The 72,089-nt window shown below is 35.1% G+C and overlaps 2 protein-coding genes across 2 annotated transcripts; one reads left to right on the plus strand and one right to left on the minus strand.

Moving 5' to 3' along the window:
* Window positions 1-34,808: 34,808 nt before the first annotated feature.
* LOC142615629 (translation initiation factor IF-2, chloroplastic) lies at window positions 34,809-45,639 on the minus strand. The gene is made up of 13 exons (XM_075788369.1): window positions 45,391-45,639; window positions 43,660-45,238; window positions 43,496-43,528; window positions 43,120-43,233; window positions 42,767-42,916; window positions 42,535-42,633; window positions 42,383-42,445; window positions 41,557-41,712; window positions 41,325-41,390; window positions 39,524-39,760; window positions 37,293-37,568; window positions 36,344-36,532; window positions 34,809-35,337 (listed from the first exon to the last, which is right to left on the minus strand). The coding sequence occupies exons 2-13, from the start codon at window positions 45,133-45,135 to the stop codon at window positions 35,176-35,178; spliced, it is 3,021 nt and encodes a 1,006-aa protein (XP_075644484.1). The 5' UTR covers window positions 45,136-45,238; window positions 45,391-45,639; the 3' UTR covers window positions 34,809-35,175.
* A 1,798-nt stretch (window positions 45,640-47,437) lies between these two features.
* On the plus strand, window positions 47,438-52,465 carry LOC142615188 (uncharacterized). The gene is made up of 6 exons (XM_075787888.1): window positions 47,438-47,795; window positions 49,962-50,114; window positions 50,589-50,682; window positions 50,849-50,931; window positions 51,557-51,710; window positions 52,005-52,465. Exons 1-6 carry the CDS (start codon window positions 47,625-47,627, stop codon window positions 52,238-52,240), a joined length of 891 nt encoding a protein of 296 aa, XP_075644003.1. The 5' UTR covers window positions 47,438-47,624; the 3' UTR covers window positions 52,241-52,465.
* The last annotated feature ends 19,624 nt before the right edge of the window (window positions 52,466-72,089 follow it).

Below are 72,089 nucleotides of genomic sequence, written 5' to 3' on the forward strand. Positions count from 1 at the left end.
CGAAAACCAGCTGTCACCATCTGTCATGACTCTTCGCATTCCAGTCATGTGCAAGGCACATGCATCACTTCGCGGGATGCTTAGTCGCGAGCTACCCATGAAAACTCTTTTATCTTCAAATGCTTGAGTCTTCAAACACACTCTCTCTCTATCACACAACATCTACAATTAAATCACACAATAAATACAGGGTATAAAAGATTGAATAAAATTACAATTAAATTTAGCACGGAATTAAAGTCAACAAAAAATAGTTGTAAATTACAACTTTACATATATATATATATATATATATATATATATCACCTTATTTTTAGGGTTGCAACCGAACACACAAATACGACTTTATTTTTCCACAAAAAAAAAAAATTATATTGAAACAAACAAAGAGTAAGTTTTTTTTTTTTTTTTTAAGAAACAAAGAGCAAGATTTAGTAAAATCAGTAAGAATATTAATATATATATATACACACACACACACACACATACTAGCCTCTAAGCACACGCTCGCATGTACTTAGAGGTTCTTTCTATTTTTTTGGAATAAGGTTAATATTTGTATTTATTATAATTTAGAAATATATTTTTTTTCAAACTAATAAAAATGATAAACTTTAGAGATAAGCAGTATCTGTAATTTCTTTTTTGAACGTAAATGGAAAAAAAATCCTAAATTTTAGAAATTCTCTTTTTGAATTTAAAATAAAATTTGTTATTTGAAATTTATGACCCTATTTCTAAATGAAGTTACCCTTCATTGATGAAGGTATTTTTGAACCACATAAAAGTCCAGTTAAAAAATGGGAATCTTTATATATATATGGGTTGGGTTCAAATTACACCTGGTGTAACTCTAAGCAATGTTACACAACCCAATAACTTGTTATAGAATTCATATTTAGAAAATCTCACCATTAAATTACATATTCTATATGTTTTCAACATTCATGCCAATTGGATGTTATTTACCATTTAATTCATAAACTCATCTTTTATGCATTATTTTAAACTACGAAAACTTGAATTTAATTAGTTAATTGATGACTTGGCTATTAATCTTTGATCACCTTGAAATTTTGCAAGCATGGAGAATATACGAAGATAGTGTTATCTAATAGTGGATTTATCAAAATTCGCATCCAATTAAAAAAAAATTGAATGGTATAACATTACTTAGAGTTACACTAGGTGTAACTTGAACTCAACTATATATATATAACACCTTATTTTTAGAGTTGCAACCAAACACACAAATACAATTTAATTAGATTTTCCATAAAAATATTTTATATCGAAACAAACAAAACATAAGATTTAGCAAAATCAATAAGAGTGTTAATATATATGCTCTAACTCCCAGCGGTATCCCCCGGAGACATTGCTAACTGTTTTACCACCTTAGGATCAATTCCTAAGCCTAATTATTCCTCTGTTTTAGCCTCTGCTTATGATCCCTATGCTCTAACTCCTATTCACCAACCTGTCCAAACTATTTACCCAAGACAAGCCAATGCCTCCCAGTATGTTAAGAAACATTATTCCCAAAATCTGTTTTTTGTTGAACCAAACAGAGCGGCAATCAAGAATGCACTCCACATTGCAAAAGGTTACTTCCCACCTTTATGCCACTGGATTCCTAAGTACGGTGGTAAGAAGTTAGAATTTTATTCTGACATTTTACGCCAAGAAGATGCCACTGTTATTAAAATCATTTTTGATTTAAATGATAAATCCAAAATTATTTACCACAGTGTTTACTTAAAAAATATTGCTACTGAAGCCAGTTGGGGACACTCCCCTGCCTCTACAAAAAGACTCCCCAAGCACTCTGTTCCATATTCATACCATGATTTCATTGACGCCTGGTTCAGATTCATGCTTCACCAGAATGAAACAATGACTCATTCATGGTTTATTAACTTTGATAAAGAATTTGACAACAATGCTGATTTGCCTCTTTGGTTCATCTGTTGGTGGAATCAGTTTGGTCCTGATATTGATATCTTCCCCAAACCTCTTATTGACTATTTTAATTTTTGGAAACAAAGCTTTAAGGTAAATGCTCATAATGCCAAATTTCCTGCCCTTCTCCACTTTGTTAAACGTTTCAGAATCCCCTGGATTCTAAAGTGGCAATATGAGAAAGAATGTGATATTCTTACTAGACATTGGTATATTAAATGGTGGGACAAGTTTAGTTATGTTTCACAAATAATGGACAATGTTTACCGGAGACCACCTCCCAAGCATCTAATCTATATATATATATATATATATTTACACACCTTTTTCTCTAGTTTGTTCAACACATATTCATATGACTTGTCCAAAAAAAACTGTATTTATATGTTGTACTTTTAGTTTTATTTCTTCTTCCGCCAATTGTTCAAACAAACATTTTTCTAAGCATGTTCTAGAGATGGATTCAAAAGTTAATTAATAATTTGAATTCAATGGTTTTGTTGAGTACCAAAAGCTCATCAGTCATCAGCAACCACCCACCTTCACGCGACTTAGGCATTAATTATTGAACTAAAATTGAAGGGTTCCTACTTCCCATCCCATGTTGATTATCATGAAGTGTTCCTTGTTTTTCTTCTTCTTCTTTTTCTTAGTTAGGTTAAGTTCCTTTCTAATTAAATACATTATTGTTTGTGCTTTATTTATGATATATAACTATGCATTACACGCATTATTATAGGCGACCCACATTTAATAGTACACGGCTCAACCATTTAAATCTATCACCCTTTCTTAGTCCCATCAATTGACTAATTGTTTGATATGACTAGTTTATATATCTCTCATTGATAAATTTCCTTACTACAATCAATTTGCTGTGTGTATTTCTGATATGTCCCAATGAATCTTATTGCATTAAATGTACGATTTTCCTATTTGGTAAAACTTCAATGCCATTGCCAGTTGGGTTATCAACAAAAACATTAGGTCATTATCACACTAGGTCATATCCCCATCCTTTGATCATGGAGGATAGCTACAATAAAAAGCATTAATAATAATAATAATTTTTAAATAACATTAATTACCAACAATTAATGTTAATTATTTATTTATTATTTTTACCAAAAACAAAAATACCCAGAACAAGAACTTTAATTATCACCTATTTTTTAAGTTAAATATTAATTTTTTTTTTTATTTCTTTTATAAAAAAAAAAACCCCAGAACAAGAACTATAATTATCACTTCTTTTTAAAGCTAAACTTTTTGTGTAATGACATTGGGAATAATAAAGAAAATAATAAAGTTGAAAAATTTATGGAGATGTTTGAGAAGTGTTTTAAAAGTTGAGACTAGTGATATATCTCTCTCCCCCGGTTGGTTCAACCTTTAGCTTAGGTTGTGCTTAATTAAAAATCAAATGCATTGCGTCAACAGGCGGCTAAGTAAGAAATTATTTGTTACTTTCTTTAAAATAAACATAAAAAAAAAAATTTAATTGGTTGTATTATCTTTCACTTCATCATAAACTGCCATACGTTAAGAAATTAGTTTAAACTTTGAACATGGACCCCTCACAAGGTCAGGCTTTTTTTTCTTTTCTTTTCTTTTTTTTTTATATAAATTTTCAAAACATTAATTTGAGTAGTACCCATTTCTAGAATATTTTGATTCAAGGATGGTATTTTTTTTTTGCTTAAAAGTCAGTGATTGAAAGGGGAAAAAAATAGTGGCAAAAAAAAAAAAAAAAAACCTAACACAACTTCAAAGAATAATAAATTAGTGATTAAAAGAATCAAAATTGTAGTTGCAATATTAATTAAGAGGGTTGGCTGTGGATTACATCGATCAAGCATCATGGGTCGATTAGTGCATACTCATGATGGTGGACCCAAAAAGCTTGTACTGTCATCAAATTTATTCGATAGTGACTGAGAGACATTTGTTAATTTTTTCTTCAAAGAGATTTTATTCCAATTTTAAAATTAAAAAAAAAAAAAGGGAAGGAGGGAATTGAATTTAATAAAAATGATATGGTATCTTTGGATATAATTGGGATTGTCAAAGGAGGAGGATTTAACATTTAAGTAGTAATTTTTTTTTGTCAAATGGAACAAATCATGAAGGTGTTTTAGGTGAGTGGTGCATTGCACATTGGAATCCCCAAACCAAACTTTTTCAAATGCCTTTACCCAAATCATCAACCAAGACACACATTTTATTAATGCCAAAGTAAAGGCAACCAACACAAGCACACCCCCATGTCTCCTTCCAAGGAAAGAGATGTGTGAATAAACTAACCTAACTTCATAGCTTTGGTCCCCTTACAATGGAATCACACATCTATTTCATGTGGGTCATACTCATATGTCATATCCTTACCGCCACCTTTAAACAAAATAAAAAAATATCCTTAGTAAATATGCGATATCATTATTATTTTTTTTTTTTAATAAAAGAAATTAAAATTTTAACCTTTGACTTCTGCTCTGCAATGATTGTTTTATATCAAGCATCTCAAGTCAAGCTATCAATTAAATCTTTTATGCAAGCATGATTCAATAATTCTCAAATCTCTTATTCGAGAATAAAAAAATTTACTAGTTAAACTAATTGAAACTTATGTATTACAAATTTATTTGAAAGATTATAAGAGCATGCCGAAATTCATCGTCACGTACACACTACGCACCTTGCCAACAAAATGCCGACGTTGAGGACAATGACACACGACCCAATGGCATATATTTTTTTTTCTTTCCTTGAGAACATAAAGGGAAACCCTAAGTATCTACGCCCATGCTTGTGGCTTTTTATTTTATCTTTTAGGTTTCAAGGATTGAGCTTGGTGTAAAGAGATGGAAAGGTGTGTCGCATAAGTTGTCCACTTTGGTGATATAAACCATATTCCATTTTTCAGTTGAGGTGGGGCTAGCAAGTAATGGACAGTACAAAGCATAGAATATGGATCCAATTAAGAGGAATGGGGGCCATGATGGGAACCCTAACTTTCTTCCCTTGCGAAAGGGGGCACTCATGTACTAGTCTATCATCTTAGAATTGATTTGCTTGCTTCCTTTTGTTTTCTCCTATACATATCGCTTTAATTAAGGACCCACATAGGCACCAATATCACAATTTTTTTTTTGGGAGGTAAGTAACCCATGTCACAAGTCACTTAAGACAAAATTGATAAGACCTAGGCCAGATCAAGTTAGAAATTAAGATGGTCCCAAAAGTAGCATATCTTAAGAATATGAATCATAAGTCAAAAGAAACAAACCATTATGAAGCTTACCGAATTGTATACAATCAAATTTTCTAGTCTTTTTTTTTTTTTTTAATTATAATGTAACAAATGGGTATTGGGGGTCGGTATAATACTAGGTTATGACTTATTCTCATAAAAAAATTTAATAAAAACAACTAGAAGATATTGCCTAAAAGAAAATTGTAAATCAAAAGGGACTTTATTGAATCCTTGTTGATAATAATTAAAAATATTTAATTTATTGCATATGTATATCTTTATTCAAAGGTGACTTGGCTGACTGTTAAGCCTAATTTGTATTTGAAGTGGTCCTTTAACTACACTTTCTCATGTACTATGCAAAGGGTGGTGATGGATTAAATATTTGTCTTTTAAAAAGGCATGGTGGGTCAAGAAAAGAATCCACAACCTCCCAAGAGAGAGAGAGAGAGCATAAAACCATATTCACCTAGAAATGATATCTTACACAATGGAAAATATTTTCCTTTATGTGAGAATTTCAATGACCCTGCCATGAGTCTACTTTACAAAGATGGATTTGGTGTGATGGGTGGTGGAGTGAGGCAAAAGATAGAGACATAATTTATTGCATTTTTGAATCTAGAAAACCCCACTATGTATGAAACAATGAAAAAGAGAAATTTAAAGAAAAGAAAGAGAGAGTAGAAAAGGAGGAGGGAGCAGTTGCAACTATTCTTTCTTTATTTCTCTCTCTCTTGGATTGACAGATTGGAGCGTGGAAGTGTAAACATCAGTTTCCCCCACTAACACAATATCCATGTGCTTAGACAATCAAGTCTTGCTCACCCCATTAATGTGCTCTTGGACATTGTGGCTTATTGCAAACCCAACCTTCCCTTCATCTTGGGTAAAATGACTCTGCCTTTTGCTCTCTCTCTCTCTCTCTCTCTCTCTCTCTCTCTCTCTCTCTTACTTAATAGTGGGAAAAACTTTGTCCAAGGAAAAGTGTTTCCAATAGTTCCTTCTTGTCTACATTAGGCACCATTGCAAAAGCCAACCACTAAAATCATTCATGTTGTTTTTAAGGTAAGTGGGCAAACATGACATCTTAACATTAGAATGGAATTTCTATGTGGATGGATAGAATATAATGGGATGGGATTGGACTGTGTATTGGCTTAAAATATTTTTTAGAAGTGACCCAAAATGAAATGATCTCTATGAAGAACCATAGAGAGATGGCTGTAATACAAAATCCTTTTCTTTTTTATTTATTTATTTAACTTTCCCACTTCCTTCTTTTGAAAAGTTTGCACATTCTAACAGTGAAATTGACATGAACTTGAGAGTTGAATGTGACATCTCACATTACACACAAGAATCAGCTATCACTTTGGACCAAATAAATGGAGGAAATATTTGGTATTATCACCAAGTGCAATATATTGTGTTGTCTACAATTCTTCGCGCAAATATGGGGATTTCTGGCCCACTTTGATAATAAACCACAAAATTTTGTCTATCAAATTCAAACCCCCCCAATTGGATGATTATGACCCCCATGAAACGGTCCAAATATAAATTTGTACCATTGGGATATATAATGCATATATGTTATTCAATTTTCAAGCCCACCAACTGACCGAAGTTAGTATTTAAAACTAAGCCTTCAGTGTCATGTTTATCACACTTAAAATATATATATAAACCTCGACTGATTATTAGGTTTTTTTGGTTCATAAAAATGCACTAGCATTGTGTCCAATCCGCAGGGTGTTTGATGTTTAGTCATTAGTGGAGGGATTGATGCAAATCAAAAGGTTACACATGTACTAATATTGATCATATAATTCGTCACAAGTTGGATGGTTCATATTGACTCTGGAAATGTGTGTTATGATCACTTTTTTAAACTTGGAATTTTGGTGCCTTATCCAGCATTAAATAACAACATATGCGAATATTAACCTCAACCTATCAACGTATTTAAGGATATTCACCTTTTCTTTTCTTTTCTTTTTTGAACTTTTATTTTAGATTCATTTAACTTCTAAGTGGGGAGGGTGGTTCTACAAACATTAAGAGATAGACGTTTGACCTTAAAGTTATTGGGCATTTTTTTTCTTAACAAGGCTTAATTATAATCCCGTATTTTAGACTCCTCAGTTAAATTCAACCATTATTTCATTAGCTATATAAACTACTTCACTAAATTTAATTAGTCTTGAGAAAGATAACACCATTTGTGTTGCATTGGTCAATGTAACTATGTATTTTAATTTAATTAGTTTATTTCATTTTTAGATTTTTTTTTCTTTTTATATCCTTCCGTTTGGGGTTTCTTCAGGGCTTGAGAGATGGAATATTACGGTCCCGTAAGTTTAATTTGCTGCTAGGGATTTCACATGAAAGGAAATGAGTAATTCTCAATGAAAATATTGTTCTCTTGACAAAATTCGAAAGTAGTGTTTTATTAGATGATTATTCCCATAACTCCACTCTTGACTCGAATATATCTAAAAAGGTTAGCTCTTCTTAATTTCTAGTAGATGTTGAACTTGTTGCCCTATTGACTAAGAAGGGGGCGAGCGCAACAACTACATGGATCCCTTTCTTTTCTTTTTTGTTGCCAACACTTTCTTAGGTCAAGTTGGACATGGATGTGCTATTTTGAAACGACTTTCTTGCAGCTCAAATCATTGCTTTATTCTATAATGAGAGGCCTTTTTTTTTTTTCAATAAGGCTCGCGCTAGGTGCCGCATTTTTATTAATAAACAACAACCTCGTTATTAATTGAGAGATGGAATATTACGGTCCTACAAGTTTAATTTGTTGCTAGGAAATTTACATGAAAGGAAATGAGTGATTCTCGATGAAAATATTGTTCTCTTAACAAAATTCGAAAGTGGTGTTCTATAAGATGATTTTTCCATAACTCCACTCTTGACTCGAATTATATATCCAAAAATGTTAGCTCTTCTCAATTTCTAGTAGATGTTAAACCTGTTGCCCTATTGACTAAGAAGGGGGCGAACGCAACAACTACACGGATCCTTTTCTTTTCTTTTTTGTTGCCAACACTTTCTTAGGTCAAGTTGGAAATGGATGTGCTATTGTGAAACGACTTTCATGCAGCTCAAATCATTGCTTTGTTCTATAATGAGAGGCCTTTTTTTTTTTTTTTCCCAATAAGGCTCGTGCTAGGTGCCACGTTTTTATTAATAAACAACAGTCTCGTTATTAATTGACTCCCTTCTTCAATTTAAGCACCCCTCCCTCCACCACCTTTTTTTCTTAAAAGCCTTCACTCCACTCATTTTTCCATTGTTAATTAGACATGGCTAAACTAGCGATGACTTAAATCAAAGGACTATTCATTAGCCCTACTAGTAAAGCATTGGAAAAGGAGGGATTGATTTCAACTATACTTTTAGTTGTAAATCTAACTTTTGAGTTATAGGGCTAAGCTTTGCTTATCAAACAAGTGCACCAAAATAAGGGATGGTGATTGTGCCTTAATGTATCAAAGGGGTTGTAGAAAGAGAAAATTGACCACTTATTTTATTTGACAATAGTCTAAATAGCCCTTATATCTTTATTTACAGGATAGAAGAGGTGATCCATTTTCAGTCTAAAAACAATAACACTCAACTTTGAACCTATCTTAGGAGAACAACACCAAAGGAGCAACTCAACATAAAGTTATTTAATACAAGGCACATGAAGTTTCTCCTTCTTGATTGAATATGTAGGATAGGTGGAAGGTGGTGACACATAATGGTTAATCATGAAAGACCACTCATTCGTCTAAGAACGCCTAACTGTCACACCTATAATTCCTCGAGGGAGAGAGGGGGGGGGGGGGGAAAGGACGCTGGACACTACAAGGTGGGTAGTTTATTTGGGGCAAATACCTCATAGAGATTAATTGAGGTGTGCAAAGGTAGGTTTAAGCTAATATTCAACTCATGAGGTAAAAGTGTTCTTAGGGGGAAATTAACCTAAGGTACAAAATTTAAGTGTACCTTTTTTTTTTTTTTCCCCCCTTTCTTTTTTTTCTTCTTTTTTTTTAACAGCAGTAGACAAAGGGAATTATATCCCATGAACAACGGGCAAAATGGGTAAATACCCTTAATTTTACAACTATGCAGCATAATACCCGTCTTTTTAAAGTATTTAGCAAAATACTCATGTTTTGAAACTCGGTTTTAATAATATTGAGTTGTGTAAGACTCGATATCTTCAAAATCGAGTTCTATGTATATTTTTAAGTAGAATTTGACATTAGCAATATTGAGTTCTATGCATATTGCTATGACATTAGCAATATGTATAGAACTCAATATTGCTAATTTCGAGTTCCATTTATAATTTAATTTTGTTAAAATCGAGTTTAAAAAACATAAGTATTTTGCTAAATATGATAAAGAGAAGAATATTTTGCTACACAATTTTAAAATTAAGAGTATTTACTATTTGCCCATTTTTCCTGTGAACAAACACATACTCTTTTTATTGTAAAGAGATAAACGAGCTAGCCGAGTTACAAAGTTCAACGGTTGTGTTTGATGTTGTTTTCAAGTTGGGTAATGGAATGCCCTTGTATAAATTTTCTTATTATGTCAATAATTTTTGCCAAACAATACAATAAAACCTACACTGTCATCATGGTATAAATCTTCCATTTTATACTATTAGAAAAAAATATCAAGACCCGTTTAATTAATCCATATTCCAAGTAACAACCCACGGCAGCCCTGGCCAGCATGATGAGTGGATAGAAATGGATTAATAACGACATTTCACTTACCACACATATATGATTATGATTATAATAGCTATCTATCTATATATCTAATTCTAAGGTACTGCCACATCAAAGTTCCAGCAAAAACAAACAGGCCGTAAGAAACAACAAGACAGGACAGGACTTAATGAATTGGACCTAGTACTGGGATCCACCAGAACTGTACTTATAATCAGGCCCTATAACTCAAGAAATGTCTTTATTCAATCAAATCTGACATTTGTAGTCCATAATGGAATTATAGATAGTGATTGCACAAGCTATACCTGTCAAACACCCCATGTCATCACATTATATTCATAGGCCTGCACCTTTAACATTACACATCTTTTTCTCATGAATTGAATTTAGACTTTTTTTAACAACACAGATACATCCTCTTCTTTCCTTATTTTTTATTTTTTTTGATGAAAACAAAGACTGAATCTATTTCACTAGCACAGTATGAAAACAACGGGGATTTTATTTATTTATTTATTTATTACATGATAAGACAAGAAAACGTGTACTTTCAAAGCAGTTAGTTGGCTTTGTATTTTTTGATAGAATGATTAGATTATTATAGATTCATCACCCTTTTGAATAAATTAATTAATAAATTATGGATATGGATATCTTTTTTCTTTTTTCTTTTGGTAAACGATATGGATATCTTTTAAACATTGTTTTAATTAATGTAGCTAGCCTGATGATCTAGATCTTCACTTATAAATAGCAAAAACTATCACGTAAATGAGTAAATATAAATAAACAAATCAAAGTAACCTCTTATAAAAGCAAAAGTCTCATTTAGCCTTACCTAGATATGAAGATTCATTATTGTATATGAATTGATACAAAGGTAACTATGTATTGACACTTCCCCATGTACAAAGTGCTCGAAAGTCTAGAGGGAAAAGAATTCAAGCTGCGGAGTTAGCAGCATGTTGTAATTATCTCTTAAAAAAATATATTAAAAAAATAAATTATATTTTTAACTAATTCTTATTTAGCCGATGCATAACATGAACTTTCTCCCAGATAAGTTTCTATATACCATTCCTACTTCATGTGACTCCATGTAAGTATTACGCGTTATGTGAAACTCTATTATTTAAGATTAATTTAATTTAATAATTTAATGTTAATAAAAACTTAGTCTTAAAATAAAATACACATAAAGTCATTCATGATACTAATGACCCCTTTAAAAAATTAAAAAACAAGACAAAGAATTAAAAAAATTCACTATTATGTGAGTTGATACAAAAAACTATGTCATAATAATAATAATAATAACACTACAAAATTATGCCATGTGGCTCATTATAAGCCTAATAAATTTATAAAGATAAATTTGTTCTATGTGAAATTATTTTACCAAAGTTTCATAAAATTTAATAGTTACTCTAATTAAAAATACCTTCAGAGTTTTAAGATTTTTTTAAATTATATTATTTTTTAAAATTATTTTGACCATCTACCATAATATTAATGTTCATAAAAACTTAATCTTATTATATATATATATATATATATATATATATATATATATATATATATATATATAAATTTAAGTCATTCAAGAGATATCGACCTATTTTACAAGAGCAAAAACAAGACTAACAATTAGGGGTGGCAAAATTTGACACGATCCGTGAACCCGACACGACACGACATGAAATTAGCAGGTTATGGGTTGAGGCTTAACGGGTTCGTGTCATATTCGGGTTGACACGGCTAACCCGTTTAATAAATGGGTTGGGTTAGTGTTGAACACATAGAACCCGTTTGACCCGTCTGACCCGTTTAATTAAATGATATTTTGCCAATATACCCTTCAAACTCTTGGTATATAAACTTATTAGTTGTTGTGATTTATTTTCTTTGACATATTGTGATTAATTATTTGTGATATTGTGATATGTTTTAATTTTGAATGATTCTTTGTGATGCAGTTACTCGTTAGTTCTGAATTTTATATTAAAAATATTTATTTGTTCGTTTTTTCATTAATTATTATTTTTCATTTTGATAAAAGCTGATAAACAGGTCGACACGATTGACCCGTTTAATAAATGGGTCGTGTTAGGGTTGAGGAATCTTGACCCGTTTAATAAACATGTCGGGTTAGTGTTGACCTATGTAGTTGAATACTCATGACTTGACACGACACGAACCCAACACGCGAACTCGAATTGCCACCCCTACTAACAATATTAAGATTTATTATTATGTGAATTGATTCAAAAATGTTTCAATTATGTAATAAAAACAACTTTTACATATTCTTAGAGGCTTTGGTTTGATTATGAATGTAAGAATTTGATTTTTTTTTTAATTAAAAAAATTGTAAGTAATTATATTTTTGCGGGAAATTTTTTGTAGAAATTACTGTAAATAAATATAAGGATGAAATACGAATGAAGCCTAGATAAAGTTAAAGAAAGAAAGAAAGAAAAATTGATTGAAGTTTAGGAATTCAAATTAAATTTTTTTTTACTATTTTAATCCTCATCATATACTTTTCTTGAATTTTGCTTTTGATTGTATGTTATAATCAATGAAGAGATACCAATAATAAAAAGCACCATTGAAATGCCACCACCAAAGAGACAACTTTTAAAACTTTAACAAAACGGTTACTAGCCGTAAGAACAATCAACCCTTACTTTGCTCGAGTGCATTACTTTTCGCTCAAACAAACTTTTAAGAAACACACATGGATGTTGAGTTAGGTTACAGAACATAATGTATGGACATTAGAATGGTAAAGTGCTACTATTTAGAATACAATTACAATTAGGTAAGGTGAAATTGCCCCAAACCACCAAAGGAGGGTTATCCATAGGGCTATAGTGAGCCGCGTATTAATATTTCAGTATTGTTTACTGTAATTTATTTTAAACATGAGTTGAGTTCAATCTCATCACAAAACTAAATTATATGTTTCAATTTCATTTTCATTTTCAAGGTCAAGTATATTCATGAGCTACTTGATTAATTTATTCTCTTTTCCCCTATATAATAAACAGTCTATGACTATATTTTTTAACCATTTACAAAACTATTCTAATAATTAATAACTAAATTATATTTGAAATTATATTGTGAGTTAATTAGATTGGATGATTTTTGTTTGTGAACTAATAAAAAATTTGATTCACCAATCTTGTATTATTAAAAATTGTATATGATTATACTACGTAATGACTATTTATATTATCAATAAATTAAAAATAATAATTTGATAAAATCTTATGAACTTATTGACAAACTCACACAATCCGATCTCAAGTTTGTATAAGTATTTATGCATATACATGAAAAAATATATATATATATATATATATATATATATATATATATATATATATATATAAAATTCTGTTTGAGTTTGGCTCATTTGCTAAATAAACTAACATGAACAATAATAACATTATATTTGAATGACTTTCGACAAACTCACCCCTAGAATATATCGCCCCTTTATACATTTCCTACCTTGAGATCAACGAATGATTAAAATTTTTATTTATTTTAAAATTAAACGTAGAACATGACTTGAACATGAAATTATGGAATGCAATAAACAAATAATATCGATTAACATGGAATTTAACACATGTTTGAGAATATTATACGAATTCCAATGTTGACATTTTCACAATATTAATTTAATAAAAAAATGATAAAGTTTAGTTACAAAATTGGTTGTAACTTAAGGTTACAACCTTACTCAATATCATTCACATTACTATATATTTTGAAAATCTAACAGTAGAATTACATGTTTTTTATGTTCTTAATACACACACCAAATTTTGTGTCAATTAGATATTATTTACTATATGATCTATAAGCTTACATTTTATCCATAATTTTAAATTACAAAAACTTGAAATTTAAACAATTTATTAATAACATAGTTATTGATCTTTAATTTTATAGAAATTTTGTAAGCATAGAGGATATAAGAAGAAAAAGTAATCCAACGGCGAATTTGTCAAAATTCACCTCCAATAAAAAGATATTAAATAAGGTTGTAACCTTAAGTTACAGCCAGTTTTGTAGTTAAACTTTGTCCATAAAAAAATTATTACTTTGATGTAATATATCTATAACTTAACCACAAATACACATATACACACACACACACACACGCTTCTGTGCATGCATAAATGCACAAAAGCCTGTATCAAGTATCAACCACAAACATCATCAACCCTCCCTATATATATACACTTGTTCTTTTTTTTCTTTTTTCTTTTTTCTTTTTTCTTTTTCTTTTTCATTTTCATTTTCATTTTCATTTTCATTTTCAAGATCTCTTTCTCTCTCATTTTCAAAGTCTATTTTCATATTTTGCTGCGAGGAGGTTGTAAATTCTTTGTTGACATGGAAATCGAAGATTAACCTACTTATTATGCCATCTTGTCATGTGGAAACTGACATGGGATGGGATTGGGGGGCCAATGTTTGACATTGTAACAAACAAAAAATAAAGAGGAAAAACAAACATGAATTAATAACATGTATGTAAAGCAAAAGAAAATGACTCCAAATTATACAGCAGATGTGTCGGTCACACCGACACAATAGAAAAACGTCGGAGCAAACAAGGTTGTTTTTGTTATAGATCCCATTTTTCATATCAACATTATTGGATGTGCTGTGAAAGATTTATGAAGATTGTAGGAATTATTTATTTATTATTTTTTTGAGTTGAAGCTGTAGAAGATAGTAGGATTATCAAATATATATATATATATATATATATATATATATATATATATATATATATATATATATATAGTATTAGGAATCATTTGCTTGGCAACTTAGCATACCCAAAAGAGTAGTACTATTACTATACATAAAGTTTTGAGATACTCAAAAAAGATTGATGGCATTGGTCAAAAATAGCTACAAGGAAAACAAAACCACCTACTATTTTTAAAATAATTATTATTATTATAAGGTGAGAGAGTAGGTTATTACTACCAATATGAAAAGAAAAGACAAGGGTATCTTTTTCTAGTTCAACATTAGGAATAGGATTGCAGTTAAAACGGAAAAGGAAGGGTCAAAATTTTGTAGTTTGCTATGATTAACCAAATTTAGCTTCTGATTTTGATCTACCGCATAATTAATTTAGATTAGGGGCCACAAAGATGCACGCCAGAAAGAGCAATTTAAAACCATCATCACACCTTATTTTGCATAAATCAGACCTTGAAAGTAACTATATAACTGACATCTATCCAACTGAGCCCTTTTTTTTTAATATAGGTAATCAAAGTTGATTACATAAAAATGAACATCATGTTCACGATGGCGAACACTTGTGCTTATAAGTTATAACAAATACAAGAAACTCAATAAGAACGGAAAGTAGAAAATCAGAAATGGAGATACATAGTGTAAAACCCCAAACAAACATCTATCCGACTGAGCCCTTTGTAATTGGCTTTTTCTGTTTCACTATTCTAAAATATTGATGAGCATAAATTTATGTCAATGTATTTTAAGAAGAGAAGAAAAATACAAATTTTGATGAACTAAATAGAAAAAAATACAGGTTTTGATATCAATTGATGCATTTAAAAGTACAGTGACCTCAAAATACCAAGTTCTGATGATTTATAAATTAAATTTCTTATATTTCCTTTTAGCAAAAACTGTTTTCTTTTTGGCAAGGACAGAAACATTTTCGAAGCTTTCTCCTGTTCTTGCTTAATAATTAAGTTCTATGAAAATTGAGAAGCTAAAATTGATTAAGTCAAATATATGATTTTCTTCTACAACATCATAATATCACCTCACACTAAGCAAACATGAGATTGAAGCCAAGTCATGCTGTCATATCAGAGCTTGAGATTGCCAGACAACAAAGATGAGTGAACAAACAGAGAAGGTAGACTGGAGCTATCTCAAAATATTACATAAATATCAACCTCTTTAGTGGATCTTTACAGCTAATAAGAGAATAAAACTTACAAAAGATACCAAAGCAATGACTATAGTGGAGCTTGATTAGCCGCAAAAGATGGGGGCCTTCACGTATATACTTGCTTTAAGTAAGATTTGTCGAGGAAAATTCTTAAGAGTCAGTACTCCTGAAAGAATCATAAACAATCATAAGAACATATATCAGTGAATATTACTTGTGAAATGAAAAAAAAAAAAAAAAATTCAAGGACCGTTCAAAAAGAATAATTAATCTTTGGTAGCTGAAAAGAGAGAGATAGGGACTTAAGTGGTTGTTCATAAAGAATTTTAATCTGCACTTTTACTAATTTACTCAGAACTTATATTGACCATTACTAGGGCTAAAAAATCATGTAATAGTGCAACTTGCCACTTAATTTACAAATAAGACACTAATATAACTTGTAACACTCATGAACCAACAAATCTAAGCAATTGTAAAAGTAAATCATAATCATCTAGATGTTTAAAAGAGGATGTAACAGTTTTTTATGTTAAGAGCCATACATTTTCTTTTTCTTTTTTATTCATTTTGTGACAATATTTGCAAGCCCTCTGTTTTCATAGTTTTTATCTTTTTCATCTTCTCAAGCAGTCCTGATAGGTAATAAAAAATTTGTTGAAAGAAAAAGCAAAATAAACAAAAGAGGACTCAATGAAGGAAATCCTAGATCATAATATTCTACAAATTGAGATTAAATCCGCTCTACAGATAATTATTGATTCTTAAATGTCCTCCTATTCCTCTCCCTCTAAACAACCAGGAACACCATTCCATAATCTATTTCTGAAAGTCTTGGAACTTCGGTGCCAACATTGGAGGACTCGTTTCAGTCTTAGGCATCATCCACTTCACTCCAAAAAGGAACATAAAATTCCATAATTCCATAGCCTCTAAACAATGAAGAAGCAAAGGATTCACAGTTTCTTCACTATTTTTATACATGATTCACCACTTTGCCAACACCATACCTCTTCTAGATTAGTAAGAATTTTCCCCCAAATTGAAAACAACTCACAAAAATTTTCCCTAATAGGAGCTTTTACCCTTCAAACAACCTTCCAAGGGATATCCAAGCAAACGACACCTCTCAGCATATTATAAAACGGTCAAACAAAAAAACACCCATTCTTACTCAACCTCCAAAGCATCTTATTCCCCAAACTCATTTGGGCCCAAGAGAAATACAGAGTTTCATAAAAAATAGATATGCAAATGCCTCCAGTTCCTAATCTTGGGCAGATCTAATGAAAGTAGATTTCCATAGAGTTCCCCCATTATGTACCTCAATGCAATTTGATAACATAGCAACTTTGTTAGCAGCTAGTTGAAACACCATGAGATATAAGAAGGCTCGCTTCATATCAAGCCAAGAAGTCATGCAATAACGTTATATGTCTACGATCACCCACACCAAAGCCCAGTAGCCCACAAATATATTGAATGAATCCCATCCAGCTCTAACTGTTTCCAAAGACCACAACCATAAGGGGGATGAACAGGCTGTGACCCTTTCTCCATATTTTACTCCCACCAATCTCCTCCATAGATGATCCCTTTCCTAAGTGAATCTCCATAACCACTTCACCCATAACACCTAATTAAAAGCGGACAACTTTCTGATACCCAATGCTCTTGTACATATAGGCATACTGGCAATTTTTCAGTCTACAAGAAGATACTTTTCACCCCTATCCTCCCCAAAGAAACTCACAATGTAATGTATCCAATCTATTAGCAACATTGATTGGCATAGTGAAAAGCGGCATGCAATAGATAAGCACATTGGACAGTGTGCTCTTAATGAGAGTCAGTTGGACCTCTTATGAAAGATATAATATTTTCCACCATGCCAATTATCTCTCCATTCTATCAATAATGTCAATCCACATAGACCCTGCCTTAAAGTGGGATCCTAAAGGAAGGCCCAAATAAGTCATAGGTAATGAACTGACCTTGCAACCAAAAGCCATTGCTAACCTTTTGACATTGGACATCGTCTCTACCTGCACTATCTTACTTAGATTCACGCTTAACCCTGTCACTGCCTCCAAAAATAACAATATTAACACTATCATTCTTATGTGTTCCATCTCCACTAAACAGAAGATAATTGTACCATCTGCAAAAGGAAGACGGGTGGCAATTACGGTATTTCCATTACTCCCCTCCACTGTAAACCTTGATAGACGACCTTCCCCAACAGCCCATCTCTATCTTTTTCTTTAGCACATCCATTACAAGAATGAACAAATTGTTGATAACAATTCTCCATGCCGTAAACCCCTAAAGCTTTCAAAGAATCATTCAGAGCCTGCCATGGATGAGAATTGAGAACCTGATCGAAGAAATGCAAATGGTGACCCACATCCTCAATTTCTCTCCCAATACATATCGCTCTAGCAAATATAGAAGACTATCCTAGTTGACATGATCGTAAACCTTTTCGATGTCCAACTGGCAGATAACCCCGGGTATCTTGCTATGAACTCTTCTATTCATACATTCATTTTCTATCTAAACGAAGTTTAGGACTTGCCTCTCCTCCACAAACGCATTTTGCGAAACGAGTATACCCACTTCTTGCCTCAACCTATTGACTACCACCTTGGCCAGAATTCTATACAAGCTCCCCACCAGGGTCATGGATTGGAACTCTTTAAGCTAAAATCCCTGGGCTTTTTCAAGATAAAGAAAATAAAAGAAGCATTGAGAATCCTCTCAAAAGTACCTGTCATATGAAATTCTTCAAAAAAAAAAAACTAAACTCATGACATCCTCTTTAATCACTCCCCAACACCTATGATAAAACTATAAAAGGCTATAATGAAGCCATCTGAACCCGTGCCTTATCCCATTTCCCATTCATAATTTCATATTCTTTCTAGCCAAAAAAACTTCCTCTTACTCAAAGCGTCTTTCAAGCCACTTGCTAACACCCCACCCTCGATCCTTCCCTAAGTAACAAACCCTAAGGTACAACACAAATACATGCAGCAGAAACTGCATCTTTGAATGGTTAGCTATACAGAGAAGGAAGAAAAATAGACCCCACTGTTAGCAAAGGAGACATTATAGTCAAAGGAAAAGGCATTTAACTAAGCCATGAAATATGAAATATTTGATTATTACTTCACCTTTTTGCCAACTCAAGATTTTTGTTCCCATCCGAAAATTCCCAAACAGTTACTAAACAAAAAAGAGAGGGAAAGATTGCTATTTCTTGAAATGGTACATATGTGATGGAAGCCAAGCCTGGAACATTCTAAGTCACCTAGGAACTAAACTGACTAGGTTGGTCAAACTTAAAATTACAAATTTAGTTTTTTATATTTAAAAAAAAAAAATGCCATAAAGCCCAGAACTTTACATATAACATAATCACCAAATGAACAATTTTCTGGTTCCTAAGGTTCCTTATTCGAATCCTCAAATGGGTTTTGAGTGTCATCTTTTATCTATGCATTTGAGTTATGATATTGTTAATTTCAATGGTTTGATATGAGAAAAAAAGAAGTTTACAGAGTTACATAAATCAATGGATATGAAACAGAGAAAAGGGCTACAATTTTTGACTTACTAACCTGCGTTGTTGTTGCGGTTGTGTTGGGTGTGTGTGTGTTGGGAGTTCTTTGACAACGGCAGCGAGTGATTCAGGGTTGAGACCGAGGTCACAGAGAGCAATGAGAACAGAGAGGGTGTGGCGGTCGAGACCAGTGTCCAGAATGTTGGACATTTGGAATGCCAATTCCAGGGACTCTCTGGCCTTTTGTGCTGCCTCTGGATCCATCTTTTATAGATAAAGAGTTTTGGGGAAATTTGTATTGTTATCTGTTGTTGTTGTGTTTGACGATTTCTATCGCTGGAGTGGAGTTCACATTTGATTTGCTGTTTTCTGGGTTTGGGAATTGGGGTTCAAAAACCTCATAAAACACTGACCAGTTCACTTCCCAAACTTCAGTAGGCGTTTGGTTGCTAACTTTTTTCTCATTCTTTATTAGCGTAAATGGCCTTTTACGCTCTGGTTGTTTTAATAATGATGTTTTCTAGAAAATGAGTCATTTTATAAAAAGTATTTTCTATAAAACTATCTTATTTTCCAATGTTTGGTAGTAACTTTAAATAAGTTGAAAAACAACCTCTTAACTTCCCTTAGTTAGCTTGCTGTGACATAGAGTTGTTTTCCAAAAAAATTTAATGGAAAACAATCTCTAAAAATAAGTCATACTTTTTATATTGACCAAAGATAGTTTTCATTTGACTCATATTTTTTTTATTCTACCAAACATTAGAAAATAAGGAAAACTATCTTTACACAAAGTTTTCCATTGAAACAAACGGAGCGTTAATCATTTCACAAGCTTTTTCACAAGCTTTTTCATTTTGGTCATTATATTTTAATTTTATTATTTTCATCATTTCCGTTAATCAACTAATAAAAATATTTGAGATGGCTGACGGAGGAACTAAAATATTATAAAACAATGCTATATCAACATCTATTTTTTTTTTAAAAAAAATTTATCGATTTTAACTAAATAAAAAAAGAAAAAAACTGAATTAAAAATAATAAAATACATAAATTTTGATCTAATAAATTTTGAACAAGAACACACAAGAACATGATCACAAATTTAAACATCAACACAACAACATAAAAGCACAAACTCAGAACACAAACTCAAATTTAAAAACACAAATAACACAATAATAAACATAAACTATTTACTCTCAAAATAAATGCCAAGTCAAATCCAGAAAATCATACAAACCCATCAAGAACACACAAGAGCACAAACCCAAAAAAACCATACAAACCCAGAAATCAAACACTAAAAAATCATAAAAGAATATTGTACAAAAAAAAAATCAATCCATATATATACATAAACCAAATTATCCAAAAGAAAAAATAGATTTAAATCTGACAATTAAATCAATACAATCATTAACAAAATACCCACAAAATTGAACAAACCCAACTCAATCCCTCAACCATACCAACACAAACCCAGCTCAATGATACCAACACAAAGCAAAACATCTCAGGCTCTCTTTAAACCCACAATGGTCCTAGCCGATCCAAACCCAGAAAACCCAGATCTACCCACCACCTGCAACCCAAAAAAACTGAACCAACACTGATCTGACCCAGCCACCACGATCTCCACCTCTAACAATCTGGCGCAGCCATCAAACCTAACCAACCCGATCTGGGTGTGCGTGTTATTACACATGTTACATGCTCACAAAGCATCACAACACTGAGCACACAAACACATATACCCAGCACTTACCCTCTGTTTTGCCCTTTAACCTCCATATCTCATTTTTGTGGACCAAGCGCCGTTCAAGATGCATTTAGCTTGTAGATCGGAGAGTAGCTTCTGCGTTTGGGAGTAAAGAGATTCGGGTTTAGAGGGAGTGTTTATTGATTTTGGGCTTAGGTTTAGAGTCTTGTGAGTGCTGGGTTCCGTGGTGGAACAGGGAGGCTGTGCCTCGTTTTGGATCAAAGAGAGAGAAGCTGAGGTCTAGAGAGAGATGGACTTAGATCAGGTTTTGGGTCTCAAGTGTTCGAAATGTGTGAGATTTAGTTTGAGTGGTAGAGAGATTGGAGGTGGAGGAAGCTCCGGCCATGGAGCTTCGGCACAAAGGAGAGGAAATTTTTAGTTTGTTATTGTGTTCTTTGTGTTTTTAAATTTGAGTTTGTGTTTGGTTTTGGGTTTGTGCTCTTATGTTCTTGTGTTGATGTTTAAATCTGTGATCACGTTCTTGTGTATTCTTGTTCAAAATGAATTAGATCTAAATTTATGTATTTTATTGTTTTTAATTCTGTTTTTTCTTTTTTATTTAGTTAAAATTGATAATTTTTTTTAAAAAAAATTAGATGTTGATGTGGCATTTTTTATAATATTTTAATTCTTCCGTTAGCCACCTCAGATATTTTTGTCGGTTGACTGACAAAAAGGACGAAAATAACACACGTTAATTGGTTTAGGGACTAAAAGTGGTAAAATTAAAATCTAGGGATCAAAATGGAAAAAATCCAAAATGTAGGGACTAAAAGTGCATTTACGCCTTCTTTATTTGGATGGGGTTCAACTCAAAATTTTATACAAGTTATATTAGGTTACCAATTAAATTTAAACAGATTAAGATTATTACATTGACCAGTTAACTTTTTCAAGTATAATTAAGTTTAATATAGTCATGGGTTGAAATTTGATTGGGGAATCTAGTGTCAAGGAGCTAAGAAACTGTATTTTACTTCTTTTTTTTTTTTATGGAAAGTATTTTACATATTTTGGTTATAAATCAAACTTGTGTTTAATTCGGCAATGTGAACCTTTTTTATTTCCCTTTTTTTTAGTTAAACTATTTTGAAAAATAAGAGAAATAAATTAAAGGTTTTGTTTTTGGTTTTTGTTTTTTGTTAAAAATAATTAATGAGAATGAGAGGAATAAATGAACGACTTATAGTTGTACATAGGAATGTATATCAAACCCACCAATCCAATGAAACCAACCCAACCTAACACCTTGGGTTGGTTTTTATGAGTTGGAGTTTTATTTTAAAAACCTAGGTTAAGTCATGTTCAAATTGATAGTTTTTTCAACTCATCTAAACTAACCTAGCCCACTGTAGACGACTAAATTCTTAGTTCGAAATAAATCAAACAAGTAAGATAGTTTCACAAATGTGAATTTGTATTTATGAATATGTGGTACAATTCTCTGTAATTACAAAAGAGTGATCCTCTGATTCGATCTCCTTGAAAGATTTGTTGATTGGAATTGTGGTAATGTGATTTTGATTTGAACACAAGATATCCTTCAATTTGGCTGAGGAATGGATCGAAGATCTTTGAAACGGAATTACAACGAGTCTCTGGCTATGAGCTTGTTAGAAATTCTTTGTTCTTCGTGTTCTTCGTGTGTTCTTCGTGTTTGAAGGTTTGTGGTGGAAGTTCTTCGGTGCTTTAGAGGCTTGATTCTGTAGAGCTTCGTTGATTTATGGTGTGTTGAGGTTCCTGGAGGCTTTTGAGCTTGATTCCAGTGAACTTTGAGATTTAGGAATATGATTTGGATGATTCCTCTTCGATTGTTCTTCGTATTTGAAGGTTTGTGGTGGAAGTTCTTCAGGGCTTTGGAGGCTTGAATCCGTAGAGCTTCACCAATTTGTGGTTTGTTGAGGTTTCTGGAGGCTTTTGAACTTGATTCCAGTGACCTTTGAGACCTGGACGAGTAGTTTGGATGATTTTGCTTCGAATGTTGTTTGTATTCGAGGTTGAAGTTCTTGAAATTCCTGGAGGCTTCGGGTATTTGATTCCGACAGAGTTTTTGGATTTCTGAACTCAAGATCTCCTATTCCTTCTCTCCGTCTGTGTCCTCCTAAATGTCTCAGGAAGGCTTCTATTTATAGGAGTTTAGGGGTGGGTGAACGACACGTGGCAGAGTCTGATTAGTGACACATGTCACAGTCTGATTGGTCCACTTATGTCATCGCTTACACGTGCTGGATTGTTTGTGTCATCGCTTACACGTGTAGGGTTGTTTGTGTCATTGCTTACACGTGCTGATGCAGTTTCATGCCTTTATTTCAATGACACTTGGCAAATTTCTATTGGTTTCTGAATAGTGATGGTAAAACCTAGTAGCAGTACGTGGCGCTTTGTAATTAGTTGTATTTTGTGGACTTGGTAGTATGATGTGTCAGCTTGTGATAGGTTGGGAATTTTTCCTCTCTACAAATGCCCCCTCGAGACTCGTTCATGCACACAATTTTGGAGTGTGGTGAGTGAATGAGTCTTGAAAGAAAATGGATTTTTATACTTGACTCTTCTAGTGAAATAGTTGAAGGTGGTGGAGCTTTTAACAGGATGAAATAATTTCAGAAGAGTAGACCCACCCATATGAAAGGCTTTGATGAGACCGAGAAGGGGACTACGAGTATTTGAATGTACTCGCGTGACCGAGCTTTCTCAGTATAGGTTAAGTCGAAGTAATTTCAAAAGAGTGTTTAATGGTACTTAGAGTGGGTTGGTGGGGCTGAAAGTTATTTGCAAGCAGTTGGATGTACTTACAAGATTAAAACATTTCGATAGAGGTTAAGTTGAGGTAATTTCAGAAGAGTATTTTGAATCGTTGGTGGCGATCACAGGGTGTTGAAGATGGAGAAGAGGTGAGAATGTTGGTCGGGTACAGCATGTAGAGCTCTGGAGCTAGCCTCTTTTTTTAAGAACTTCTGGTGAAGTTATATCTGAAGGGTATACTTCGGATCACAGAGAGAACATGTGGGAGTGTGGTCGAATGTGCTTGTGTTATCGCATCACTCAGGTTAAGTTGAGGTAATTTCAGAAGGGATTCTGGGTTTGCTAGTGGTGGTGGTGAAGAAGATGGTGATGAAGCAAAGTGAATGGATGAAACATATGACACCATGGTACTGACCCTGTATGTTAGGGACTCTCTGGCGTAGATGTCTCTGGAAAGTACACCTTCAGATGTGGGACTGGCTGCATGCTGAATGAGGTCCGACGGCAAGTCGTTGAATGCGCATGTGTAACTGGACCATACTGACGGACATTAAGTTGAAGTAATTTCAGAAGTATATTTTCTGAAATTCTTCAAGCTGATCTTAAGTTGGAGTAATTCCAGAAAGTGTGTTTTGTGGTACCAGCAACGATGATCTTTGGACCCTGCGTTGGTGGAAACATGGAATGAGGCTTTGGCGACCATTTGCCGACACCAAAGGCTAATTTCTGATGAGCTGGTACCTTAGAGGTCATCGTTAGTGTTGGATGGGAGACAATTTGTAGGATACCCCAACACTTTTTACCACCTTCACCTAATGCAACTTTGTTGGGAAAACACAACAAATGAAAGGTGGAGCTAACTTGTGATCCTGGTTTTAGAAACCAGCCAAGCTGCTGTTTGTTCCGAACCACTGCTTCTGATGGGAGACCAAACAGTTGAAGAGAGACTATGGAAACCCTGATTTTAGGAACAGGTGTCTCTGCTGGACTTGGATTTCCTGGCCAACCAAGTCCAAGGAAGCATGGAAGGTTGATGCAGACCTTGTTATGAGTAATTTTATGAACAAACGTGGTCATTATGTAAGGAAACAAAATTTGTTTGAATCCTAAAACAGTGATGATGTTGTGAGAAGGGTTACTACTGAACCATGAAGGGGTTGATTTCAAACTGATTATGAAGCGATTTTGGTTGCTAAGTATTAAGAATGACGAGGCCATAGTAAGAACTAGCTGTGAGAAGGAGGATTTGAAAATTTGAAAGAAGCAAATCTTCATTTCATGATTCAGTGTATGTGTGTTTTTTTTTTCTTGATGGGCTTTAGTGAATCCGGCCCTTCTATTTATAGTGAAGAGATGAAGAACGGTAGTTGGGTAGTTAAGAACGGCGGGTGAGACCTTTTGGTGAGAATGGTGGACGAAAACGGTAGGGACCGAATGGGAATGTTAGGTTAGAGACTGGTAGGCACCGACGAAAATAGTAGGCTGAAGTAGTGACCTAATGTAATTTCAATTCTGAGACATACTTGTGAGAGTTCGTCTATTCTTTGAAAGGGGAGCTTTGATCAAGTCTAGAGGATAATCTTGAGGGAATCCAAACCAAATAGATGGATCTCAAATTATGATCTTGAGAGCTTAAATTTTGGACACCGCTAGTACTTCAGAGAAGTGGTTTAGATCATTGTTATTGATTCCGTTCCGTTTCGGCCGGAACGGCCGGAATTTTTCGTTCCGGTATGCAAACCGGTACCGGGATACCCAACGTTCCACCTCGGGCCAGATTTCGGGCCATTCCGGTCCATTCCGGCCATTCCGGTCCATTTCGGCCAATTCCGGCCGAGATGTGAATTCCGGCCGGTACATGATTTGGCCTATGGAAAAAAAAAAAAAAAAAAAAAAAATTTTGATGGCTAATATTATGTTATAAATTTTGTTGGCTTATTAGTTATTAATTATTATGTGCTTATGTAATGAGTAATGATTTGTTATAAATCTTCTTATTGTTTGATATTGTATTGAGGTTTAAGACATAAAAGTTAAGACTAAATATTTTGTATTATTTGATGTTTAGTTATTGTCTTGTAAATCTTCTTATTGTGTGATGTTAAATAGATGTTATATTGATGTTTAAGACTTAAGAGTTAAGACTAAATGATTTGTATTATTTGAAATTTAGTTATTTATTTATTAGAATTGACAATTTTATGTTTTACAAGAATATATATAATTTAATTTTTAGGAACCCGAAACACCTTAAAACGGTACGCCGAAATCGGCCGGTACCGAAATATTTCATTCCACTGGACAAACCGAAACGGGGTCCGAAACGGTATTAATAACAATGGTTTAGATTGGTAGTTTCTAAGTCCAAAACAAATACGTAGATTTCAAAATCAAAATCTTTGTGAAAACCTGATAGGATAAGCTTTGCTCGAACATCTTGATTTTCGGTCAAAGTTTACATCAAAGCCAATAATTGTAGAATCACACTATTTGAGCAATTTTGGATTCTCAAATGAATAAATAGACTCCAAAATTGGAACGTGCGTGAAAAATTGAGCAAGACAGGTCTATCTCAAAAATTTTGACTTTTGGTCAAGATTTGTGCAAAAGTCAACTTTTAAGAAATTGGACTGTTGTGCAATTTTCAAGTCTCGGTTGAAGAAAAAAATCCCAAAATTGGAAAGTACGCGAAAAACTGAGTGGAACAGGTCCATCTCAAAAATTTTGACTTTTGGTCAAGATTTATGCGAAGCTCAACTTTTTAGAAATTGGACTGTTTGTGCAATTTTCAAGTCTCGGTTGGAGAAACAGATCCAAAAATTGGAAATTACGTGAAAAATTAAGTGGGACAGCCTCGTTTTGAAAATTTTGATTTTTTTTTTTGTCAAAGTCAAAATTCCAACTAGTCAAAGTTTTTTTTTTTTTTTTCTTTTTAGGTGGTCCAGATCCAGGTCGGTTTTTCAGGTCGGTCCGGGTCAAACCGGTTCGTGGAGGATGACGTCATCAGTGACGTCATATGCTTGTACTGGTGCGTGTGACGCGCGTGGGGAGACGAGCCGGCGCGTGGCAGGCGAGCGTGGCGTGTGGGAGCGCGTGTTTGTTCGTCAGAGCTTCTGGCGGCGAGTGGCGACGCGTGGCTTATGTTTTGGACTTGAGAATTTTGGGTTTTGTCGATCTGGGGTCACTGGATCGAGTGGTAGTGTTATTTTTGCGAAATAAAGTCTAGATTTGTACAGTTTTGAGGGAGTAGGCCACGATCTTCGAAGCCTATGATGGCGCATGGAGGCGCGTGTTTTCCCCGGTGTTGATCATCTTTCTGGGTTTTGTACATCAAGGGCCGTAGAAGACTACTGTGGTGTCAGTTTTGTGAAATAAGGTCTGGATTTTCACAAATTTGTATGAGAAAGTCGCGAGTCTTTGTTGGACTTATGGCCTTTTGGTCTAATTTTGTGGTGGCTGCCCTGACAGGATGGTGCCAGGATTCAGACTTGCCAGGTGGGTAATGAGCCATTATCTTCTGTCTCCATGGCTGAATATGCTCTTTTATTTCAAAATTCAGCGCAGACTTCTCTGATTTTAAGTGCATTTGAGTTTGCAAAATCTGACTTTGAGTTCCAATTGTTTTCACATTTCTGAAACGTGAATATAAGTTTTTTCCATTGGTCGGTTGGTAGAACTATTTAATGGTTTGCTGACTTTCTTCATTTTTCTTGTCTGCTAGTTTAGCAGAAATTCTCTATATAAGATGTGAGATTGGCTTCGTTCATTTGGGCATTCTTAGCCTTCAGTCTTTTTCTCCAGCTTTTAAGAATTTTTTTTTTCTTTTTCTTTTTCTTTTGTCCTTTGTTTAGACATGCAATGAGATTTTCTTCTGACATTTTTTTTCGTTGTTGCTTGTTTTTGTTTTGCAGCTCAGTTTCCTTGATCTTTGGGTTTTGACATCAAACTTCACACTGACGTTCTCATAGAAGTGTTTGCCTTCATTTGGTGACTTTGTATTTCATTGATAGCAACATTGCAAGAACGTATACCATCATGTTGTTACATTCTTTTCTTGCATCAACAATCTTTTAGTGATATTCGTCTTTGCAACGACATTTCCATAAGGATATTCAGCTAGGCAATAATGCTATCGCTAGTACTCGTCTTTGAAGTCGTACTAGTTTTGGTGTTGGCAATTTAAGCCGTATCAACACTTGTCTTTGCAACGCAGCCATATTAAGAATCTTTGCAATGTAGCCACATCAAGAGTCTTTACCATGAAGCCACGCCAGTATTCGTCCTTGTATTGAAGCTGCATCCATATTTTTCTTTGTATCGAAATCACGTCACCACTTATCTTTGCTATAAAGTTGCGCCAACACTTCATTCGCATCGAAGCTGGGCCAACATTCATCTTTACCATGAAGCTACGTCAACACTTCATTTGCACAGAAGTCATGCCAACATTCATCTTTGCCATGAAGCTACGTCAACACTTCATTCACATCGAAGCTGGGCCAACAATTCATCTGCATTGAAGTCGTGCCGACATCCATCTTTGTCATGCAGTCGTGTCAACACTCCATTTGCACAGAAGCCATGCCAACATTCATCTTTGCCATGAAGCTACGTCAACACTTCATTCGCATCGAAGCTGAGCCAATATTTATCGTTGCCATGAAGCTACGTTAACACTTCATTTGCACAGAAGTCATGCCAACATTCATCTTTGCCATGAAGCTACGTCAACACTTCATTCACATCGAAGCTGTGCCGACATTCATTTTTGCCCTGAAGCTACGTCAACACTTCATTCGCATCGAAGTTGCACTAATATTGGCCTCTGTAATGAAGCTTGAAGTTTCAAAAAGCTCCCATCAAGACTTTGAGGATGCAAAGAGATGCCAATAAAACCTTGAACATGTGAGAAGAATGCCACCATGATTTTGACATTGCATGAACATGCCCTTAGAGGAGAGATGATGTAACACCAACTTCAGATGTTGGAGGAAAGTGACGTTGTCTAGATTTCAGAGACATGATGTGAAACAACACCACTCAGAAGGGCGATGATGTAGCTTAGACTTGCAAGGTATAAGAAGATGCCCCCAGGAGATAAGTGATGCAAAGCATACTTCATACACGTTGGAGAATGTCCATAGAAGATGGGGAATGCCATATAGAAGTCTACATTTTCTACTACAACGATCTTTGAAAAACTCCTCAAGCTAGACTGGCAATCCTTTTTTTTTTTTTTCATGTGACTGAATTTAGTGAAAAGTACTAAGCTGCCTACGTACCCCGGAGAGGGATTAAGTCATTACGTAGTTCAACCAATTTTTTTTTTTTTTTTTTATGGTTTTGATGATTTTTTTGTTTTTATGGTTTTGATGTTTTTTTTTTCATGGTTTTGATGATTTTTTTTTCTTTGTTGTTGTTGTTGTTGTTGTTGTTGTTGTTTTTTGTTTTTTTTTTTTTGTTTTTTTTTTTTTATACAAAAAGGGAGGGCTCACGTCCGTAATCCTCGCCCTACACCCCACGGCATTTCATGGGTACCAATTGCGCAATAGTGGGTATCACCTCTAATCGAACCCGAGACCTTGGCCTCAAGGGCGACATGGGCATCCAGCCACTACGCCACACTCGCAAATGGTGACATAGAGTGGGATTAATTTCTTCTTATTTGTACACTTTCAAAGGTAATGGGAAGACATCATGTACCCTTGTAGTGCTGCAGTGGGTAGTTTAAGCTCTTACCGAGGAGCAGTTCTCGATTTTCAAGCATAAAAGTGTTTGAGGAACTTCCCATTGATGGGGCCGATCCTTACACCCTCCTGATCAATCAACTTGTAAGCCTTATTGGTGTTTGCCCCCTGCTTGAGAGTTGGCAGTACATCACAAGCAACGGTCACATGGTTTGACCCGACAACTTCATCAAGGTTTAGATCAATCTTGTTTTCTTTGGCAAGCTTTATGATTTGTTCTTTGAAGACGAAGCATTTTTGAATTGGGTGGCCAATGATGCGATGATATTTGCAGTAGTTAGGGTCATCAACTTTCTCTATGTCTTCTAGTCGCTTGCATTCTAGCAATTCAACCAGCTTTAATTGCAATAGTTGTTCTAAGATGTTTGGCACATCTTCATCGGGGAACGGATATGATTTTTGCTCACGTTCCTTAAAGGTCAGACGACGCACTTCGTTCTTTTGCCATCCTTCAAGTTGTTTTTCATTTGCCTTTGCTTCTCTCATTGGAACCTTAATTATGACAGTGTTAACAGTTATTGGGTCTTTGAGATTGCCTTTTGCATTCCTGTCATTCACCTTTACTTCCTTGCTGCTTTCCTCAGGTATGGGAGGTTTTGTATTTCCGTGGCTAGAGATACTCAATTCCATGTCGTGCGCACGAGTTGCCAATTCTTCGAATGTTCGGGGTTTTATCCCTTGCATGATGTACAGAAGTCCCCAGTGCATGCCTTGGATGCACATTTCTATAGCAGATATTTCAGAAAGTCTATCCTTACAGTCTAGACTCAAAGAACGCCATCGATTGATATAGTCAACAACGGGCTCGTCTTTCCATTGCTTATTATTGGTAAGCTCCATCATGCTTACCGTACGGCGTGTGCTGTAGAACCGGTTAAGGAACTCCCTTTCAAGTTGTTCCCAACTATCGATTGACTCGGGTTCTAAGTCTGTATACCAATCAAAGGCATTCCCTTTTAGTGAACGAACGAACTGCTTTACAAAGAGGCCTCCTTGAGTGCCTGCGTTCTCGCAAGTTTCTACAAAGTGAGCAACGTGTTGCTTAGGGTTTCCCTTTCCATCAAATTGCAAGAACTTAGAGGGTTGATACCCATTTGGCATTCTCATATTGTTAATGCGCTTCGTATAGGGTTTTGAATATATGAGAGAATTTGTAGAAGAACCTCCATATTGTGCTCGTATGGTATTCGTTATCATGTCCTGCAGTTGTTGGACAGATATTGAGGCCATTGAGGTGGATTGTTCTTGTTGGGGAGTGTTTTCAATTTCTTTCCCTTCATCATCCTTCGCAGATGTGAATTTATGACCATGGCTTGATTCACCAAGATCTTGTACTTTGAGTTTGTTCATTAAAGTTGCAATTTGGAGGTCCTTATCTTCAAGTGCTTTTGTGAGAAGGACGACCCTTTGTTCCATTTCATCCATCTTTTCTTCCATGGTAGAGGTGTTAGTCATCATGACTGACACAACTTCCACAGATGATGGAGAAGGAAGTGAACTGAAGTAAGCACATGAAATCTCATCTTTTAGGTTCCCTTTGATGAGAGAGAAATCGTGCGACCAACTTCTTGTGAAGGAAGAAGGGGATTTGCTCCCATACTTGAGGTGTTCCAAGGTGGAGATGTCCTTGTTGATGACCTTGTTTCTTTTAAGAGGGTCTAAGGAGATGATTGTCTGGACCTTGGCTTCCTTGGTTGATTGAGATTGAAGTTGATTGTGAGCTTTAGGTTGGCTACAATTGATTGCTCCAATGCAACTGTTGGTGGTAGCCGTACCAAGTTTAATTGAAGCAGCTATTATTGAAGCTTGAATGTTCTTGCTAGAGGCCATTGAAGTTGGTAGCAAGATGATGAAGAAGATTTTTTTTCTTTGAAGGAGAATGAGATGAGAGGCAGAGATGTCCCACCGGGCGTGCCAGAATTTGTAGACGACTAAATTCTTAGTTCGAAATAAATCAAACAAGTAAGATAGTTTCACAAATGTGAATTTGTATTGATGAATATGTGGTACAATTCTCTGTAATTACAAAAGAGTGATCCTCTGATTCGATCTCCTTGAAAGATTTGTTGATTGGAATTGTGGTAATGTGATTTTGATTTGAACACAAGATATCCTTCAATTTGGCTGAGGAATGGATCGAAGATCTTTAAAATGGAATTACAACGAATCTCTGGCTATGAGCTTGTTAGAAATTCTTTGTTCTTCATGTTCTTTGTGTTTGAAGGTTTGTGGTGGAAGTTCTTCGGTGCTTTAGAGGCTTGATTCCGTAGAGCTTCATTGATATATGGTGTGTTGAGGTTCCTGGAGGCTTTTGAGCTTGATTCCAGTGAACTTTGAAATTTAGGAATATGATTTGGATGATTCCTCTTCGATTGTTCTTCGTATTTGAAGGTTTGTGGTGGAAGTTCTTCGGGGCTTTGGAGGCTTGAATCCATAGAGCTTCACCAATTTGTGGTTTGTTGAGGTTTCTAGAGGCTTTTGAGCTTGATTCCAGTGACCTTTGAGACCTGGACGAGTAGTTTGGATGATTTTGCTTCGAATGTTGTCTGTATTCGAGGTTGAAGTTATTGAAATTCCTGGAGGCTTCGGGGTTTGATTCCGGCAGAGCTTCTGGATTTTTGAACTCAAGATCTCCTCTTCCTTCTCTCTGTCTGTGTCCTCCTAAATGTCTCAGGAAGGCTTCTATTTATAGGAGTTTAGGAGTGGGTGAGCGACACGTGGCAGAGTCTGATTAGTGACACATGTCACAGTCTGATTGGTCCGCTTATGTCATCGCTTACACGTGCTGAATTGCTTGTGTCATCGCTTATACGTGCTGGATTGTTTGTGTCATCGCTTACACGTGCAGGGCTGTTTGTGTCATTGCTTACACGTGCTGATGTAGTTTCATGCCTTTATTTCAATGACACTTGGCAAATTTCTATTGGTTTCTGAATAGTGATGGTAAAACCTAGCAGCAGTACGTGGTGCTTTGTAATTGGTTGTATTTTGTGGACTTGGTAGTATGATGTGTCAGCTTGTGATAGGTTGGGAATTTTCCCTCTCTACACCCACCATGTGTATAATTTTATTTTATTACATTTATTTTGATTTTTATTAGTTTGATTGATTTTGGTATTCTGAAAATGAGTTTGATAAATTTGAAATTTTGGAATATTATTTAAGCATATTATATGAAATGTAATAATTTATTGAAAAATATATTTAAATAATTGATGAAATCATAACTTTTTACGAGGTTAGGTTAGTTCTTACACATGTGATGGGTTGGAGACAGTTAGGAATTTCTCAACACAAGAAGGTTAGATTGTTTTGAATTAGTCACTCAAACGGAATATTTCGGTATTAATGTGTACTAGTACATTTTGGAAATTTTTATTCATGTGCTTCTAAAAAATAAATATAAGAAGCACATAATTCATGACATCTTCTTACTTAATATAAAATTTTTATAACATTTAAAAATAATAATAAAAATCATAAGCAAAGCCAAATTATTTTATATAGCCATCTTAGAATTATTCTCAAAATTAAAATTAAAATGAACATAACTAGGGAGAAAAATGATCAAAATGACTTAAAGTTAAAAAAAAAGAAAAAAGAATTAACTAAGAGCCAATTTCTATTCCACACCAAAGTAGTGTTATTGCTCGAAAATGCTAGAATACATTGAAATGCTATGGTTAAACCTAGTAAAAAATTTGGTAAAGTATAATGATTCAAAATTCTAAGTTCTAACCATCCATTAATATTGATAATGCAAGATTCATTGATCCAAAATATATCAAAATGTATGTTTTTTGTTTGCAAGATCTTCATTGCAACCTTTTTTTAGTTCTCATCTTCACCAATGATTGTTCATTAATACATGAAATGGGCTAGCCTTTAAGTGGGCTAGCCTTAAGGAGGGAATTAAACTTTACTTTCTAAAAGAAATTAGATGGGCCGTCGTTATATTTATACGAATGAATTACATCTTCCTAGGATTATTAAATGGATTGCCTCTGAGCCTTTTATAAAATTAAATACAGATGGCAATTCTTTAAATAATCTGAGTTGGCTGGTGCTGGCGGCATTTTGTGCAATTATTCAGGCTTATGGGTTTCTGGTTTCTAATAATATAGCTGAATTATGGGCTATTCGACAGGGTCTTATGTTAGCATGAGATTTGGGTTATAAATTTATTTCCTCCTAGAGATTGATTCTACTATGGTTATTTCTTGGTTAACTACTAAAGGTGATTTATTACCAGATGTTGTCTGATTGCAGAAACCTTATGGCGCGACCATGGACCGTTCATCTACTTCACATATATCGTGAGGCAAACGGATATGCGGATGCACTAGTTAAAAGGGGACATCAACAACAGAGCATTTTGAAAGTTTATAATACTCGCCTATCTTTTGTATATGCAGCTTTTTTTGGGATATGAAGCACCTCGGGTCTAGTAGCCTGTGTCTTTGGAGGTTTTTGAGTTTGTTGTTGTATAAACTCTATTATATATAAATAATACTTTCCTCTTTTATCAAAAATAAATAAGTAAATAAATCTTCCCAGCAAATTTGGGCTAGAATTTTCATTGAAACAAAGAGACAAAAATAAGGTGCAAGAGTGAGTTCAAGTTAGCTCAATTAGTAAAAATTTTTATGGTTGAATAAGAGATCTAAAGTCCAATCCCCACTTACACCAAAAATTAATTAGTGTCTTGGTTTGAAGATAAAAAATTATTTTTATCATCAAGAGCAGACACTATAAGTTAAAATTTTCTTATATAAAAAAAAATAAGTGCATACCATAGTAGCGCCACCAAGCATTACATTAGGCTTTACCATCAGCATTAAAAATGCAAAAATTATGGTTCAAACATAGTAGAATGAGGAAATTGGGTTAACTTGGGCCAAACATAAAACAATAAACAAAATAAAACAAATGGAGTATACTTTATAGTTTTTATATTGAAAATCATCAAAATATAGCCAATGTACTATGTTACATTGAAACTGTACAGTATTTTCTTTCACTTAAAACACTTAAAAATTCCTTGGACCTGAGTGAAAAATGATGCATCAGCTTAAGAGCATCAAAATGAATCTTATAACTTTTTTTTCCAGTTCTTACATAACTGTTACATGTTTCGTCCACATCGAAATTTTACAACTTGAATTAATAATGTTCCCTCTTTACAAAAAGAAGCTGAAATCTAGTGTTATGTACAACATGATAGCACACAAACGAAGACCAAATCACTACAAGGTTGTGTCTTTCGCACCAATATTCCAGTCAATTGCAAGTAGTGGGATTTATCCAAATTCATACCAGCTAAGCACTGTCAAATCACTGATCAGACTGTTCGAGGTAGAAAACACTTGATTCCTCAAGAAAAAATATACAGAAACCAATTTTATAGCCACAGGCTTTTCTATTCTTCCATTCCTACTCCTTCAAATGCAGCTGTCATGGAAGCTGATGCCTCTTCTAGTGTCCGCTTCTTCTCAATTGAACTGAAGGCCTCGAGAACATCTCCCACCTCCCAATCATTATAATCTTCCATCCCAATTCCACATTCTAGTCCAGCATTTACCTGGCCAAGAGGACAAGATATTTTGCATTTTAAAAAACAAGAGAAAACAACATCCATGCCAAGCCAACGGAATATTAAGGGCAATCACTCTACTTAAGATGTTTAGCCACAAATAATCTAAAGCCCAACATACTGAAGATGCAGTAAAGCAAAAGATATCCTCTATTTTAAAAAATAATGTGGGTGTCCAAGGCTCTTAGAGCACCTTACTAATCCCTGGGTGAGTGCAATCCCCATACCACACACATTAGATAATTACGAGGAAGAATCCCTTGGGTTGCCCTAAGAGGTTGATTAGGAGACTTAAACTCAAGACCTCATGAATTACATGAAGCTTGGTAATCACTAGACCAACTCCTTGGGATTAGCAATAGATATCTTGAGTTAGAGAAACAAACATGTATCGAGGCCAAAAAGCAATATGATATGCGTCTTATTACAGGCATACATCCTACTCACAAGAACCTCAAGAGAAGTCAACTTACAAATTCATACATGGAATGTAGATAGCATCCTGCTAGTAACTAGCAAAGGAAGAAGTCATTATGTATTCATATACTTGACAAATAAGAAGCCTTTGATCTAAGGGTATCTTCCAATTTATTATGCACAAGGACTTTAGCATGTATGTGTAAATTATACAAGTGTACATACCAAGTCATTATCAACAAAATTATGCATGTGCATACCTTTTTTTCGTACTTACAATCAAATGTTCTTATCTATTCTATAGGTATGTTTATTATGCAGGAATGTATGATTATGGGCCTGTGAATATCCCAGAAGTGGAGTTTCTTTTAAGTCCTAAACATCGAAAGACAACTCTCCATCAAATAATAAATTTAGCATAATTTGGCATGCTTCAAGATCCAATGGAATTGCAAGTTCAGAACACACATCAAAGACAAGAAGACTGACTATATTATATTAGTTTGCCAAAAGGACAGATATTCTAAAACAATTGGCATGCCCTCGTATCAAAAGGCAGAATTTGTAAAAATCAAACCTCTTTCACAATTTCCTTAACCCGTCTCAGAGAATCAAGAACGCCAACATGAACTACTTTGCCCTTTCGAATCACCCGAATGCCACAACCATTCACCACTTTTCCATCAACTACCATGCAGCCAGCAACGCGACCACTGCCACTGCTAAAAACAGCCCGGACTTCCACTGAGCCAATTGTTACTTGTTCCTATCAACATAAGAGCAACAATTCAATATTAGAATTTCAGTGATAGAAACTTCAGATGTTTATTCAAAGAAAAAGCAATGCATGCACCATATCGTTAGTACGTAAAACAGGACATCCCAGGCTTAAAATAAGGACAAGTTACAAATTTCTATAAGGCATTCTATAACGAGTACTTCAAAATGGTGTGTGCACAATGCCACGGAAGGGGGAGGGGGCTGGAGTGACATTGCTAAGAGCATGTCCAGGCAAAGAGAATAACACAAAGTATATGCAAAATTGTACAAGTATACGCAGCACATACAAATTCATGCAAAATAGCAATAAAAACCTAGAAGACCAATAAATTAAAACAAGAATGATTTGCTTCTTATAGGTGCCAAAAATTGACAACATAAAGGTCAATAATAATGAAGGTAAAAGTGGTGTGATAAACAACATGATCTGCAAGGATTTAGCAGAGGATAGGCTACTGATAGGAATAAATACAGGAAAATAATTCAAAAAGCCAACACCAGGCAATTGGAGTAAGGCTATGTTTGGTACTTATGTCATACATGTGTCCTGTTACATAGACACTTCATATTACCTTTGTGTTTCGCATGGGGAAAAAGTAAACAGACTTCAACAACTTATTTGTTTCCAATTAAAAGATTAGAAGGTTCAATGAATTTGAGATCTAGACACAGTACAACTGACATGCACATCAAAATCCATGTAACACAATGCATCTTTGGTTGAAAATTACATAATAATAACTCACCTCAACAGGTTCTAGGAGTCCTTCCATTGCATTCCGCACATCATCAATTAGTTCATAGATAACTTTATACAGTCGAATCTCAACGCCTTTATTTTCAGCATAGCTTTTCACAGATCCCGAAGCTTTGGTATTAAATGCCAATATAATGGCGTTGCTGGCAAATGCAAGATCAACATCACTGTTGCTTACATCTCCTGTTGTTTGCAAGAGAAACTTCAAAGTGACATTATCTTGTGGCAGCACCTGTAGAGCTTGTCTGACAGCCTCAATGGATCCCTAATCATGATGAAAATCAAGTTTAGTGGCAGGTTCAAAAGGCTATGAAATATATTGTATAGATACTCTTTCAGTACAAACACAAAAGATGCTTGCAAGTATACGTGTGCAAGCACCATATATTTGTGTTAATCATAATTGATCTTCCAACAAATGCATTGATACATAAAAAGATTTTAGATTTGCATTCAAAAGTGAAAAACTGAATACTAAGCAAACATCATTAAAATTATATTATATCTTTATTCCTCTTTCATTTTTTCACTAATATCAATGGTTTATAACTTAAAAAATGGGCAGATTAGGATCAATCAAGTTCTCAAGAAGTGGAAACAAGTGCAATGTACCCATGCAACTTCAAGTTAAAGCCATAAGAGAGGATGCAGAAGCAACGTTTTTGGGTGTCCAAATAAAATTTTCCATATGTTATCATCCAATTTGCATGTGGATCTTAGAGACAGATTTTATGAGACATTACTTAGGTACTTCTACTTTCACTTAACTACCTAATGTCTGACTTTTAGAATATTAAAGAACATGATGAAATAATTGTAAAACTTATTCGTAAGTGTAGAAAATGAGCAAATTAGATGGTCTAAACAAACCAAACAACCAATCCAACCAAAGATTTTCAAGTCTTGATAGTTTTTGCAGCCAACTCTATCCTGTGCTTTATAGGTCTACAATCCAGGTGATCCTATCTAATGAGCCAAACCAAACAAATATTTCATGCCAATCAATTATACCATGGACAATTAACCTATTATATGTCCAGTTCTTTCTAGTCAAGCCATTTATGAAGAGAGAATAGTGTATTAGAATATGTCATTTCCAAGACATTATATACTCCTTCCATCTCTCAACATTTACAAGGTATAATATGGCACTATTTTCAACAAAGAAAAAGACAAAAATATGGCCTAAAATGCCATACTTTATGACATAATTGTCCTATGAACTAGTTTGAAAACAACCTCCTCCAACCCACTACATGTCAATTCAAGTAATCATCCATGTGTACTTTTAATCACTTGACAGTTTTAATTGTCATGTGACTAGTTTAAATTACTTAATGAGTCATGTGATTAAAATACAAATAAATGGTCATCTAAGCACCACGTAATAGGTTGGAACAAATTCTTCCTCCAATTAGTTTGAAGAAAAACATTGTCCTTTACTTTATATTGGAGGTGTCAAGACTTTTGATAGAGCTCGTCTACTTTTTGAGAAAAGGTAAGGGTAATATAAGGAATTGAACTTGAAATTTTAAAATTTTTTAATATTTGGAGACCTTAAAAAGGAAAACACATACATGGTAAGTTGATTACTTATCAAAAATGGGGAAAAAATAATACTACAAGATTTTATTCATTTGTCACAGTAACTTCTACCTTATATAAAGACATAAAATGCTCAAATTATTTGTGCTTTAGCTCTCCTTTTAACCATCATTGACGAACAAAGAATTTTGGTTTCCAGTTTATTTGCAGCTCTCTATATTTTCATTTGTTAATCATATCCCCATTCTTCCATGCACTATTATAAATATCCAAAGGCTTTCCAAGCAATTAACATATGATGTTGAGAATTTGAGTATGATAATTGCACACCGCTACACACAAACTATTTGTAGGTTCATTGAAAATCCATTATGATGTGGAGATCATTTTGGAGACATACAACCAGCATCATAAATTTCAATGCTGCAAAATGTTAAAAGGAAGCTTCTGAAATTTCTAAATTGATGTTCATTTAATATTCCGCTGACTGTGACATGATCAATTAGTTAACACAAAAATTAAAGTAATCTAAAATCTTACTCAAGAAAGTCTTATATTATTCAAACTTGCAACATGAAAAACCTAGGCTTTCAGACGAGAGAAAGACAGAGATAAAGAACAACACACAAAGCTTACTCAGCTTTCTTTAATTTCTAGATAAATAAGTATGCATACCTGAACGTCAACCTTCATGATGATATTCAGCTGGTGCAAGTCTAATCCAGACTGCTTTCCAGCTGAAACAGCAGAAGCCAAGGAAGAAAGAGTAATCTTCCCATCTCCAGCCTTAGCTGATATACGTTCATCTCGTAATGCCACAGCACGTGACTCAGCCCTTTCACGTGCAATATCAAGGGAGCCAACAACCTCAAATTCATCACCAGCAATTGGAACATTATTTAACCCAATCACCTGCATATGTATGGAGAAGTAAAATTTAGAAAAACATTGCACCAAAAGTCAGACAACATAGTGTAGGCATCATTTGAGAAAAAAGAATGCTAAGGAGTTAAAATCACAACCCCACCAATCCCAAGAAATAAGAAGCTTAACCTGATTTTCAACTAAACACTTTACAAAATATCTCTAAAGTTACTTGCATAAAGAACCAATTTGATTTTGCTTGTATTTGTTTCCAATTGTTACAATAATGTTTAAATGATCAAATTCACCATTTACTAATAGTTTAAGCTTTTGGGAGAAGTAGTAATTCTTGAGTTTGAACTTTGTTTCCACTCTACATCCCACTTAAAGAATTAAAAATCCTACTTGTTGGCCCCACTTATTAAGAGGGAGTACAGACCCACACAAGAGGGAGAGTGTTAGTAAATGTAAAGCTTTTGAGACAAACAATAATGAAACAACAATTATACCTTTAAGAATGAGTGCAACTGATACCAAAAAAATGCTCAAATGGAATAAATCTGAATGTCAAAGATATAAAAAAAAAATGATCTTTTGCATTAATGCTTTTAACAGCACATGATCTCAAATCTAATTGTAAGTAAACTTTCTGTCTTGCCTCAATGTGGTTTGAATACACGATTAGGAATATATTGTTAATTTTCAGAGATCAATCTCGATATTTCTTTCAATATTTATTCTAAAGATAATGTCTCCCTTTCTTAATGAATGCTCTGTACTCAAAGCCCTTTAAAGCAATAACATAATGTTCTTCGTATTACTTTTTTAAAAAAAAAGTTATATATATATATATATATATATTTCTCTTAAGAAATAAAGCAATTCTTCATTTTTCCCCCCTTTGTTAATTCAGCTTTATTTTTTCTACTTTACTTTTTGAACCCTAAACAATTAGCTAATAAAGAAAAAAGTATAAAGGATCCTTTAAAAGGGTCTTTAAACTTTTTTCTTTTGCTAAGTGATGAAGGAAATGAGTGGATGAATAGGTACTAATCCCAAGTGCACCTCAAAAGTAGTGAATAAGGACGTGTGCTTATAAGCGTCTAACTCAAATAGTACTTCCTCCTTCCACAATAGTCAGATGGAGAATGAGGTTGATGGTTCAAGGCCCACTGAGTACATACATAACTTAGCATCAAAATATATTACTTAAATGCAATATTGGAAATAGAAATATTGATTTCTATGGCTTGACTTTACGAGATGAAGTTTTAATTTTATTACCATATGCTTATTCTTTTCTTAAAAAAAAAAAACCCTTAATAATGTGTCCTAACATTTAACCTTTTTGGGGGCAATCCAGAACATTTCATTAAGTTTTTAATTTATTACTATATGTTTTTCTTTTCTTTTTTAAACCTGAATAATGGATCACACTTACCTTTTTGGGGGTCAGCCAGAACATTTGATATTTTTAAAGGGCTCACCATTTTTTTTCATAAAAAAGTCACAGGCACCAATTAAGGACAGAAAAAAATATGCTTTGCATTGGGTTGGGGGGAGGAGGGGGGTTCATGACACATTAATAAATACAAATAAAGGGGAAATAAACCTGCACAGGTATAGAGGGTCCAGCTTCCTTCGCACGATTTCCACCATCATCAAATAAAGCCCGCACCTGACCATCAGCATAGAGAAACATCCATTAAAGATGGGGTGTTGTGAATAATGCAAAAAATAACCAAACTAAATAGCTGAGCATGTCAAACTTAATCATTTGATTACATAAGCACTGAATTATATCTTAAAGAAACTTTTTGGATTTCAAACTACCATGTACCGACCTTTCCAAAGGCTTCTCCACAAACTACTATATCCCCTGTTTTAAGAGTCCCATTCTGCACAATAAATGTAGCTAGTGGTCCTTTAGATTTATGAAGACCTGCCTCAATGACTGTGCCCTTTCCACTTCTATCAGGATTAGCCTTCAACTCTTGTAACTGAAAGACACATGCATATTGTTAGGATATAAAAGAGAAAGATGTAAAAAAACAACACAACTAATTGAGAATATTTGATCATAGGCCAAAGGTACAACTCCAAGAGCCCTCCACCTACATACTCTACAACCAGTTTAGCTGACACATTAATATGTGAAATTTTGAACATACAAAAAGAAGACCTTCATTCTTGGAAACATTTCAGCAAGGTAACCCTACAGCATATTTTAAATCTTACTATGTGGGTGAAAGTTTTGTACCTTTATGCCTAAATGTTTTAATGGTAGAGGTGTTGTACTTACTTTTCATGATTTATGAACTTATTTAAAACATTGCCAAGGACAAATTGAATCATTACAAGATCTGTCATTCCTGGGCAAAAGACTAGCCCATGAATATGTTTACTCAATCCCCCCCCCCCCCCCAAAAAAAAATAAAAATAATAAAGAGATAAAAATGCAAATAACTGTAAATGATGAAAATATGAAGAAAAATGAAAGGAATAAATAAATCTCTCTTACAAGCTTTGATTACCATTGCTAGTAAAAGGTAAGATTTTCCTTCACACTTGATTTTTTTTCTTTAAAAAAAAAAAGTTAAGGTTTTTATAACCTATTATAATAAGAATATCAAAGGCAACAAGTTTGCACATCAATAGCTTCTAACTTACCTCTGCAACAAGCATCACCGTTTCCATAAGATCATCAATATTCTCCCCTTTAAGAGCGCTAATCTGTTAAAAAGAGAATGAAAAATGAATCAGAAAATGTATAAAGCACCAATGTCAGATGTTGTTACAACTCCTGAGCTTCAGATAACAACCTGAACCATTGGGGTATCACCACCCCAGTCTTCAGGCATTAGGCCAATTGTAGAAAGCTCTTGCATTACTCGTTCTGGATTAGCTCCATCTTTATCTATCTGGTGCAATGAAAGAAATATGATTGAGAATCAGAAAGTTCTGAAGCCATGACCACGCAAAGCAATAAGGATTGCCAAATGTTTTTCCATGTTATCATATTTTATCCCAAAAAGAAAAAACAAAATCACATACCTTATTTATAGCAATCACTATGGGTACTCCAGCGGCTTTTGCATGAGCTATGGCCTCATTTGTTTGAGGACGGATTCCGTCATCAGCAGCCACTACAATAATAGCAATGTCTGTCACCCTTGCTCCACGAGCCCTCATTGCTCCAAATGCCTACATGAGTGGATATAATAGATATCATCTAAAGCAAGACTGTACAAGCAAGTTACAGTTCATTAAAGCAAGTTACATTTCATTAAATCGTAAATAATGTTTATAGAACCCCGAATATGATCCATGAGGATATCCTTTGGGCTGGCCGGGGGGTTGGTGTGGAAGAGAAAGTCATTAACACGTTTTCTGAGTAACATTTGTACCTCATGTCCAGGAGTGTCAAGGAAAACACATGGCTGCACCTTGCCATCTATAGGAACTAACACCTCATATGCACCAATTCCTTGTGTAATCCCACCTGCTTCTGAGGCAGCTACCTGCAAATATCTAGCAATCAAGCTTAAATTGAATAACATGTATGACAAGCCACCAACAATAGCACAAAACTCCAATAACATACAATATGATATAAAATCAAACATGACAAGTAGGGGTTTCTCTAAAATTATCAGTTTTAACCAAACTAAAAAAAAGAAAATTAGTATTCAAAAAAAGATTACCAAAAATAAAAGAGCCATAACATCTTATACTGGAAAGAAACTGAAAGGAGCATCAAGATGATTAAGCTTCCATATGTACCTTGCTCTTCCGAATATAATCCAAAAGGGTTGTCTGCCAAGTGGGTAGCAACAAAAACGTATTAGCAATCATTTTGACATTTAAGGCAAAAGCAAGAGAAATTAACAGGAAATGGATGCAGAAGGTCCAAACGAAAAACAGGATCGCAAATTGCCAACACTTACCTTCCCGTGATCCACATGACCCATTATAGTAATGACAGGAGGCCGGTCTTGTAGTTTGTCCAGGTCTTCTTCATCAAAAATTTCCTTCTTTCTTGCCATTTCTTCCACTTTGATGGAGTCAGCATCTAGGACTTCCACTTCATGCTCTCTACAGATCATTTTCACAATATCTTTGTCTAGTTTTTGCACCCCATCAGGCTTAATCCCTTTTGAGTATAAATATCCGAGAATTTCACCTTCACCAATAGTCAAGTTGTAGGCTAACTCCTCTATCAACATACCTTCTTCAGCAACCTCAAGAATTTCTACTTTGACAGGAGCTGCCTCTTTGGCAGCCTGAAGTTTGGCCGCCTTCCTACTTGCTTTAGTCCATTTCCTACCCTTCCTTGCAGCACCAGGGATAGAGACATTAAGTTCTGAAGTGTCCTCATCTGTGTCAACATCTTTAAACATTCGTCTCCGTGATCCACCAGCTGGAGCATTTTTCTTACGATAGTCATCTTTGAACTTTCCGGGTGGGGGGCCTTTTCCTGGTTTTGCTGGGGCTAAAACAGCTTGGGCAATTAGAGGATCAACCGCTGGTTTCTTGGAAGCAAATTTGTCAATCAAAATTGGCTTACGTTCTGTAGTTTTCAAGCCAGAGTCAGTTTCATCAATAACCGATGACTTTGGAACTGCCCCAACATCCTTCAAAACAACAGGTTTCTTTATCACAGGCTTTGGAGCTACAGAAGGCTTTGCTTGTAATTGTGGTTGTGGTCTCAAAGGTGGCTGAGGGGGCCTTGGAGAAGGAGGGGCTTGAGACTCTACCTTTCCCCGTGCCTCCTTTTTAGTCTCGTCTTTCACAATTGTCTTATTACCATTCTTACCCTTTACCTCCTTTTGTACAGTAGCGACATTGTCCCCTTTCCTCCACACACTCTTCAAAGTTTTAGAATTCTGAGTTGCTCCCGCCGTCGAAGTACTATTTGTGTTAGATGGTATAGATTTATTTACAACCCTACTCTCACTCCTACTCCCCGGCTTACTCACCCTCGAAGTTTCTAACTTCTCTGCCTTCTCCAATACCTCTCCAAGCGATTCAATCACCTTATTCCTCTCCTCAACACCCCCCAACTTTCCATCACCATCACCAGAATCCCCATTGATTCTTGATGGTTCCCAAGTAGACCCTGACGACATCAAAACCGGCTTAGGAGTCGGCTTACGTAGAAAACCAACATCACTATCATCACTTTTACCTCCTCTATAGGTGTTACTTTGTTCAGAAACCAAGTCAGTCGCTGCTGTGGCAGAATATTTACACACAGACAATGACACACAATGCCACCTCTTCTTCTTAACCCAGTTCCCTTTTGTCAAACAACCTCTCCTCACCAATGAGTAGTGTGACCTTTCAGAAGCCAAACTTCCAAAACTGGCCATAGAAGCCAGAGAAACCATTGTTCCTTGCATACTTCCTACTATTATTAACATGGGGGTCTATAAAAAGTAGTCCCCAACAACAACCTGAATTCAATCCTTTCTAATTCCTTATATCATATCCTCCACCCTCTACAAATCCCAGGTGGTCAATTAGCTGAAAAGTTGGTATTTTCAGTTCAGAAACAAATAGAACAAACAAAATTCAAGCTACCCAGAAATGAAATTGCCCCAAACAAACTATATATTTAAATATAAATGATGACACCCAATAATTTAAAAAAGAAAAAAACAGTATTAGTATCTTACCTCTCCCAGAAAGTCGTGATTTTTTTGGTGAGAGTGGAAGCAAGACCGTTCTGGGAATCCTATGGTTATAGATACAATGTTGTCTGTGTGAAGAAAGGTAAGTGAGGAATGAAATTTGGGTTCATGTGGATATGGAGAGTTAAGGGGATAATATTATGGTGTGGGAAAGAAGAAGCTAAATTTGGTTGAGAGGGAATATATGTGAAAAAATATGTGTGGCTGCTTCTCCGCCTATCAATGTGTAGTGTCACGAGATGATAAGGCTGTGCCTTGTTTTGTTTCTAACTTTCTATGGTCCATGCCTTTGTGGTTTTTCTTTTTTCTCTTTTTTTCTATTTGTAATATAAGGGTTATTGACGTAACCAGTTTTCCACCGCTAGATCAAGGTGATTGATTACAGCCATTGATCTAAGGGAACTAGCAACAGTCCACCTCAACAGTCAAACTCGTGTATTTTTTTTCCTCTCTAATTTATTTATTAAAAAAATTGACCATTTTGTTGTTTTTTTTTTTTTTTTGATAAAAACATTTTTTTGTTGTTGTTTGAGTAGGCGGTGGAACATGGATGTTTGTTTTGCAGTCTTATGTTATCTCTTCGGTGCCTGCTGCTGAATTGGGATGGGAATTGGATTTGGTGTAAGTGATTGTGGTTCCAATTCCAAGTAAGAAGTCTGTAACAAATATGAGAGGAAGGAACATTATATCATAATACTCAATAATTAAATGTGAGAACTAGCTAGATGTTTACACTTTAAAGTAGACTTGTGTTGGTTTGGTATGGTTAAATATTTTTATAAAGGGTAAGACTTAGGTATAATACTTAGATGTTGTTTCTTATGTTTCCCTCATAAGATTCAGCTATGCGAATTTTTTTCTCATGGAATGAAAATGTATTTTTTAGTTAAGTAATTACATGACTGAATTTTAAGAGAAAAACTTAAGAAACTGCACATAAAGTACTTTACTTAAATTTTTGTTCTTTTATAAATATAATAGCATTTTAATTTATTGTGTCGTAACCTAATGATATATGCTTTTGTGAGGAATGCAAGCCTTATATTTTTTTCATGTCTGAGAGCCAAAATGGTGTGAAGCTATTCTGGGATTTTTGGTCTGACTAGTGTATATCAGTTCAGTAGTTTTATGGACTTAACATGGAAGATGATAATGGTTGATCATTGTGATGATTATGCAGTTGCTTTGATGGGAACAATTGCTTAGAGGTTGTAGGGAAACCGGAATGAAATTAACAATGGTGGAAAGTGGCTTGGTGAATTGGAGTTGTGTCGTGATGCATCTTTTTGGCTGCAAGAATATCAGGAAGCCACTATTTTTGCGGTTCCGTTGCCATCTGAAGCTATGGTCCAAAAATGTTGGTTGCCTCCATCATCTCAATTGTATAAAGTGAATGCGGATGGGGCTGTTTTTGAAGAAATGAAGGAATCAGGGGTGGGTGTGGTAATTCGTGATGCTAATGGTTTGGTTGTGGCTGCAATGAGCAAAAAATTCCATGTTCCTTTAGGTCCTTTGGAGGTGGAAGCCAAGGCTTTTGAATCCGAGTTGCAATTTGTCAAAGATGTGGTATTACAAGAGTTCATTTAAGAAGGTGACTCTCTCAATGTGGTTCGTGCTCTACAAGGTTTATCATCTCCGTTTGCTTCGATTATGCATATAATCTATGAGATTCAAAGCTCATGTCATGATGTTAGGACAGTATTGTTTTCTCATGTATGTAGACAACGAAATAGACCTGTCCATCTCTTAGCAAAACATGCTATTAGTATTGTTGACTTTATGGTTTGGATGGAAGAAAATTCTTATTTCTTGGAACAAGCTCTCCATCATAATGTAATGTTTTCTTCTGTTTAATGAAAGTTTTGAAGTTCGATATCAAAAAAAGAAAAAAAGAAGAAGAAGATTGCAAGGATGGTGGGTTGGATGTGTTTAGGCCCAAAAAGGTAGTTGGGTAGTTATGGGCCAATGCTACTCTAATAGATTTGGGCCAGCCAAGTATTGAAGAATCAGCTCCAACGTTTATGCCGGCTTTGAGTGACAAGGAGCGACGTTGGCAGTGTAACAGCCATACAGTTTTGCATAAGTTCATGGTGAGTAAGAGTGCTAAACTACTAGTTTGGAGTAGGTAACAGCTTCCAGAATCTTGTACACGTAGGTACATATAGATACATAGAATAGATCTCTGTCTCCATCTATTGGTATATTTCATGCATGAATGAATGAAGCTTTTGGCTGTGAACCAGCGCGCTTTCACAGTAATGGCATCACCGCTGAGGCTGAGATTTATAGCCCGCAAGGCTTGTTTGCGTTGTTATTCTTCTTCTGCTTTGAAATGGGAAGGTGGGGTATCCATGGTGCAAGGAGCTTCCAGAGGAATTGGCCTTGAATTTGTGAGCTTTCTTTACTTCCTCTTTCCTTTTCTTCTTTATTGGAGTACAACAGTTCTCTATAAAAAATTTACTTACAATTTTAACATTGATTGCTCAAGTGAAATGTTAAATTTTCATGATATTCTGTTAATGTTGCATCCTGCCAGTGCTAATCAAAGCAAATGAGGAAAATTAAAGCTTCTTCCTAATTTAGAGTTAATTTCAGTCAATAACTATTAAGCGTGTACATGTTTTGTGATACTGATGTCCAACTCCGATTACCAAAATTAAAGTCAAGGGTTAAGTTCAAGATATAAAAAAGTGGAAATAACCAACAATTAATTTTTTTTATAAATTTTATTTTATATAATTCGATAGTTACAATAGGGGGGTTGAAACTGTATGTCTATGATGAAAACACGTCATTTTGGCTACAAGGCTCTTGGCTAATTAGGGATTCTTTTTGTCAAAATTACCAGCTGTCCTACTGCCAACATGTGTAATTTTTTACTTTTTAAATGGGAGGTAGAGAGGGGATAGTTTCGATCTTGAAACTACTTACTTTGATAATAATGATAAATTAATAGTTGTCCCAAAGTTTAAGCTGTTAGGAAATATGATTTTAATCACTTAATCATTGTTATAAAAACATGGTCTTAGGACTTAGGAGTTAGGACCCCTAATTGCATTGGCATTGCAAGTTGCAGCAAAGTCAATGCCAAGGGCCCTGCAAAGTGCCACTTATCCCACCAAAGAGAAGTATTATCCCCATTTCCAATCTGGTGCTTAAGAAAAGGCCTAGTTGTATCCTTAATAGTTTAAACCCCAGAACCTTCTTTCAGCACTAAGAGCATTGAAAAGGTTGAGGAGACAATCCTAAAGCTAATTGCAACTCAAAACATAGGTTTTTATTCCAAGCAACCCATGGATATCAAGATAGAGTGAATAAGGAGAATATTATATTTCTCATTACTAAGTCTTTTTTCCAATCACCATTTTTTCTAAAACCTAAAACATCCTCCATATTTTGATAATATAAAAAATATATATTCCAACTAAGCTTAGCCCCAAAAGCTTTATCTGAAGCTCCCTGTCACATAAAGCACAGAAGTTTTAGTCAATGGCCTTTACAACCTTTGGGGGAAGAATGAACTTTTTTAGTAATGTTGTGTTTAATATTTTAATTTTAGACTTTTATGCATTGGTGTATTACTGTATTGATTTAAATATTTTCGAAAGTAATAATTTTAAGAGGAGGCTTTACTTGTCATCAAGTAGTGGAAATTTTCCACGATCACTTGTCAAGATGTGGAAAAAATTGTCTTGTTCACAAACTGCCTTCTTGACCTTTTTTGGCCTACTCTAATGTTGGTGGTCAATCCACAGGCATTGTCTTCGCTACTCTGGTATAAACCTTGAAGCATGTTCTGAACTCTGGTTTGGTGTGCTTTGGTTGGTTTTCTGTTCTTCCAATAAGTCTGCTGCAAAATTGCCGGTCATGATTAGACAAGAGTTTTAGATGTCTTTTGGAGGCCACCATTAAGGGTGTATAGGTATAACAGTTGCTAAGTGATTCTTTAATTTTTCAGATGAATAAAAAATCTTCCATTGTATAATTTTTATGGCTACCTCATGAGTTTATGAAGTAGTAGTTACTAAAATTTAATTTTCAAGTTGTTTTTATGAAGGGAGATAAGTTGTTTAAGGGTGCCAAAGTTGAACGTCTTTAGTTACTGATGATTATCCTCATGGCTCTTCCATGATCTTATGAACTTGTACTTTTTAGCATTTCTAATTTCTGCTGTGTTGCATCCTTACTCTTTTTTGTGTCAGATGCTGCTTCATTTTGAGCGTGCAGAGTCTGAACTTTATGGTGCATCAGTACCATTGTCAATATTCATTAAATTAGATTTCTAGGTATTTGAGTTGCATTGTTTCTACCATAATCTGTAGATGCTTGTGACAAGTTTTTTTTATGCTTGTGCTCTTGTCCAGTACTTCTATTCCTGAATTAAGTGAATTCTTCTGGTGCAACAAGGTCGCAGAAATCTCATTTTGTTTTTAGAGTTTGTCTGCATTAAATTGAGATTGACTCTAATGGACCATTAAGAGATAGGAATTAAATCAATGAAGCATTAGTTCAAGTAAATCCTTGCAATCCTGTGACTTATTTTCTGCCTCATATAGGTTAAGCAGCTGCTGGAGAAGAATGAGAAAGGGCATGTTGTTGCTACTTGCCGTAATCCTGATGCGGCATCAGGGCTTCTACATCTGAAAAATAGATTTGCTGAAAGACTTAGCATTCTACCATTGGATCTGACCATTGAAAGCACCATAGAGGTTATATGACCACTTATTCAAAGGGAAAACTTCTCATTTGACCTTTCCAAGATGATTTTTGTACTTTTTCAGTGTGGTACCCTTCAACTATCTAAATCTACTAACCTTGATTCACTAGACTGATGCAATCAAGAATTTTTCTTTTCCTACAATCATTATTTGAGTTCAATGATATTCGTTTTGCACATTTGAGATTACTTGGAAGATTGTTAGGCCTTTGGTAGAAATGAAAAGTAAGTATAGAAAAATTGGAGGTTTATTGATATGGGTGTTTAAAGGTTGTTTAGTTTAGTTTTGTCAAAAAAAAAAGGAAGAAAGAGAGGAGAGAAAGGTTGTAAGATTTGCAACTTTTGCTTCCTTTTTTTTGGGTCTTGTCAATGATATGGTACATTAATAGTTAAGATTATAGAATTCCCACTTATCAGCAACAAATGTAGTATTTGTTATTTACCCTGATATTTTGTCACATTTCAGGCATCGGCAAAGTCTATAAGAGAAAGATTTGGTTCTTTGAACCTTCTTATTAATGCATCTGGAATTCTCTCAATCCCTGATGTGTTGCAACCAGGTACAGCTTGTTTCATTGTTTGGAGCATGATTTCCAGACTTGTAGCAGCTTTGACATCTGCAATAAAATTTCTAATTGTGAACTGAAACTAAGATATTTTGTTACGTTATTTTACTTTTTCTATTAAAGCCCAGCAGTCAGTCATATTCTTCTATTTGCAGTACAGAAACAACATTGACCAAAGTAGAGAAATCATCTTTGCTTCTTGCATATGAGGTTAATGCTGTTGGTCCGATTATGGTGATTAAGGTATGCTCATTAAAAATTTTCATTTTATTACTGTGTTTGATGTTGAACAAAAAGGTTTTAGTAGACCAATGCCTACATCCTGTTAGGTGTGTTTGTTTTATTAAGTTGGAACAAAATCTCTAAAGAATATTTTTTGAGTAATATTCAATGAGATGAAAATGTAGTCCATCATTTGTTTGTTTCTATTCGTAATGGGAAAATACAACTCATGAACCCGTATAGGATCAAACTGTTGACCTTGCCCTCCACCCACCAAATGTTCCAAAGACCATTGAAAAGATGATTCTGTTTTTGTTATATATTCTTAAACAAAAGTGTGGAAGAAGACTTCTTCACATTGTGGGATTGGAAAGACGTCTAGATCTAGCATGAAGAGATGCATATAAATCAACTAATCACTACTGCTCTCCACAGATAATATCTAGATGCAGAAGCTACTTCTTAATTAACTGGTTTCCCCAATAAACAGTGTAATTTTTTTTTGCAATAAGCCAGTTATTGGAATGCTTCTATCTGAAGTTTTGATTGCAATTGGGCTTGTTTAACTACTATTTTGTTTAAGCTTCTTGAGGCTTTATAGCTTATAGTATAACCAAATATTGTGGTTTGTGATTTGTACTTGCAGCACATGTGGCCACTCCTAAAGGTTGGCGGAGGCTCTGGGACTGAAAGGGATGTCGCGGTTGTGGCCAATTTGAGTGCTAGGGTGGGATCCATTGGAGACAATCACCTTGGGGGTTGGCACTCTTACCGATCTTCAAAGACAGCACTTAATCAGTGTATGAATTCTTCCTTGAAGTCTTAGCATGGATTTTCTAGTTCAAACACTGCAAAATTATAAGTTGCACCAGGGCTACTGTCATATATTTCATCAACATATTCCCATTCTTTTATTCAGATAATTGTTTTAATACATATGCCCTATTTAAGACATGTCATTGAACATGTTGGGTATTGTTGTATTGGTAAGTTAAATTGCAAACATGCATCAATAACCACATTGTCAAAAGAGACTAAACAAATAAATAATGGCTATGATGAACTATTATATTCTTTTCAACTGATGCTTGCAGTGACAAAAACTGTGTCAGTGGAGTTTGCACGAAAAAAGGATCCTATCATATGCATTTTGTTGCACCCAGGCACAGTGGACACTGATCTTTCTAGGCCATTTCAAAGAAATGTTCCAGACGGCAAACTATTCACCAAAGAGTTCTCAGTTCAGAAGCTCTTGGGCATCATCAACAATGCAAAGAGACATGACAATGGCAAGTTTTTTGCCTGGGATGGCCAGGAAATTCCTTGGTGATTGGTCATATTCATTAGAGGCGTGCAATATTAAATAATTATATTTGAGTTTGAAATTTTTGGTCATTAATCTCAATTGTTTTTGATTAATTTATTTTCTCTGTTAATAATTAAGAGAACTATTGACTATTCAATTTCTCCCTTTGTAACTTCATTGGTTCTCTGTTTTCTACTCTGATGTAACTGCTTTCAGAAAGTAAATGGCACCTTCTTGTTGTTTTCAAAATGTGTGCAAAAAAATTCAGCCTTATGATTTTTTGGGTAAACCTTACTAACCGATGATACCAATCACATTGGTGGCACAAATGAATCAGCTTATAGACTAGAAACTTTAACTTAATAGAATATTCGTATATTAGAATTTAATTCTATGATTGGATTTTATTTTGGTTAAACTTTTCACTCGGTAAGGATTTGGTTATTCAACTTTGATTGTTGTCATTGTACATGTTATATTGTTCCTAGCTTGGTGGACTCATTTTTCTTGTTAATTGAAGATAAATATGTTACTATAGCTGTGAAGAACCTTTCAGATGATTTTTGGCTTCTGTTGGGCAATTTCTGTCACTACTAAAACATTATTGAGCTAGTAATGATGGTCCTCTCTTTTGGCCCCATTAGATGGACATGTGGTATGCATTTGATTTTAAATTTCACATGTCTTACATTTAAATAAAAATAAGAGCAAATTAGAGGATTCAATGAAAAGAGATCTTATCCCGTTGAAATATTCTCTTCATATTACCTATTAAAAAAAAAGTTCTCTCTACATGGAAAATTTCATTTATTTGAGCTGATTTTAGGCGTAAGTAAAAGGCCAATAAGTTTATGGGCTCATGTTAAGCCCCTTATGAAAGGGTCCATTTATTCAAATATAACGTGACGAAATTGGTTTCTTACCTATAAGAAAAAGGTCTCATTTTGCAACTTGTTCTCAAACAAAGGAAAAAGATAACCTAAGATGACGACAACTCTCAAGGTATGGTTTTGGAACACTTTTTTAAACTCAAAAGATGTTCATTTTTCAAGCTCCCACTGAAAATTAGGAAACACAAAATCAACAATTAGGATCCTCTAGAACTTTCATATGTTGTAAATGATATAAGGTTTTTACGAAGAGAACATCAAAAGAGAAACTATGGAAGAAGAAAGCTATATTATTTACCCGTTACTCCTTTACAAACGAATACATCTACATATATAGCAGAAGTCGTATGAAAGAAGTCAAACTAAAACAAGATAGGAAATAATCACCTAGTCACTAGCTATCATGAAAAATAAAAATAAGAAGAAAATAGGGACATTAGGTGTCCCTACAATATATATATATATATATATATATATATATATATATATATATATATATATATATATATTAACTTTTATATTTTGTTGTGTAGCATGAGCTGGTGGTATGAGATATCATTTTACTATTTGCAAAGATCCACAATACTTCTCGCATGCTTATCTTATCCCTTTTGGGAACCTTTAAAGGAATGCCATTTTTAAGATCAATCATGTAGTATTACTTCTCTCTCTCTCTCTCTCTCTCTCTCTCTCTCTTATATATATATATATATATATATATATATATATATATATACATATATACCGGAGAGTATACCGATGTGTTTCGTCATTTCTATATGACTTATGTGCACATTCTTAGGGGGAGAAAGCCATAGGGGAGATGCATATACCAAAGGGAAGAAGACAACTTTTATGAGAAAACCTTATTTTACTTTGTTTCACTTTATGTTTGTTTTCTCGCTGTTTTATGGTGCTCTGATTTACTTTTAGTAGCTATACTTTGTTGCTCTCACTGCATCGTATTTATGTGTTAGAACACACTTGTGCCCTTGTTGGATCTTGCATCCTTAATGCAAATACATTTTGTGTTTTGCATTGGTTGTGTGTTCTTGTGCCCTTGTTGGATCTTATATCCTTAATGCAAATACTTTGGTCTTTTGCATTGGTTGTATGCTGGACATGCATATATCCTTATGTCTTTGTGCTTTAATGATTGTATGTTTGAATGATCATTTGCTTTGCTATATGATCATTGTAGTCATTTCTATATGACTGTTTTGGTGTATGATCAAGTTGCTCATATGTTTCTCATCATGTTTACTTGATCGCATTTTACTTGTTACATTATACTTGTCCTTTTATTACTTGCTCTACCTTGAGAGTCTAATGAGTTTTGTACAAGTGTTTCAGGTTATAGGTATATATGTTCTAAGTGCTTCACAACTTCTAGATTTAGGTGTGAGTGAGTTTTACCATTGTTCCCAAATTCACGTTTAAGTCTAGAGTTTGTTATAGGGTGTTTTGTCACGGAATCGCCAAAGGGGGAGATTGTAAAGTTGTGATTTTCAACTATGTTTTATGTTAGCTTTATTCCATGAAAAAAAGTATTGTATTTGCTTTAATTTGTTTCTTTGTATTTTTGTGGGATTTTATTGTATTGGGTTTAGTATTAAGTTAGTGAAGACTCAAGCTTATTTGAAGATCAGTGCATTTTGCAACTAGCTCGTGAGAAGTTCTCGAGAAGAGTTCCCGCTAAAAGGGCATGTGAGAAGCACATGATTAGAAACTGAAGAGTCATGCCAGGTTGTCAATTTTGCGAGTGTCTCACGGGTAAGGTCTTCTCGTGAGATACCTATCGAAACTCTCTGCTTGGAGGATTTTTAAGTGTGACTTTCTTACCCTTCACCCATACTATATATACCCTCATTACCCACAAAAGTATGAGAGGCCATTTAGAGAGAAAAAGCCTAGATAGGTTTTCTACAACATACACACCTATCTTTTAGAGAGAGAGTTATCCATCTTTAGCATGAAATCATTGTAGCCTCTTCTCATTCCCTCTCTCATTGTCATACCTTGAGAGGAGATTTGTACCCAAACACAACCCACACATTTTCAGAGTGTAGAGAGTGTTTTGGAGCTTAGGAAGTTTTGAGAATTTGCCAAAAGAAGCCGGTGAGGCTTGGTGGATGCAATCGGGCGTATTGCGAGATCTGGAAAACTAGATAAGATACAGTTCTGAGAAGTCTTGTTGGAGTAGTAGCTTGGAGGGCTTAGATACATTGGGTAGATTAGGCTTGGCGAGTCTCTTGCTATTCGTGTATCCCAACTTATTGTCTAGTGGATAGATTTACCGCTTGGAGAGTAGCGGAGATGTTTTTCACCAAGTTTTTCGATTTCCTCTTTAATAACACATCGCCGTGTTATCTTATGTTTGCATCTTTCTTCTCTTACTCTTGTGCTTTACTTTTATTATTTGTTGTTCATGTTTATGCACTAGAGTAGTACCGGTTGATTGCGATTCATTTACTCTTGTTTCCGCACTTAGTTTAAGTTAGAGTAAAATCAATCTAGCCATAATTTATTTTAATCTAGGGTCTAAACAGCTCGTGTTTTAAACACAAATCCGAACTTTCAATATATATATAAAAGATCAATCATGTATCGTTGGAGGGGGTTTGTGGCACATAGGACATGGTGCCTCTTGAAACAAAATTTCCCTGTTTTGTATTAAAGGCTGGGCTAATGAAACTGGTGACCATTTTTCAAGTCCAATGTCCCTCTCCACCCACCAAATTTTCCAAAGGCCATTGGAAGGATGATTATGCTTCTGTTATATATATTCTTAACAAAAGTGTGGAAGAAGACTTCTTCACGTTGTGGGATTGAAAAGGCATCTAGATCTAGCTTGACAAGATGCATATAAATCAGCTTATCTCATGTTAATTGTCACTATTGCTCTTTACAAATAATATCTGGATGCATAAGCTTCCTCTTAGCTAATTGATTTCCAATAAACAGTGTAATTGTTTTTGCGCCAATCATTGGAATGCTTCTATCTGAAGTTTTTGTTGCAATTGGGCTTTGTTTAACTACTATATTATATAAAGCTTTTTTGAGGCTGTATAGCTTATAGTATGACTAAAAATTGTGGTTGATTTGTACAAGCAGCATCTGTGGCCGCACCTAAAAGTTGGCAGAGGCACTGGGACTGAAAGGGATGTTGCTGTTGTGGCCAATTTGAGTGCCAGGGATCCATCGTAGACAATCGCCTTGGGGGTTGGCACTCTTACCGATCTTCAAAGGCTGCACTTAATCAGTGTATGAATTCTTCCTTGAAGGCTTAGCATGGATTTTCTTGTTCAAATACTGCAACTAAATTTGACATAATTTTTTTAATAAAAAAGGGATGTGATCCTTGAGGTAGTGCTCTTAGACGAACCTTACACAAAATACAACAACAACAAAGCCTTAGTTCAAAATTTAGAGGTGGCTATAAATTCTGGACAAATTAGATTGGGTCAGTCACATGAATTCTTTTCCTCTATTCTATTCTATCTGAAATCATGTTCTCTATTACTTCCTTAATTGACATTTCTTTTTAAGAAAAATACTTATTCACCTCTTGAACTTTAGAAGAGTGGTCATGACACCCCGGAACTTTTCTTTTTGCTAATTTACTCCTTAAACGTTACACCTATGCCAATTAATACATCAATTGGTCCATCGTTACTTTCTTAACAAAAAAATTAGTCTGTCGTCAATACACAAACAGAAGCACACATGGAGTTTAAAATACAAATATCATGCCCAAACCTATATGAAAAGAAGAGAGAGAAATTTAAAGAGAGACACAACTGAACTAGATCCACCAGTGGTCACCGCATCCCTCCTCCAACGGCAAATTTCTTTATCCTACTATTGATCTCGCCATTTACATTCAACCGCATATCTCGATCTGCAATTTATACTTTATAATTTGATTTTCTTTTTCGATTGAGAAATAAAACACTTTATTTTTGTCATCTTTGGTTCCCCAAGCAATCACAGAACTTTCAAAACCACTACACACAAAAACTAAAAAACCCCATTAAGAATAAACAAACCCAAACTCACAAGCAAAGCAAAGTAGTAGTAACAAATTTATGGATTTACACAAATGCTTCTCCTATGGTAACAAATTTATCTTCAACTAGCAGACCCAGATGATGTGTGAGAATATATGATTATTTTTACTCTCTAAATTTAATTGTATATAATTTGTTCTTTCGAAATATTAAATAATTTCTATATAAAAAAATTATCTCTTATTTTTGAAAATATATAAATTTATCATTTTTAGTGTTTTTGTTTGATATTATCCTTTTTTTACGTTGTCCATATTCTTCTAAATATTGTCATTATGAATTATATTTATCTTAATTTCTTTTGGTAAAATTAAAATTTTTAAGTTTCAAATTTATCATTTAAAATTTGCTTTCTTTCAAGGAAATTATCATGATAATCGAAACTTATCACATAATTACAATTAATATTATTCAAATAATTGATAGGCACATTTAAATTCGTAGTCATGTAGATTGTGTTTTAATGTAAACTCAAATTCTCACTTCCGAACTAAGGATTAACTCAAATAAATATCAAACCAAAACTATAAGAGGGAATGAAAGGACTTGTATGCGAACTCAAAAAACACAACACCAAATACATATCAAGAGTTGCAAGAAAGAGAGTATATCACCTTTTTGGGGAGAGAATAACAAATTTATAGAATAAAAGATAATGAGAAAAATATTCAAATGAAAAGATATAGTTGTAAACACTAAATTATCCAAGCCATGTTATGTAATAGAATAACATTATATCATTATATAATATATTTATAATAAAATAGGACCACATCTAACAATCAAAGAAAAAAAAAAAAAAATTTAAAAACACAACCAAATTAGAACAACTTAAAATAAAGATGCAAGATTGAATTAAAATTCCACCAAAAGAATACACACACACATACATACATACATACATAGCAAAAGAGAGAGAATAATCTCATTTTTTACGACAGTTTGTTGCTACTCTCTTTTTTAATTGTTGCTACTCTACATTACCCTACATTGGAGATGCATGAAAGAATTATAAACCCACCAAAAAGAAAGAAAAAAATTATGAGAGAGAGAGAGAGAGAGAGAGAGAGAGAGAGAGAGAGAGAGAGAGAGAGAGAGAGAGAGAGAGAGAGAGAGAGAATTGATCTTGTTGAGGAGAGAGATAGAACAATCTTACATCAAAATAGCATTGCCTTGCGTCAACACGTGGCTTACTTCCAGCTTCTAAAGAACATCGAAGCTACCTTGTGTCAATTTGTCGACGAAGAACTCGTCAAAGGAGAGAGGGAGAGAATCGATGCAGAGGAAATAGAGAGAAATTGGTTCCGTGACTTGTGAGGGAGAGAAGAAGACAAAGTGAGAGACAAATATATGAAGTCTTCATTAATTATTTGGGCCCCACCAACTTGATGTTTTTACAAGAATGCCACTGTATTCATTTTCACTGAAAATGAAAATAGCCAAAATTTGTATTCAATTTTGTATTCAATTTAAAAAAAAAAAATTGAAAATTAATATTGAGTTTAAAAACACAACCAAACTAGTTTTTTGGTAGTGGGTTCCACAAAAAACTGAAAATGAATACTAAAAACACCATTTTTTTTTCTCTTAACCAAACAAGCCCTAAATACTATGCTTTAGTGTCAAACGTGGGCTTTATGTTTATTTTCCGCACATGGCCCCAACCGGCCTTAGCCTGTAACTTACCCCCTTATGGTATCAGAGCCAAGTTTGGCCCGGTCGGATTGTAAGTTACTGTTTATTGTTTAATCAAGTTGGTCGGCACTGCCGCCATAGTTATCCAGCTTATTTTTGGCATTATAATTATTTTGAATTATTTTCATGGATATATCTCCCATACCCCATATTTTGTTTTACATCTATTTCTTGATAACTCTTCCGTTCCCTTTTATTTATTTCTTCGTCTGCTATTATTTCATCATTTTCTATTACATCTGCAAATGGTAGGCTGAGCCTCCTTCTAACCATTCTATTTGTTACCGTGATTATTTGTTCGCATTAACCTTTGCTTCCCTCGTTATCCCTATTCTTCCTATTTTTGTGTTTAGCCCTAAAATTTGTTGCGATTTATACCGTGAGATTTGTTACCGAAATCTCGTGTGGTCTCCAAGCCCTAAGATGACCGAAAATCTTCCTAAGTTTGGTTTTGGTCAGCCCGTGTGAAGCGAGTGAAGGCGTGTAAGGGGTGGTCCCCATTATTGGAGGAGAGTCCGTAGGTAGGAGTTCGAATCGGTGTCTATCCCATAGTTGTATTTTTGTTTCAGATCTAAAGGTTAGATCCAGAAGTTTGAAGATAAAAGATAACTAGGTTGTAATTGTTGATTTAAACTTGTAACCCCAGAATCATGAATAGGTTGTTTAGAAGTTACTCTTCCACCAGCAGTAGATGTTCTCAACCCACATCCATTCCTGATATACCAGCAGACGTAGGAGCAATTAATTCGGAGTCTTATGAGCTATCCGATCTAGATCTAGACATAGGAGATTGGAATATCCCTAAAGTTTCTACCAGCCAATTCTATAAGTCTTCATGGTCTTTGAAAACTTCGTGAACGGACTACCATGTCAAGACCATAGAACAAGTCTATGGAATCAACAAGGAGTACGAAACGTGCTACTTGTTATCACCCTCAGCTATCCAGAATCATAAAGACAAAGGACATAACTTCCTACACATAGGATTAGTCCAAATAGGAGTGAAACCACTCACCAGAAGAGGTTTGAACAGCTCAATCCTCATGGCCCTTAGAGATGCTCGTCACGTCAGATTTGATGACAGCCTCCTAGGAACCATAGAAACCAGTCTTAGTAACGGACCCATTCATTTTAACTGTTTCCCAGATTTTAGCATTTTTCCGCCATTTGCGGAAGTCAATCTTTCCCTAGATTTTTTGAAGTATTTGGAGGGAATGATTCCTTCTTGAATGCAATTAAGATCAGCACCTGAATCTATCAAGGCTATGACCTCAAATTCAAATTCTTTGCTGATGACAATTCTGACTTTGGAATGCCATTTATGGAAGTTAATCCTAGTGATAGCATCTAAGTACAATCCTTTGCTGGGTTTGTAAATGAGGTCAACTATTGGTTTAACTGTATGACTAACTTTATCATCTGAAGGACTTTCCAAAGGTTGAGTTTCCTGGAGGACTTTAAGGCTTTGTTTTAAGGTACTTATTTCACACCTGGTTTCTTTGGTTTCTCCTTGAAGGTCGTTGATCTTAACTTCCTTCTTGGTCAGGCTAAGCCTATTGTGGGATTGGTCCAGATCTACCTTGGGTTGATGGTTACTGGGTCCGGGTTTATTTGTTTGCTGTACTAAAGGCTGTTGGGTTGGGCTAGGTTTCTGGGATTTGTCAAAGGGGTTACCTATTTTTCTGTGAGAGGACTTGGTGCCACAATCTTTCATGAGATGGTCACGCTTACCGCAAGCATGACATTTTCCAGGCTTAGGAGGGACGTGCTTCTTAGATCTTTTGTAAGCTTTGGAAATAAGCCGATGGGTTTTGCTGGTACGGTTTTCAAGCCTTTTCATTTTTAACCGTTTCCACTTGGCATCTAGAGGTTCATCTTCTGTTTCAGAGGAACTGCTAGAGGTAGTATGGACTCTTAACACCTTAAGCTGTCTTATGGATCTTGGCGGAGAAACAGCCGGTTTCCTTGTAAGTTCTTCAAGTTTCAGGGCAACTATTTCTAAGGCTGATTTGTCCTTAGGATAACTGTAGTTGGTTGTGGGAGACTTGACAAGAGCTTGCTTAAGAGTTGGTTTACTATCCGTATCCTTAATTGAGTTGGGTTCATCTATGGTCCAAACTTCCGGTGACACAAAGCGTTTGTCTTGGCCAAAATACCTTTCGAAGTATAAGAAAAAGGGGACATTACGGGATATTTCCCTCATGAATGCCGTCCATGCTTCAAATACTTTTTCTTTTGATCTCTCGGTATAATTGGCTTTGTAGGCTTCTCTTTTAGTCCTGTTTTCTTCGTAACTAAACTCATTTCCTAATTCTTCTAGGTCGTGAACGATTCTCTTTTAACACTAAGATATTCGTAGAGATTCCTTGCCGATCTCGGAGGCATTCCATATCAGTTCCGTGATGGGGACGGGGGATTGTTCATGATCGTCTTCCTCATCGACAATCGAATCCTGTTTCGTCGTGTAGCAAGGTGTGGTGAGTTGGGAATTGGTTCTAACTCCCCTGAAGCCGAACACCTAAATCTCTTCTAGACCTAGGAAAAGGTGATCCTAAAGGTCTCGTTGAGCTACACCGGGATGCGCATCTATCTCTAAGGTAGATAGGTGACTGCCTATGGGGCTGCTGTAGATCGATTGGAGATCTAAACCGGGATGTGTCCAAAGGTTGCCTATACTCATAGTCTAGAGGAGTGCTAAGCCTAGATCTGTCGAAACTTAACCTAACCGAGCCGTCGGCTAGTTGTTGGACAAATTCTAGATCTGGATTCTGGGCTGGGTTTTGGATCTGTAGAGCATGATTTTCATTTTCTAACATAGAATTGGCTGGTAGAAACTTTAGGGATATTCCAATCTCCTATGTCTAGATCTAGATCGGATAGCTCATAAGACTCCGAATTAATTGCTCCTACGTCTGCTGGTATATCAGGAATGGATGTGGGTTGAGAACATCTACTGCTGGTGGAAGAGTAACTTCTAAACAACCTATTCATGATTCTGGGGTTACAAGTTTAAATCAACAATTACAACCTAGTTATCTTTTATCTTCAAACTTCTGGATCTAACCTTTAGATCTGAAACAAAAATACAACTATGGGATAGACACCTGATCTGTGAACTCCTACCTACCGGACTCTCCTCCAATAATGGGGACCACCCTTACACGCCTTCACTCGGCTTCACACGGGCTGACCAAACCAAACTTAGGAAGATTTTCGGTCATCTTAGGGCTTGGAGACCACACAGATTTCGGTAACAAATCTCACAGGTATAAATCTGCAACAAATTTTAGGGCTAAACACAAAAATAGGAAGAATAGGGATAACAGGGAAGCAAAAGTTAATCTGAACAAATAATCACAGACTAACAAATAGAATGGTTAGAAGGAGGCTCAGCCTACCATTTGCAGATGTAATAGAAAATGATGAAATAATATAGCGAAGAAATAAATAAAAGGGAACGGAAGAGTTATCAAGAAATAGATGTAAAACAAAATATGGGGTATGGGAGATATATCCATGAAAATAATTCAAAATAATTATAATGCCAAAAATAAGCCGGATAACTATGGCGGCGCGGAGCCAACTTGATTAAACAATAAACAAGAACTCATAATCCGACCGGCCAAACTTGGCTCGATACCATAAGGGGTAAGTTACGGAGCTAAGGCCACACATGTGCGGAAAATAAACATAAAGGCCGACCGAGGCCATGATATTACAAATATGAAATAGTGCCATCCGGATTACAATGCTAAGGGTTGTAAAGAGGAGGCAAAGCGAACTCTTGGCCGGAAGAGGAGGGAATTTTGGAGTTCCGAAGTTTCTCCTAAAATTGGACCTGCTTCAGAATGGAGGAATGGCTTCCTTAAATAGGCCGAGGAGGCCTTGGCCTTGGATGATTGCTGAAAATCCGGAAGGTAAATTGCTTTTACTCGAGGTGAAAGTTAATTCCACCGAAAGCAACAAGATCTTTTGATGATTATGTCTCCGTGAACAAGAAAGCTGTTCATGCTACGAGTGATTTGTCCCTTTGCTTTTCCGGATTCGGATTCGTTGGAATAGTAACCTCGTCGGGAATCTGGGTGCGATCGTTTTCATGATGCGGCATCGTTCATATCGCGTTGGCCGTGCCGATTTTGAATAGTAACCGAACTAGGGGTTTTATCCCGAGTTGCTTTGTCGGGATATTCTCTAATCGCCGTCCAAGTTATACCCGCCGTAAGGGTCTTGGGAATCTTGGAATGGATCCATGGATCGTGGTTGGATCGATCCTTCGAAGAAGCGAGTGGGACTCGTTCTTCGATTCTAGCCGTCAGTGAGCGAGCTATTAGGCCGGGCTAATTCTTTCAACTCTTTGCTAGATTTTCCGGATATCCGGACGCAGTCTAGGCTAGACCGAGATCTTGTCCCGTGGGCAATGGGTTTCTCAGACTGGGGAGGATAATCCTTATAAACCCGATTGATGATTGGATTGATCCCGAGGCCGTCCCACCATTTGACCGAAAATTCCCGGTCCAAGAGGTTCGTGTTAATTGTATATTTCCACATGCCGATCCAAAGGACTTTGTACCTCCGGGAGAAAATTAAGATTACCGGAACCGGGATCCGTGCCTAGGAGGCACCTTGAGTCAAAATACCTCAAAGCATCTTGTAGTGGTTCGGGAAGATTCGGGGATGGATCCAAACATCTCCCACCATTTAAGGAACCAGGAGGGGGTCCGGCTACCAAAATCTTTCTTTGAACATTAAGAACCATGAATGGTTGAATTTTTGGTTCTTCGGAAGAAGAGTACTTTTTCAAAAGCATCCATGTAGTCATAATAACTCGTAATGGAGTATTGAGCCCGATGGAGATCTCGTAGTTTTTGAGGATCCTTAACAAAGAAGGATGCTGTCCCCATTCTTTACTACCGATGAAACTAGTGATGATGAACTTGTGATAGAGGACTATTGGGGGGTCCCCTTTCTTGTAGATGTTTTCTATTTGAGCGTACTTTTCCAGGTGAGGATGCTCTTATAGAACCGGATATTTTTCTCTGGATGTTTGGGTAAGAAATGCCGCCTTTGGTGGCAAAACTTCCATGGCTAGGGCTAAGGGATCCGTTATATGAGCCGTGGGGTTCAATATAAGAGATATCTTTGGGTAAAGGTCTTTTTGACATAAGAGGACCTGTCCTTCTCTTTGGGTTGGATAGGAAGAAGGCCTCGAGTTTGGATATGGCTAAAATGTTCTTCTATCCGATAAGGGTTGGTTGCTTTGGGTCTTGGGGAGGCTAAGGCCGAGTAGAATGGTTCCGCCATATGGTGGCCTTTCATAATTTGGTTTTGGGATTGATGAAACCAAATAACGATTGGCAATACTTGATGGTGATGCAGTGGGTATCTTGTTTGGGGTTTTTTGCTTGTGAAATTGGGACAATTTGGTGGGGTGATAGGTACAACTTTTTGTGAGCCTGTGTTTGGCTAGTACTAACAAGGTTTTGTTTGGACAATTTAGGGGGTTGGGGTTGTTGTGGTTTCTTTCCTGACATCTTGGGCTGTGACTCGCAAAAATTCACGGTTAGGAAATCGGGGATACTGTTTTGGCTTCCTTCAATGAATTCTATATCAAAGTCAAAGATTGAAAGGATGGCTTGCCATCGTGCAAAATCTGCTTTTGATGCAATGTTTTGAACATCTTTTTCTAAAACGTGTTTTGCGGATTTACAATCAATCCTGATTAGAAACTTTTGATTTAAAAGATCACTTTGAAATTTTGAAATGCATAGTACTATGGATAGTATTTCTTTTTTAATAGTACTATAATTGATCCGAGTGGGAGTCCAAATTCTGAATGGAAACAAACTATCTCGTTCGTGGGTATTGGGATTAATACGCTGAGGAGGATACCACCATAACCTATGTTTGAGGCATCACTGACAATCTTGAATGAGTTGTCGAAGGAATTCCTAAACAAGGAAGGGTTCTGACATATTGTTTGATATGCTGGACCACTATGGTATGAGCTGGAGTCCAAGGGGAAGGATTGGTTCGGAGTCTATCAAAAAGGAGTTTGCATTGTTGCCTGAGATTTTGATAGAAGTCTGAAATGTAATTGAGAGATCCTAGAAATCTCTGAAGCTGGGTTTTATCTAGGATTTCATCTGGAAATTTATCCGCAAACTGGATAGCTCTATCTATGGGTTTGATGACACCATGATGAATATCAAATCCTAAAAAACGGACTCTGGTTTGGAAAAGTTTGATCTTCAAATGGAAACAACAAGACCATTGAGCTTGATGGTGTTGAGGAATGCTCTTAAGTGTTTCCAATGTTTTTCCAAAGATTCTGAGAAAATGAGTACATCATCGATGTACACAATGGCATGACTGGAGAATGGATTAAAAATCTCATTCATGATATTTTGGAATTCAGAAGGTGCATTTTTGAGGCCGAAGGGCATCACATTCCATTCGTAATGGCCAAAGGGTGTGGTGAAGGCTGTTTTATACCTATCAGGCTTTCTGATTTGTATTTGCCAAAATCCACTCTTCATATCAAACTTCTTTAAAACAACGGCTTGCTAAGCCTGTTGACTAAGTCTTTCTTGTTGGGAATTGGGTATCTTACCCATTCTAAGACTTTGTTGAGGGGCTTGTAGTTGATAACTAACCTAGGGACACCTCTCTCTATCTCAGCATTTTTCTGCACATAAAAGGCTGGACAAGACCATGGTGATCTAGATTTCCTGATGATTCCTTTCTTAAGGAGGTCCTCTATCTCGGCTTTACAGGTATCCATAAGTTCCTGGTTCATTTGGATAGGTCGAGCTTTGGTAGGGATATCCTTTTCATTGAAATCTTTGACATATGGGAGAGCTACCTCGTGTCTCTTTCTATGCCAAAAAGCTGTGGGTAGATCAGAGCAGACTTCCTGCTTAAGTTTTTCCTCAAACTTTCTGATCTCTTCTTGGAGGGTCTTACAAATTAGTTGGTCCTCAACTCTCTTGTATCTTATTTCCTCCTGAAGGTACTTGAGATGTATTGACTTGGCGTAAATCAGGTTTAACGTCTTGGAGACAGCATTAGCTTGGATGGTGCTAATGTTTCTAGGTACAGGCTCACTGATAAACCTAAACTTGATGGTTTGGCCAAAGGGTTGGGTTGTGATTCCTTTACTATCCACCGTGAAAGGGTAAAGGATGCAAAGGAAGGGATTTCCTAGGATGACCTTGTCTGTCATATTTTTGACAAGAACAAATGTCATATATATATATATATATATATATATATATATATATATATATATATAAGAGTACAATAAACTAGGAACAATACAACATAAGCAATGATAATAGGGACGAAGCCAGACTTCAAATCTAGGGGGACAAGCTTAATGTAAATTTATCGAATTTCATCACGTTCAATAACATCTTAATCTCCTTCTCTCCCATTTACATGGGTATATTGCATTTATTTATTTTTAATGTCATATGTCTTGCATCTTAAAAATGAGAGAAAATTAGAAGATTCAATGGGAGGAAAACTTATCCCATTAAAATACCATATGGGGACTAAGTTAAGTCATCGATGAAGGGGCCCATTCATTCATATATAAGAACATTCACATCAAACTCTACACATCATTGGCAAAATAACTCAAAACACTCCACTTTTTCTAGTTTAGTTTTCTATTTTTTTACGTACACCTACATCAACCTCAATACTATATCAATGTTAAAATTAAATATTATTTCCTTTCTATTTCTTTATGCATTCACATTTGTAAATCTCAAAATCCACAACCAAATCCACAACAACAACAACAACAACAATAATAATTTATTTAGTTTTGTTGATGAACAATAGCTCAATAGAGGTATTGAGCTATTGTTCGTTTGTTAATTTTATACGATAGTTTGTTGAGCATGATGCATCATCAATTTAATGGATTTAGTTTATTTTTTGTTGGGATATTAGTTTATCTTGCCTCTTGCTAATACTTTAACCTTACAAAAAATTGGTTTCTTATCTATAAGAAAAAGGTCTTATCTTAAAACTTGTTTCAAGAAAGGAAACAAGATAACCTAGCAACCCTCAGGGTATGGTTTTGGACCACTTTATAAAACTCAGATGTTCATTTTTAAGCTCCTACTGACGATTAGGAAACACAAATTCGATTGTTAACATTCTCTAGATTTTTATATGAATTTTGATATAGGATTTTTTTTTAAAATCTTAAAAATTTGTTATTATAAGAATGGTTTAAATGTTATCACATTGTCTACATTTAAAAAAAAAAATACAACAATAATTAATAACTGTTTGAGTTTTTCCCTCTGGTATACCACATGATTCTTAGAACTAAATAGTGGAGTAGTATGATTTACAAATTAAGCTAATTGTAACCCACCTACAAATATTATGGTTAAGCATGATATGTAATATAGAATCTAAGAGACAAATTATGAAACACATAGAAGACATACACAATGCACACATAAGATGGTCTTCTACTAAAGATTTATCACACAACTTGGGCATACACTACAAACTTAGAGAAAAACAAGATTGCTTCTTTAGGAGCTTTATGTAGACACCCCATTTTGCAACTCTCATTTAACCTTACTTGTATTGCACCATGCATCCCATTGCATAACACATTACAAGGAAGAACTGTAATTTTTGACCACATGATTTCTAAATTCATTGCATAATATAAATTTAGAAGTCATAACAATCAAAACGACAGTTCATGAGCCTTAATTGGACAACGAAATTGAAGGATATATAATAAAAAATTTAACGGTAAAGTGCACTTGCATGAATTAGGTCCAACCATGCGTGATTATGACTTCTTAATTTTAATTGGGCTAGTTTTAGTTTAATTTAAATTAAATGATGTGTCATAATGCTATTGGTTAAGGATATAGTTCATGGTAAGGTTACATGCACCTAATTTAATCCAAGACAAAGCATTGTTGATTCCTTGCAAAATTAGTAAAAATTAATTAATTAATTAAACACATTTAAAATTAATTTTCTGAGCTTGAGGACCAAGAATCTGGAAAAAAACAAGGTTGAAATTCTTATGAAAGTCCTATCAAAACTAAAACAAAAAAGACCAAACCGAAAAAGAATAGATTTGGGAGGATGATAGGCACTTAGACAAGATCTCCTAGATTTACTTCCTTTTTTGCTCCAGCTTGCTTCCCATTCAGTTTGACTTTGCCCACTATATTTTTCACTCATAAGAAACTAGTTTTCCTAAGTCCCACATTACCTGGAGACTTATCTCTGACCCCAATGTAGATACCTCATTTTGCACCCCTTACGACTCGAGCCCCCGTTCCCCAATGACAACATCATTTGGAGGCTCAGGTTTGGCTTAGGGTTCAATCTGGTAAATCTTTATCTTGAAGGATGTTTTGGTAAAAGAAAAACCTGCAAGAACCCTAAGTATACACATATTGTAAGCATGCATATGCATACTTGAAGCATGCACACGCATGTAGGGTTTTAGAATACCTGTATGGAAAGTTTTTGATGTAAAATCTTGTAAAGTGAATCTCACATCAGCTGGGAGACACCCTACTCCCCCCTATGATCACTATAAAAGGCCTCAAATGCTCTTTTCCTAAAACACTTTGAATTCATCGAAAAATAATGAATCAAAAAGAGAGTTTTTATTCTAAAACAACCTCAAGTTAGAATTTACTTGGTTGAGACTTATTTTGGTCTTGATCTTCAAGTTTTAAGCTTACTAACCTTCTGGTTTTATCCTGATTAGATTGACTAAGGGGAACAGTCAAATTTAAAGCTCAAAGGAGTTCTTATGTCTAAGGTAAGGGTCCAACCTTGTCTCTCTCATTCTTGTTTGTTTATTAATATGTTTTCTGCCTTAATACTTCTGTTGTTAGTGTAGGTTTATAACTTTCGTATTAGAAGCATGCTAGATTGTATTTAAATTGTTGTTTTGTTGCTACTTTAAACTGTGTTTCTAGGCGTGTATGCGTGTGCATGCTTCACGCTTGCGTACAAGGCATGCATACGCATACTTAATGTATGCGCACGCATAGTTGTGCACCAGATTTAGGGTTTTTGCTGCTTTCCCTTTTTTTTTTTTGCTTCGTTTTTAATTACATATTTAGCTTCTGTTAGTTTTGTTTTCACATGTTAGGTCTAGGGTCAGTAGAATACCATGTCTTATTACTTGGATTGTTAGATTAAGTGAAAGCTCACTAGTATAAATACTAGAGCTAGTTTAGACCCCTAATTTTTAATGACGGCTAGATTAATTTTAGGCTAAACACAATTAAAACAGAATATTCATAATTAGCCAATTAATTAACCGAAGCATTCAACAATTGCATGGATGAACATGAGGATGCAATGGTTAAATGTAAAGGGCAGTAGGGTAAAGAATATCAAACCCATGATAACACCACAATATTTTATCGAAGAGAAAAATTGAAGAACTCGGCGTAAAAACATCTCTGCGGCCCTCTAAGCCAAAATGATCCACTTGTGAATAAGTTGGAGGGAGAATAAGGATACCAAAAAGACCCATTCAAGCCTAATCTACCAAAGTATTTGAGCTCTCCAAGCTCTAGTTACTAATGAACTTCTCGGAGTCTTGTTTTTACTAGCTTCTTAGATCCCGCAATGCCCTCCCAATTGCACTACCAATCCTTACTGACTTAATTTGGCGAAGACCTAATACTTCTTAAGCTCCAAAACACTCGCTACACTCTGAATGAGTATGGGTTGCGTTTGGATAAAATCGTCTTTCAAGGTATGACAATGGGAGAGGGGAGGAGCAGAGACTACAAGGATGTCTCTCTTGAGGATGAGTAGCTCTCTCTAAAAGGTGGGTATAGTGAAAACCTGAATCTTTAGGGTTTTCTATCTGATAGCGTCCTTACGATTTTGTAGGTAATGAGAGTATATATGGTTTGGGTGAAGGATAGGAGAGTAATACTTAAAATCCTAATTGTCAGAGTGTCTCATGGGTTGTCCAAGTCCCAAGTTACTCACAAGACATCCTGACTCTTGAACTTCCACATGTGCTTTTCACATGGCCATTTATGAGTTTTACAATCCCAAACCAGTAGCGAGCTAGTTGCGAATTCAACTGTCTTAAGCAATATTCATTAACCTAATACTAAACTCATTACAATTAAATCCCACAAAATACAAAGAAATAAATTAATGAAATTACAACAATTTTGTCATGGAATACAACCAACATAAATATCATGTAAAAAAAAAACATAATTTAACATTAAGGATTAGGGTTTGTATGCTTTAGATGAACAACATGAACATGCATTGATGTATAGGCGCTAAGGTATTATGGTGCAGTAAGGTAAGTGAAGGTAAGTCATGTATATAAATATGCATCTTTGAACATAATGGCTGGTTTCTTTGATTGATGAATGCTATGATGCTATGCTTGAGTGATTGAACATGCTTGATTAAATGTCATGATTATATGCTACTACTTTGTTGATGTTATCGCCTTGTGATATACTTGCTGCCTTTGGATGGATATAATGTCAATGCCATGCTAGATGAATATTAGGACCTTGTGCCATGAATGCTATGATTGAGATGCCATGTTTGTGTGTTTAGATGCTTGTTAGTGTGTGTGTGTGTGTGTGTGTAGAATAACCTATTAGAGGACCCTTTGATGGGATTAGGATTTTGAACACAATGGGTGGAGGCCAACCTATGGGTCGGGTGGACATGATTATATGCTATTGCTTTGTTGATGTTGCTGCCTTGTGATATACTTGCTGCCTTTGGATGGATATACTGTCAATGCCATGCTAGATGACTATTAGGACCTTGTGCCATGAATGCTATGATTGAGATGCCAAGTTTGTGTGTTTAGATGCTTGTTAGTGTGTGTGTGTAGAATAACATATAAGAGGACCCTTTAATAGGATTAGGATTTGGAACACAATGAGTGGAGGTCAACCTACGGGTCGGGTGGGCATGATTATATGCTACTACTTTATTGATGTTGCTGCCTTGTGATATACTTTCTGCCTTTGGATTGATATAATGTCAATGCCATGCTAGATGACTATTAGGACCTTGTGCCATGAATGCTTTGATTGAGATGCCATGTTTGTGTGTTTAGATGCTTGTTAGTGTGTATGTGTGTGTAGAATAACCTATTAGAGGACCTTTTAATGAGATTAGGATTTGGAACACAATGAGTGGAGGCCGGGTGGGATTGGGTGTCTAACACCTTCCCATCCTCATATGTAAACTTTCGAACACGTGTTCTGGTAAGATCAATCCTTCACATAAAGACACTATACATATGGTTCCTAAACCTAGTCTAGGTGGGACTCTATTTTCATCCTTTACCTAGTCCACTTTGCCGAGGCGTACTTCCTATGACGAAACCACTCATCACGGGCTCTTGCACCCACACCCAACCTTCAATATAAATACCTCTCTCCAATATTAGTTGAAAGCACCCCAAAATTTTAAAGAAGAACCTTAAATTTCTCTCTCTCTCTCTCTAGAGTTAGTAATAGGAAGGTGCCTTTGGTGTCTTGGACCTTCCAGTCTTAACTCACTAGAAGGGATAGCTTGGTCTCCCTAGTTTTAAGTTGCCAACTTCCTATTCACGAATCCCTCTCTAGAGAAACTTTTTTGCTTGGAGTGCTCAAAAGTGCCAGTGCATGCAAGTAAGGTTTTTAAACTTTCTTTTCATTATGCCTTAGTTTATTTAGATTCAAGCACAAGCATGTTTTTATTTCAAGTTCTTTATTTGTTCTTCATTGTTAGTATGATAGATCTAGGTCGTTCTTAGTTTTGCACATTCTAAGGTTTCAATTCAAATAACATGTTCACATGATCTTAGATTAGGGTTTATCACACAGTACACACATATTTACCATGTCTTTCAATTCTTTACATGCCTAAAATATACTCTTCAATGCTTGTTTTAATCCTTGGGCAGCAAAAAGAAAGTGACAAATGGCTAAGGTTCCTCCTAGTCATGTGCATTGCACATGACTCTTAGGCACATGGTGATTTTTTTTTTTACTGCCACATAACCCTATATATAGCAAATCAATTCCCTAAAAAAATTATTGTTTGTTTGGTGGTGGTGACTTTTTCTCATTAAAAAATTTCTCATCTCTCTCTCTCTCTCTCTCTCTCTCAATGAAATGGGTGAATTATAAATGAAGTGATAAAAAAAATAGAACATTTGAT

The sequence above is a fragment of the Castanea sativa genome, chromosome 11, assembly GCF_040712315.1.
Source record: "Castanea sativa cultivar Marrone di Chiusa Pesio chromosome 11, ASM4071231v1".
NCBI lineage: Eukaryota > Viridiplantae > Streptophyta > Magnoliopsida > Fagales > Fagaceae > Castanea > Castanea sativa.

Bases quoted from the DNA above. Each gene is read 5' to 3' on its own strand.
- LOC142615629 (XM_075788369.1), bottom strand. From the start codon at position 45,135: ATGTTAATAATAGTAGGAAGTATGCAAGGAACAATGGTTTCTCTGGCT. The intron at 42,446-42,534 runs GTTGTTATCTGA...TCTTTTTAACAG, and splicing joins GTGATACCCCAATGGTTCAG to ATTAGCGCTCTTAAAGGGGA. The intron at 36,533-37,292 runs GTGAGTTATTAT...TTATGTTGATAG, and splicing joins GACTCCTAGAACCTGTTGAG to GAACAAGTAACAATTGGCTC.
- LOC142615188 (XM_075787888.1), top strand. From the start codon at position 47,625: ATGAAGCTTTTGGCTGTGAACCAGCGCGCTTTCACAGTAATGGCATCA. The intron at 47,796-49,961 runs GTGAGCTTTCTT...TGCCTCATATAG, and splicing joins GAGGAATTGGCCTTGAATTT to GTTAAGCAGCTGCTGGAGAA. The intron at 50,932-51,556 runs GTATGCTCATTA...TTGTACTTGCAG, and splicing joins GTCCGATTATGGTGATTAAG to CACATGTGGCCACTCCTAAA.